Raw genomic sequence first — 72,089 nt, forward strand, 5'->3', positions numbered from 1 at the left:
GGTTGCCCTAGGAGAGGAGGCACAGGGTTGTCTCTAATGAAACAACTCCTTAACAAAACTGCTTCAAGTAAATACTCAATATCTACACTATTTTACATCTTCCGAATTTTAGGGGTTGTGGATACTTTAGCACAAATAATATATATCACTATAGTGACATTTCCACTACATTTGTTATTCTGAGCAACAAAGCTAGAGAAAATACTTGTCACTGATGTCTTTTTTTTGGCGCTCATGCAACTAATTCATAGTGCATGTTGGTGTTCTTTTTGTGCGCGTGTCTCGAACAGTTTCAATGGTTGATTGTCAAACCATTGTTGAGGTACCATGCTCAACTTTAACTTGGTTGGTTTCATACTTTAGGTGGAATATTTCATTTTTCCCACACCACTTTTCTGGCGTAAAAAAGTCACACATCCTGTTTTTGTGACTTTTTAAAGGCCACAAATGTTGTCACAAGTTTTGTTTCTACTCCGCCCTTACCACTTTTCGAAAAGGTGGCCCGGCATAATTATCTTAATTCACAGCAGTTTTCTGGCTATCAATTTAGGTGCACGAACTGCTGAAGGATGCCCCTAATTTATGACAAGGCCTGCTCCCCTTCATAAATTAGAGTAATCGTCAAGCAGCCCAGGGAATATTAAAAAAACATAATAATTGCACTTTTTTTTTGCAAAAAGCTCACCACCCAATAGTTACCTCCTAGCCAATATGAAATACCTGTTTTTTATTAGTGTTTTGTAATTTTTTAATATCATGCTCTGGGTGTGGCATTTTGTTTTCAGATATTTTCCCAAAGTCATTTCTATTGTTGTGTGTGACTAAAAAATGCAACCTCAAAAAATGCTTGTAAAAACGCCAGAATTTTATGAAGTTTTTACAAGCCAAAAAAAAAAACAATGCAGAGGCCGCTTTCAGATGAGCGAGTTGCATACTGCGGACTTGCAGAGTGAGTATCAGACAGCTCCCGCCCTAACCTCCCAGTACTGATGGGTCGCCTAGCATTATATTGATTTATGATGCTATGTAACCTATACAGTTCTGGAATGTATTGGATAACACTGACATAATGCTGTCAGTGTTATCCAATACATTCCAGAACTCTAAGGGTTACATAGCATAATAAATCAATATAATGCTATGTGACGCCGGCAGTGCTGGAAGGTCAGGATGGGAGCTGTCTGATACTCACTCTGCGAGTCCACAGTAGGCAACTGAAAGCCGCCTGAAAGCGGCCAAAGACATAGTATGGCAGCAGCCTTAGGGTGGGTTCACACTTAGCTTATTAATTGTGTTTTTCTGCACTTTACCATTTTTTGTGGCATTTTTTTGTACCTGTGGTTATTGTTGCATTTTCGTGTTCATTTACACGACCGTGGTTTGGTTCCGAATCCGAGCCGCATTTTCTGCGGCTTGGATGCGGACCCATTCACTTCAATGGGGCCACAAAAGATGCGGATAGCACCCCGTGTGCTGTCCACATCCGTTGCTCTGTTCCGTGGCCCCGCAAAAAATTATAGATCATGTCCTATTCTTGTCCGTTGTGAACAAGCCCTGTAAAAACACTAGCTCCAGCTATCAGCTGAAAGTCTATGGGAAATATATAATGATGGGCCTGACAGTTTTTTTGCTACTGTTGTTTTGGTTAATTAGGTGGCAATTTATGTGACTCTGGGGGGAATTTATCAATGACTGTCTTAAAAAATGGTGGTCTTTAATTTCCCCTGCACCACTGGAGGGTGATCTTCATGCCTCGTCAAAAATTTAACACATTCTCCAGCAGTCCATGTGCCTAAACTGCAATCTATACCAGCTTATAGCTGCTGTACATTTCGGTCTTCATTTAAGCCACAAAACTGGTGTAAAAGAATATAAATGTGCCAAGGTTGATGGCCTAGCCTAGTGATGGCTAACCTCCACCACTCCAGCTATGGTGAAACTACGACTCCCAGCATGCTCCATTCATTTCCATGGAGTTCGGAGAACAGCAAAGCAAGTGTAGATCTTGGGAATTGTAACTTTACCACAGCTGGAGTGCCGGAGGTTAGCCATAACAGGCCATCACAGGTTAATACTCTGCCCTGCCATGCTCCTTTTTCGGAAAATGTTGAGGGCTGTGTACAAATGCGACTTGTTTCTAGATTTAAGAAGTAAGAAATTGCAACTTTTTTATGCCAGAAAATTTGTGTAGGGGGATGATAATTACCCCCAGTGTGTTGAAGTTTTTAGGTGTTTTGACATCTACGTCTGTAAAGGGAAAAGTGCCAGTAAAAAAAAACATGCTTCACACAGTTGTTTAGAAAAAGCTACTAAAAGAAGCCATAAAAGCCATAAAAAATGTACAGAGCAAAAACTGCAAGTGGTTTCTATGGTGGTCTTTTAGTGAATAAAAAAAACACATCTGTAGAGGCCCTTAGTGAGCTTTTTTTAGAGAAAGTTTTGAAGGTAAAGTTCAGCACCAACTTTCCACATTAGGTGCATCACAGACTAAAAATACATAAGAGACCAGCACAACAGAAGGTCAGAAAAACAACAATTTTTATACATGTCCATTACCTGTATAGTAGAGATATGCATAAAGTCCATCACTTCAGCAACAAAAGTCTAAAACACTTTAAACTTGTTTGCATTTTAGACAAAATCCTAATTTTAGATAAACACTTGCATAGCATGATTAGAATTAAAAGATGTCCCCACAACAAATAGTTCTGGGTGACGTTGGATACATAAAATTACTGCTACCATCTTATGGACCATGAAACCTTAGCAACAGCTTATGCAGTTACCCTTGTGTCATATATATAGGGGGAGATTCACCAAACTGGTCTAAAATAAAACTGGCTTAGTTGACCATAGCAACCAATCAGATTCCACCTTTTATCTTCCAAAGGAGCTTTGAAAAATGAAAGGTGAAATCTGATTGGTTGCTATGGGCAACTAAGTTAGTTCTACTTTACAACAGTTTTGATAACTCTCCCCCATAGTGTTCAAGGTCAGGAGGTTCTAAACTATAATAAAATCATACTGCAGGTCAGTGCTTACAACATCTTCCATAAATGTTTTTTATTTTTTTTATTTAAGTGCTTGTACAGTTATTAAATGGAATGATAAATGAGCTAGCCGATCATAATAACACCTGCTAAAAACACTAACACATGTAACACCAAAGATATACTAAAAGCCCTGCTAAATTGGATTAGTTCACCTGTAGAAATGTGTGCTATATTGAAGTGGTATATATGGCTTTTTATATTATGTGTAAACTATAAATTTCTGTTGTTTCAGTTTATTTTTTAATATAGTGCAGGGACAAGGATGTTAAACATTTTTGTAATATACTTTATTAGGCTACATGCACACGACCGTATGTGTTTTGCGGTCCGCAAATTGTGGATCCGCAAAAAAAAGGATGACATCCGTATGCCATCCGTTTGTTTTTTTTGCGGATGCATTGTAACAATGCCTAAAAGGGACGAGAATAGGACATGTTTTATTTTTTTTTGCGGGGCCACAGAACGGACATACTGATGCGGACAGCACACAGTGTGCTGTCTGCATTTTTTGCGGACCTATTGAAATGAATGGCTCCGCATCTTATCCGCAAAAAAAAATGGAACGGACACGGAAACAAACAACGTTCATGTGCATGTAGCCTTAGGGAAAGGTGTTTCTTTGTACTAGAAAACAGGGTGTAAAGAGTGTTCTTAGAAAAGCTCTAACAGCATTGTTAAGGCTTCTTTCACACTGGCGTTAGGCTTGTTCCCCTGCCGGTTAAACCTAACGCTAGTGTGAAAGAAGCTGAAGGAGAGTCTGTCTTCAGTATTCAGTTCTACTGAGCCCTAAAGATGCTTGTGTGTAACATACAGAAGCTTCCAGCTTGCCTCTTGTTACTACCCCAGTCTCTGACAATTTATTTTGCCCTATAACTGCCCATCGCCCTGCCTATCTGACTTGTTACACACAGGTGTCTTCAGCGCTCAGTAGAACTGTAGACTAAAGACAAATTCTCTTTGGCGATGCTCATTTAGAGCTTTAGTAAGAGGAATCTTTGCACCCTGTTTTCTAATACAAAGAAACACCTTCCCTAATAAAGTATGTTACAAACATGTTTAGTATACCTCCAGTACAGATTGTTTTGTGATAGACTTCTGTACAGAGCAGTCTTGTTAGATGCCTACCAACTCCATGTGCAAGTGTGTGGAATTTCATTACCCAGTGGTTGCTCTACTCCTGCAGCACGTGGAACGAATGCAAATCCCTAAAATATAAGTCAGTGTACCTCCAAACTAGAGGAAGACTTGTTTGTATAAATGCCATATATGATATTATCATTTCCTCATATCAATCACTTTCCAGTGGTCTCCCCACTAGATACATGCCTTCTGTGTGATCTTCTCATCATTTTTGATATGTTCATGGATAATTTACATATTTGTATTGTGACTAGTAACTGCCACAAGGCAACTTGTTCAGCAAGCATCAGGTGAACCTGCATTCATGGATTTATGTGCTGTATTAATGGAATTTTATAGTACTGAGACGTATGTCTTATAGGATAGTTTCCACACATTATACAGATAACTGTCACACCATTGCTCAGCATTAGTTTTCTATATGCTGAAATCTTTCTTGCAAAATATTTCCTTTGTTGACTGCTGTTTTGGAGGAAAATGCCCATCACTGACATATGAAAGTACATTTTGAAACACAAACAACAGACCATGAAATTTTCCATTGCGTTCTCACTTCCTGAGGAGTTTCTAGCAGAGGAAAAAAGTGTTTCCCGAGCTGCTAGAGTCAGTAATGTCAGAGTACGAAAACAGTGAGAGAGTGTTTCTGTGAGTGCTTCTAGAATAATTTACACATTGCTCTTAATATCCTGCTAAATAAAAAACACCCAACAGAATCCAATCAGTTTAGTGTTCTGTACTAATGAAAGGCAACCAAATACATCACTGTCAGATGATTATTTGTATATGAAATTTCTTACAATATAAAAAATGTTTGCTGTGATTTTTCAAGATGTCTGTACTGAAGTATTTTTCATGCTTATTGGGCAGTGCTATGCTGCAGTTTTCCTTGTTGTCACCTCTGTGTCAATATAACATGCCAATATATTTACACCTTTGTTCATTAAGACCCTTGTGATGTAATCATTCCTTGAACCTCTGGTTCTGAAGCTTCTTATAAAAAGGTTCCTCTGCTTCTTCACTTCCCTCCCTTTCTGCTACTTGGGGTTTCCTTCTTAGACTAGCTTCTCTGCTTGAAGGAATGCCAATAGTCTCAGCTACTAAGGGGGTTGGCACGCCTCCAGCAACATTTACAGTTGGACCGCAACGTGGTTCAGAGTCAGGTTCTAGGTCACTTATTGAGGATCCTGGAGACACACCTGCACCTTTTGGTGTCCTGTAGCCACGATAATCCTTACTCATATCATAGGTACCTGTTTCTTGGATCTCACCAGGCTTCTGTGCAGCTTTCCACTCCCATGGACCATTGCCTGACGAGAGATGAACTACTGGGTGGTGAGGTGCGTGGGCATCAATTGTGACAATACTTGAACTATCCCTCTCTGAGGGTGAACGGTATTGTGATGAATCAGAACTACTTGTTGTAGAAGATGAAGAGGTTTCTGAATGTTTAGGTGTGCTAGACACCAATGATGATACCTGCTGTTGTTGTTGCTTTGACATTGCAATCACCTGCATAAGTCTTGGTGCATTTGTAGAAGCTCGAGGTACTCCTCCTTTCTCTGCCATCATCATCCACTTAGCTCTAATAGCAGAACTGCCCTTGGGTGAACCAGTTTGGTTTTCTTCAGGAATGTGAAGAAGTGGTGGAGCTGCTGGCCTCGGTTGGATAAGGACACGTGGCCCTGCGGCTCTAGCCTGCACTGTAGGATAAAGTGATGGTGGTGCTCTGTCAGGATCTGGCTCATCAAGAATAATACCTGAAGTTTCAGATGCTGCCCGCCGATGAGCTTGCGCTAATGCCACTTCCTCTCCAAGTGTAAGGCTACGCCCTTCCAAAGGCTTTGGCTTCCATTCAGCTCCTGGGCCTCTTGGTGGACGTGTACCTTCAGCAGGCACATGTATAGTCATGTGGCGGCGAGAAGTGTCCTCCATAGATGGTGTGCTAACTCGTGGTAAAGTGTTACTAAAAGTTACCATATTTTCTTTTCCCATTGGACTTCTGGGGGCTAGTAAATCAACATCAACACTGGCACGTTTAAGGCTGCCCAGAGAATTTTTCTCACGTTGAACCTTCCGAAGACATAGGAAAAAGGTGTTAATACCTACAAATATTTGTCAAGATTAAATCCTTATTACAGCAGTCAATGTGTGTGCAGCTTAATCACATATTTATGGAATATTCACAGATTATGCTATAAATGTCTGTATGACCCCCAACTTTTAGGAAACTGGAGGTCTCTTGACACATGTTCTACACTTTGAGGTTGCCACATACAGCCTCGTCATCCACCTCATTTGAGCAAATGTCTAGAGACTCCTCTTCTCCAGATAGGTAAAAGTTTGTGGTACCCTCATTTATCAAATATTTATGGCATCCTGTTGATATGACAGAAATATATGTAAAGCAAAAATAAACCCTTTAAATGGGGAATTTGAGCCAAATTTGAAATTAAAGATGAATCTTTCTGTCAATTTGTTACAAACTATGAACCCCACACTTATTTTTTTAAAGCATTAAAATGTAAGTATAGCTTGAGAACCCCAAGAACTGTGAACTGCGTATCACTAACCTGACGCTGGGTAGCCTGGGTTCTAGGAAGAGGAGTAAGTTCATCAGTGCTTGAAGATTTATTTTGGTGGTACACAGACTCATGTCCTCGATGAGTTAAAGCATGGAGAAGATCCTTACTGGCTTTTGGTGAAGTGTCCTCTGAGGATGCCCGGAAATTACCCACAGCATGATAAGCCTGCAAGATACATTATACCATTTTGCTTGTTTGGAGATCAGCAGCACATTTACACAGGAAATTATCATGAAAGAGCTTTCGTAAGACATTTGTTCCTGATAATTGGTCCGATCTTCTGCCCATGTAAAAGGGCCTTATATCTACATTATAAGTAATAAATATTCGTTTTCATGTCCATATTCCTAATTTTTGTAGTTGCTAATGATTAATGTAGCTTAATTGCATATTGTCTTGACTAAAAAAACAACATGAAAGAACATATAGGTCCTTGAATGCAGTGGATTCACCACAGATATCACTCTTACAGAGTGAAAGAATGAAGAGTGATAACTGTGGTAAAACCCAGTGCATTTCTGCAACATAATGATAATGCTTGTTCTTCCCCATGCCAAGGGGGTAACCACATACCACCAGCACTTTTGTATGAAGCCCATGTTCATCTTGATAATATTTGCACTGAAACTGCATTTAGGCTAATTTCAGATGAACGTTTCCTTGTGCTCCCACACGTAGCATCAGGGGCGGACACAGACAGCAGAGGACCCCTGCGCAAAGAATATACCTGCCCCCCCCCCCCCAAACAACGCATACAGATATAAACATATACTTGCAAATAAAAACATCTTGTTAATATGAGTCAATACATTTACAATAGGTATATATATTTTTTTTCATACTAGGCCACTCCTCTAAATCTGTCAAATCACAGTAAGGGTAATTTTGGTGGTACACGTTCTATATATATATATTTAGCGTCTCAGCCTGAAAGAACGTTAAAAGTGAAAATAATAAAGATTTTATTAGAATCAATAGAAAAAAGGGGGGTATAGAGAATTGATTAAAAAAAATCAGGCATACAGGAGATCAGAGATGTGGAGAGGGATTGGTAATTGACCATCCACCACTCTGATAGCCTGAATAATAGCCTGTTGTTTGCTACTATTCAGTATATTGTAACACTTATATAGGTGTAGTCTATAGCAACCAGGCTGAAATACCGCTACACAAATGGCAGGGACTCACATGTGCAGACCTAGTCCTATGTGCGTCTATCCCTATGCTACTTGTAATGAGCCATAGAGTGGAACGTCTGCAGAGTCTAAATAGCTGATATGGGTTTGAATCAGTCCTCTAAATCTGCCCAAAACATAACTATACACATCCAGTCCTCTTAATGCCCCCACATAGTAATTATTCCCTCTTTGTACCAGCACATAGTAGTAATGCCCTCACTGTGCCCCCTTCACAGTAGTTATGCCCAGATATGTGCCCCCTCACAGTAGTTATAACAGATATGTGTCCCCTCACAGTAGTTATAACAGATATGTGTCTCCTCACAGTAGTTATGGCCAGATATGTGTCCCCTCACAGTAGTTATGTCCAGATATGTGCCCACTCACAGTAGTTATGCCCAGATATGTGCCCCCTCACAGTAGTTATAACAGATGTGTGTCCCCTTACACTAGTTATGGCCAGATATGTGTCCCCTCACAGTAGTTATGGCCAGATATGTGCCCCCTCACAGTAGTTAAAACAGATGTGTGTCCCCTCACAGTAGTTATGGCCAGATATGTGTCCCCTCACAGTAACTATAACAGATGTGTGTCCCCTCCCACTAGTTATGGCCAGATATGTGCCCCCTCACAGTAGTTATAACAGATGTGTGTCCCCTCACACTAGTTATGCCCAGATATGTACCCACTCACAGTAGTTATGCCCAGATATGTGCCCGCTCACAGTAGTTATAACAGATGTGTGTCCCCTCACACTAGTTATGGCCAGATATGTGCCCCCTCACAGTAGTTATAACAGATATGTGCCCCCTCACAGTAGTTATAACAGATATGTGCCCCCTCACAGTAGTTATGCCCAGATATGTGCCCCCTCACAGTAGTTATGTCCAGATATGTGCCCACTCACAGTAGTTATGCCCAGATATGTGCCCCCTCACAGTAGTTATAACAGATGTGTGTCCCCTCACAGTAGTTATGCCCAGATATGTGCCCCCTCACAGTAGTTATGTCCAGATATGTGCCCCATACAGTAATGTCCAGATATGTGTCCCCTCACAGTAGTTATGGCCAGATATGTGCCCCCTCACAGAAGTTATAACAGATATGTGTTCCATCACAGTAGTTATGGCCAGATATGTGACCCCTCACAGTAGTTATGGGCAGATATGTGCCCCCTCACTGTAGTTAGGCCCAGATATGTGCCCACTCACAGTAGTTCTGCCCAGATATGTGTCCCCTCAATGTAGTTATGCCCAGATATGTGCCCCCTCTTTGTAGTTATGCCCAGATATGTGCCCACTCACAATAGTTATGGCCAGCTATGTGCCCCCTCACAGTAGTTATATCCAGATATGTGCCCCCTTACAGTAGTTATGCCCAAATATGTGCCCCCTCACTGTAGTGATGCCAGATGTGTGCCCCCTTCACAGTAGTTATGATCCACAGCAGCAGGGGCGTATCTAAAAGCTCATGGGCCCTGGTGTAAGAGTTCAGCTTTGGCCCCCGTCCCTCGGTGCTTGTTGGCAAGGGGCAGGGGAGCACATATCCTTCCTGCTGCCTGAGGCAAACATTGAAAGGGCACCCCTCATGCCAAATTCTTAACCTAACCCCTTCCCTCCAGCCAGAGGTGTAAATTGACCAGTATGCACTTTCTATAATGCCAGTGTCTTATGTGGCACAAGGGTCTTTGGGCCCCCTCAGGCTCCTGGGCCCGGTAGCGACTGCTACCTCTGCACCCCCTATAGCTACGCCCCTGCACAGCAGTAGCACGATGTAGTGTCACACTGCTCTGCTGGTCTGTGTAGGAGGAGGAGCACAGAAGATTCCCAGCCACACCGATCCTCACACAGACCAACAGTGTGTTGTGTGACACTACATAGTGCTGCTGCCGTGGAGCCAGGGCCGTATTTAGATTTTATGCTGCTCTAGGCACTTTAGTGCTGGTACCTGCCCTCACTGAAGTACATATTTTTTAGATAACAGATAGTAAAATCCTCCCTAGGCCTTCAGCTATCCCTCATATGCTTGCACAATTAATGGGCTGACGTGTTACACGTGCACTTGGAAGGCATCTGTGTTGGTCCCATGTTCATATGTGCCCGCATTCCTGAGAAAAATGATGTCTTATTGTATGCAAATGGAGGCGTTACCATTACACCTAGAGGCTCTATAACTGCCATGCCCTCTGCACTTGGCCAGTTGTGATGATATTTTTCCTGCCAGGCACTGTCAACGTAGAAAGGGAGCGGCAGTTGCAGAGAAACCGGAGCCTCTAGGTGTAACAGCAACACCCCCGTTGCTCCTAGAGGCTCATTTGCATATATTAAAACCTAATTTTTCTCAGTAATGTGGGCACATATAAATATGGGAGCAGCACAGATGCCTTCAGCTGCCAAGTGCACCTGCAACAGGTCAGCTGGTGTCATAGGGATAGATCTGCTGACAGATGACCGTTAAAGCGGTTGTCCGGGTTCAGAGCTGAAGCCGGACATATCCCCTTCTCCCCCCACTCAGCCCCTCTGAAATGTCATGCTCCGATGCTCTCTCCTGCCCTGCGCAGGGTTAAGGGTTGTTTTGTTTACATTTTTATAATGCTAGGAGAAGACTTCTGCCTAGCAGTGTTCCCGATGATGTCATCGGCACTGATGGGCGGCTTTACATTCTAGGGCAGCGCTAAATCCCGTCCATTAGTGCCGATGACGTCACCGGGCTCACTGGTAGGAGGAATCCCCCTATAGTACCCTCAGTGGTAATAAGGCTCCCTATAGGGCACCCCTTATAATCTATATATAATCTACTGTATATGGCACTTCTATAGAGCCCTCAGTAGTGGTAATGCCCACCAACACTGCCCACAGTATTTATAATGTTCCCTGCAGTGCCCCTGTAATTACAATACCTCCCGCCGTACCCCCTGGAGTTATAATCTTCTCTGTAGTGCCCCCATAAATTATAATGCCTGTCCTCTCCCTACAGTCTTCTATACAATACATTCCCATGTAAATAACTTCACTGCTCTCCCTCAGTCTTTTATACCATGCAGTCCCATGTGAATAACTTCACTGCTTTACCTACAGTCTTTTATACCATGCAGTCCCATGTAAATAACACCAGTCCTCTCCCTCCAGTCCCATGTAAATAACATATCTTCCTTAGTCTTCTATAACATACAGTCCCATGTAAATAACTTAAATACCCTCTGTGAGCCCCTCCAACACATAGTTCCATGTAAATAACATCACTCCTTACCCTCCAGTCTTCTATAATATCCACTTCCATGTAAATAACACCAGTCCTCTCCCCCAATCTTCTATATGATACAGTCCCATGTAAATAACCTCTCTTTCGTAAAGTGTTCTATAACATACAGTCCCATGTAAATAGCTTCACTCCTCTACCTTCAGTCTTCTATACCATGCAGTCCCATGTAACACCAGTCTTCTCTCTCCACTCCAATGTAAATAACATCTCTTCCTTACAGTCTTCTATCACATACAGTCCCATGTAAATAACTTCAATCCCTTCCTTCAGCCCCTCCAACACATATTCCCATGTAAATATCACTCCTTACCCTCCAGTCCACTATAATATCCAGTCCCATGTAAATTACACCAGTCATCTCCCCCCAATCTTCTAACATACAGTCCCATGTAACTAACAGTCCTCCCCTCCCTTCAGCCCTTCTAACATACAGTCCCAGTTAAATAACATATTTGCCTCCCACTAAGCAGGGAGGAGGTATAACAGCGGAGAACCACATCTCCCAGCATTTCTCTGGCACTCACATTCATTCCATGGCATCACAGGTCTCCAATGCTGAGTGCTGCCTTTTTCTGCACTGATCACATGATGGTGGCCTCATCACAGGTCCTACCACCACTTCCACTGTTGAAAAGATCACATGACTATGATGTCATCGCAGGTCCTTCAGCTATGGAGTTTAGGCACAACAGGCAGCAGATTCACAGTAAGTCCTAATCAGGGCCCCCCCCCCCGACCTGTTGCCAGAGGAAGGGAGTGAAAAAAAAAAAAAAAAAAAACACCAAAGGGCCCTCTCCCTTGCTGGGCCCCTGTGCAGCTGAACCAGCTGCACAGGCTGTATTTCCGCATGTTTTCCGCACTGGACACGCTTAAATTAGCCTTAAACTGTCTTTTGCATTGTCTATGATTCATGCTGTGTCATTGTTAAGGAATGCAAATGAGCTCTTAACAAGCTCTGCCTCTAATGCCACCAGATGTAAGGCAGCTATCCTATAGGCAGGGGCGTAGCTAAAGGCTCATGGGCCCTGCTGCAAGAGTTCAGCTTGGGCCCCCCTTCCCTCAGTGCTTTGTGGCCAGGGGCAGGGAGGCACATAGCAAAAATTTTAATGCCCCCCCCCCATGCCAAATTCTTCACCTTACCACAAGGGTCTTTGGGCCCCCTCAGGCTCCTGGGCCCGCTAGCGACTGCTACCTCTGCACCCCCTATAGCTACGCCCCTGCCTATAAGTTAATGTTTAACCCTTTAAATAGGCCATGAGGACAGGGTCGTAGCTATGTGAGGTGCAGAGGTAGCAGTCAGTACCGGGCCCAATAGCCTGAGGGGCCCAAAATCCCTTGTGTCGCATAGTTACACCTCTGGCGGGAGGGAAGGGGTTAAGTCAAGAATTTGGCATGGTGGGGGAATATTGCTGTTTCAATTTTTGCCTCAGGCAGCATGAAGGCTATGTGCTGCCCTTCCTCTGGCCACAAAGCATTGAGGGAAGGGGGACCCAAGCTAAACTCTTGCACCAGGGCCCATGAGCCTTTAGCTACGCCCCTGCCTTGACTACTGGCTCAACTGGGTGGGATGCCGATGTCAGGATTTGAGGGGTACTATCTCATTGTCAAGTCATGACATGGGTATTCTCTACAGTATAGCACTAAGAGCTGGTCAGGACAAGGAGGTGGGGTGGCTTAAACTAACACATGCTCTCTTAGAGGAAGGAAGTTGAGCAGTGTGTGTAGTTCAGAGTTCATCAGTTGCAGAGCAATGTGGTCTGTATGCAGGAAACAGCACCAAAGCTGCTGCAGGACTAATTAAAACCTTTCCCGGGTAGATGATAGTGTTGATACTGCGGAATATCATAAAGAAAAAAAAGGAAATGGAGCTTTCACTGCTTTTTGGTCACTTTTCCCCCTAAATTTTTTTTTATAATAAAAGGGATCAAAAAGTTGCACACGCTGCAAATTGGTATAAAAAATTATAGATCGCCCTACAAAAGAAGAGCCTTTACACAACTCTGTAGATGTAAATATAAAAATGTTTGGCCTAGTTGACACTTCAGTTATTTGGTCAGTGATTTCCATCAGTTATTGTGAGCCAAAATCAAGAGTAAGAACCCCTGCACACGAACATGTGCTTCCCGTTGCCGTACTGCGGACCGCATTTGCGGATCCGCTACACACGGGTGCCGTTCCGTGGGCATTCCGCATCACATGAATGGGTCCGCAAATCCGGAGATGCGGAATGGTATGGAACGGAAGCACGGAACGGAACCCTACGGAAGCACTACGGAGTGCTTCCGTGGGGTTTCGTCCCGTACTTCCGTTCCGCAAAAAGATAGAACATGTCCTATCTTTTTGCGGAACGGCCGGATCGCGGACCCTTTCAAGTGAATGGGTCAGCGATCCGCTGTGGCTGTCCCACGGACAGTGTTCGTGCATTGAGGCCCGCATTTTGCGGGCCGCAGCACGACCACGGGGCGTGCAGGGGGCCTAAAGCCTATACGAGATAAGGTATAGCAGAACGATTTGCACCTGTTCTGATTTTTTTTTACCCAAAACTGGTTTTGGCTCACAATAAGGCCTCATGCACACGACCGTTGTGTGCATCCGTGGCCGTTGTGCCGTTTTCCGTTTTTTTTCGCGGACCCATTGACTTTCAATGGGTCCGTGGAAAAATCGGAAAATGCACCGTTTTGCAGCCGCATCCGTGATCCGTGTTTCCTGTCCGTCAAAAAAATATGACCTGTCCCATTCAAGTCAATGGGTCCGTGAAAGAACACGGATGCACAAAAGATTGGCATCCGCGTCCGTGATCCGTGGCCGTAGGTTACTTTCATACAGACGGATCCGAAGATCCGTCTGCATAAAAGCTTTTTCAGAGATGAGTTTTCACTTCGTGAAAACTCATATCCAACAGTATATTCTAACACAGAGGCGTTGCCATAGTGATGGGGACGCTTCTAGTTAGAATATACTACGAACTGTGTACGTGACTGCCCCCTGCTGCCTGGCAGCACCCGATCTCTTACAGGGGGCTGTGATCCGCACAATTAACCCCTCAGGTGCTGCACCTGATGGGTTAATTGTGCATATCATAGCCCCCTATAAGAGATCAGGGGCTGCCAGGCAGCAGGGGGCAGACCCCCCTCCCTCCCCAGTTTTAATTTCATTGGTGGCCAGTGCGGTCCCCCCTGGCCCCCCCTCCCTCTATTGTAATATCATTGGTGGCCAGTGTGCGGCCCCCCCTCCCTCCCTCTATTGTATTATCATTGGTGGCCAGTGTGCGCCCACCCCGGCCCCCCCTCCCTCCCTCTATTGTATTATCATTGGTGGCCAGTGTGCGGCCCCCCCGGCCCCCCCTCTATTGTATTAATATCATTGGTGGCCAGTGTGCGGCCCCCCCGGCTTCCCCTCTATTGTATTAATATCATTGGTGGCCAGTGTGCGGCCTCCCCTCTCCCCCCCGATCATTGGTGGCAGCGGAGATTCCGACCGGAGTCCCAGTTTAATCGCTCTGGGGCTCCGATCGGTAACCATGGCAACCAGGACGCTACTGCAGGCCTGGTTGCCATGGTTACTTAGCAATATTACAATATTAGAAGCATCATACTTACCTGCTGCGCTGTCTGTGACCGGCCGGGAGCTCCTCCTACTGGTAAGTGACAGATCATTAAGCAATGCGCCGCACAGACCTGTCACTTACCAGTAGGAGGAGCTCCCGGCCGGTCACAGACAGTGCAGCAGGTAAGTATGATGCTTCTAATATTGTAATATTGCTAAGTAACCATGGCAACCAGGCCTGCAGTAGCGTCCTGGTTTCCATGGTTACCGATCGGAGCCCCAGCGATTAAACTGGGACTCCGATCGCAACTCTCCGCTGCCACCAATGATCGGAATGGGGGGGGGGGGGATGCCGCACACTGGCCACCAATGATATTACAATAGAGGGAGGGAGGGGGGCCGCACACTGGCCACCAATGATAATACAATAAAGGGAGGGAGGGGGGGCCGGGGGAGGCCGCACACTGGCCACCAATGATATTACAATAGAGGAAGGGAGGGGGGGCCGGGGGAGGCCGCACACTGGCCACCAATGATAATACAATAGAGGGCGGGGGGGGGGACGCACACTGGCCACCAATGATAATACAATAGAGGGAGGGAGGGAGGGAGGGGGGGCCGGGGGTGGGGGCCCCACACTGGCCACCAATGATATTCAAACTGGGGAGGGAGGGGGGTCTGCCCCCTGCTGCCTGGCAGCCCCTGATCTCTTACAGGGGGCTATGATATGCACAATTAACCCATCAGGTGCAGCACCTGAGGGGTTAATTGTGCGGATCACAGCCCCCTGTAAGAGATCGGGTGCTGCCAGGCAGCAGGGGGCAGTCATGTACACAGTTCGTAGTATATTCTAACTAGAAGCGTCCCCATCACTATGGGAACGCCTCTGTGTTAGAATATACTGTCGGATATGAGTTTCACAATCTAACTCATATCCGACAGTATATTCTAACATAGAGGCGTTCCCATGGTGATGGGGACGCTTCAAGTTAAAATATACCATCGGATTGGAGAAAACTCTGATCCGATGGTATAATAGGGACGCCTGACTTGAAAGTCAATGGGGGACGGATCCGTTTGAAATTGCACCATATTGTGTCAACGTCAAACGGATTTGTCCCCATTGACTTGCATTGTAATTCAGGACGGATCCGTTTGGCTCCGCACGGCCAGGCAGACACTAAAACGACTTTTTTTTCGTGGATCCTCCAAAAATCAAGGAAGACCCACGGATGAAAAAACGGTCACGGATCATGGACCAACGGAACCCCATTTTGCGGACCATGAAAAAATACGGTCATGTGCATGAGGCCTAACTGATGGAAATAACTGAAGTTTTAACTCAGCCTTATGGGGGTCAGAATATGGCGATGCAAAGAAAAAATTAGTTGTTTCAAAGTTTTTATTTTTTTATAGTATTAAAACAAGAAAAATTATAAAAGTGTGGTATCGCTGTAATCATACTGACCTGGAGAACAGTAATGGCCAGTTCGCAGTGTTCGCCGACGAACACATGCGATCTGCCATCTTCACTCCCAAGCCCGGTGATGCAGAGGTAAGTCCTTACCTGTGCCTGCGCCGCGAGCCGCTCTGAAACACATGCGGTCACCGGGAGCAGGCAGTTCTAAGAACAGCCCAATGAAGGCTGTTCCAGGAACTGCCTGCTCCAGGTGACCGCATGTGTTTCAGAGCGTCTCGCCGGAACAGGCACAGGTAAGGACTTACCTCTGCATCGCCGGGCTTGGGAATAAAGATGGCAGATCGCATGTGTTCATCGGCAAACACTGCGAACTGGCCATCACTGCTGGAGAATCAAGTTAATAGGTCAGTTTTACCACATATGGAACGCTGTAAATATGAAACCCATATAACTAAAACTGCAGGCTATCAGGCTCTTTGTTTCATATTGAATCTGAATGAGAACTGCTCTGATGGCTGGATCTGTAGCCCTTATCTATAGTGTCCTAACTAAATGAGTGTTTATGAGCTGTCAGGAGTTCAGAGATAAGGGCTATAGATCCAGCTATCAGAGCAGTTCTATGACAGGTTCAGTGTGAAGCAGAGAGTCTGATAGCCTGCAGATGCGCGGACACTGAAAGCTGTAGAAGAAAGAAACTGCTGAAAATTTTTAATAGAAAACTATTGAAAAAAACGATTTTTAGCCCCAAATGAATAGAAGGAAAAAATAAAAAACTGCTCTCAAAAGTGTCCATAGCCTTAGGCCCCTTTCACACAGGCTAGTATTCCGCGCGGATGCGATGCGTGCGGTTGAACGCATTGCACCCGCACTGAATCTGGACCCATTCATTTCTATGGGGCTGTTCACATGAGCGGTGATTTTCACGCATCACTTGTGCGTTGAGTGAAAATCGCAGCATGCTCTATATTCTGCGTTTTTCACGCAATGCCGGCCCCATAGAAGTGAATGGGGTTGCGTGAAAATCGCAAGCATCGGCAAGCAAGTGCGGATGCAGTGCGATTTTCACGCACGGTTGCTAGGAGACGATCGGGATGGAGACCCGATCATTATTATTTTCCCTTATAACATGGTTATAAGGGAAAATAATAGCATTCTGAATACAGAATGCATAGTAAAACAGCGCTGGAGGGGTTAAAAAAATAAAATAAAATTTAACTCACCTTAGTCCACTTGATCGCGCTGCCCGGCATCTCCTTCTGTCTCCTTTGCTGAACAGGACCTGTGGTGACGTCACTCCGGTCATCACATGATCCATCACATGATCTTTTACCATGGTGATGGATCATGTGATGGATCATGTGATGACCGGAGTGACGTCACCACAGGTCCTGTTCAGCAAAGGAGACAGAAGTAGATGCCAGGCAGCGCGATCAAGTGGACTAAGGTGAGTTAAATTATTTTATTTATTTTTTTAACCCCTCTAGCGCTATTTTACTATGCATTCTGTATTCAGAATGCTATTATTTTCCCTTATAACCATGTTATAAGGGAAAATAATACAATCTACACAACCCCGATCCCAAGCCCGAACTTCTGTGAAGAAGTTCGGGTTTGGGTACCAAACATGCGCGATTTTTCTCACGCGAGTGCAAAACGCATTACAATGTTTTGCACTCGCGCGGAAAAATTGCGCGTGTTCCCGCAACGCACCCGCACATTTTCCCGCAACGCCCATCTGAAAGAGGCCTTAAACTCTGCTTGGTGTGTTTCCTCCCACCATCCACCACTGGCATACTATATTAGCCCCAGGGGGCTACACCACACCATAATACCACCACCCAGCCCAGGGAGAAGTACAGGGTGCAGAGCCTGTGTAGGAGGAGTTTACATCCAGTCACCAAAAGGGGTGTCTACCGTGACAGCAGCTGTGCCCCAACACATCCTTTCTCCAGGTTCTGCTTACCACTCGTGTTTTAAAAACATGTTTTGTACTGTAATTTGCTGCAGATTTGCAGTGTGGAATCCACAGCGCAAATCTGCAACATTTGAACTCACCCCAAAGGAAATTAAGAGTGTCGTCAGTAAATGACTTCTGCTGAGAAGAATAAAACTAAATAATAAAAATAATCATAATAAAAACAAAATATGAAAAATATACCCAAGAGAATCTCATTCAATAAGATTATTTTTATGATGAACATTCTACACATTTTTGTGTTTGTTATTTTTAAATAAAAATTGTGAATTGTGGTTTGCAGTTCACTTTGCAGCTTTCCCGTGGGACAGGGTCAACAGAGCAACTCAACAGAGTAACTCATTATCATTGGCGGGTTGGGAAATTAATAACAAATGACAGGTCTATTGTTTGCTAGATAAGGCAGTATAGCAACACTATACAGTTAATGTTCTGTATGCATTCTCTAGCCTCTTGGGGAGGAAGTTTTACTCCATCTTCCATTTCTTCCTGAAGAATGTAACAACAGCATATGAACATTTTCTGTCTATTAAAGGGGTTTTCCCAGAAACAATACTTATCACAGCATTGGGAATATGTGTTTAATTGGTGGTGTCCTACAGCTGGGACACCCACCAATCACAAGAATGGGGATCCCATGTTCCCCTATTAAATGGGGCAGTTGCTGCTTGTAAGGTCAGGCCCTCCTGCTCTCACACTGGGAGGAGTGCTACCATAGTGAAGAAGTGATACAGTGATTAATATTGAAAAAAAACATTTTATCAACGTTCTATACAATTCAGCCTCTACAACAACAGTCAACACAACAGTCTAACATTTCCCAGTCTGGCTGAGTGGCCACAGATTTTACACATTTTCAAACAGTGGAGTGGTCTATCTACAGTTCTCACCACCCTGACACGTAGTCTGGAGTCTAGTTCCAGCCTGCATTTTTTTTGTGCTTTTTATAATAAAAAAGACCTAAAAAAGATTCATTGTTGGTAATAGATGATTGCTGTTTTTTATGCACACACACATCAGAAGAAGCAATGGCTATATATTGTCCACCAATTCCACCACTACAACTACATGTGCTAGTGACAGTGATCATCCAGGAACGTGAAGCATCCCTTTTTTTGGAGGTGTTTGTTAGGTCAGGTTTGTTTTATTTACCCTGTGCAGGGTATGGTTTCCAGCAGCAGCTGTACAGTATGGAACACGATTGACAAGGCAGGAGATGTGCAGATGTGTAGGGGTAGTAGTAACGGCAACAGCAGCACAGTATGGAACATGATGGACAAGGCAGGAGATGTGCAGCTGTGTAGGGGTAGTAGTAACGGCAACAGCAGCACAGTATGGAACATGATGGACAAGGCAGGAGATGTGCAGCTGTGTAGGGGTAGTAGTAACGGCAACAGCAGCACAGTATGGAACATGATGGACAAGGCAGGAGATGTGCAGCTGTGTAGGGATAGTAGTAACGGTAACAGCAGCACAGTATGGAACATGATGGACAAGGCATAAAATGTGTGGTTGTTTAGGGGTAGTAGAAGCGACTGTGACGAGGGGACATCCTCTGCTTCTAGAGAAAAGAAGGTTTATACACAAACATAGAAGAGGATTCTTTACGGTAAGAGCAGTGAGACTATGGAACTCTCTGGCTGAGGAGGTGGTGATGGTGACTACAATAAAAGAGTTTATGAGGGGCCTGGATGTATTTCTGGAGTGTAATAATATTACAGGTTATAGCTATTAGAATTCTGGAGAAGTGTCGTTGATCCAGGGATTTATTCTGACTGCCTGATTGGAGTCGGGGAGACATTTTTTCCCCTAAAATGAGGAAAATTGGCTTCTACCTCACAGGGTTTTTTGCCTTATGCCTCATTCACACGTCAGTGTTTTGGTCAGTGATTTCCATCAGTGATTTTGAGCCAAAACCAGGAGTGGAGCCTCCACAGAGATAAGGTATAAGGGAAAGATCTACACCTGTTCTGTGTTTAGAGGCACACCTGGTTTTGGCTCAAAATCACTGATGGAAATCACTGACCGAACACTGATGTGTGAATGAGGCATTACACTGGATCAACTTGCAGGATAACAGGCTGAACTGGATGGATAGATGCAGTGATATAGCGTGGGGAGGGGGGGGGGGGGGCGTTGCCCCGGGCGCAAAATCTCAGGGGGCGCCAACAGGGCCGCACTGCCAATTAGGCAAAGTGAGGCGATCTCCCCAGGCGACGCGGCCCTGCTCACAAGTGGGGGGCGGCGGCAGGGCACAGGGAGATGAGCGCTTCCATTGTAGTCCTGCTGGCGGCCCGATGCGCACAGCATCATAGTAACCTATGATGCTGTGCGCTCCCGTGTCCATGATGTATGCCGCTCCAGGACATATGGCCCGCTCACGGACCGTATGTCTCGGAGGGTATATGGTCGTGTGCATGAGTCCTAAGGCTACTTTCACACTCGCGTTTTGTGCGGATCCGTCATGGATAATACAACCGTCTGCATCCGTTCAGAACGGATCCGTTTGTATTATCTTTAACATAGCCAAGACGGATCCGTCTTGAACACCATTGAAAGTCAATGGAGGACGGATCCGTTTTCTATTGTGCCAGATCGAGTCAGTGAAAACGAATCCGTCCCCATTGACTTACATTCTGTGCCAGGACGGATCCGTTTGGCTTAGTTTCATCAGATGGACCCCAAAACACTGCAAGCAGCGTTTTGGTCTCCGCCTCCAAAGCGGAATGGAGACTGAACTGATGCAAACTGAGCGGATCCTTTTCCATTCAGAATGCATTAGAATGAAAACTGATCTGTTTTGGACCGCTTGTGAGAGCCCTGAACGGATCTCACAAACGGAAAGCCAAAACGCCAGTGTGAAAGTAGACTTATATGCACAATATTCCTTCCAACTGTGCACATCTACAGCATATCCTAATTGTCTATACAATAGTATCAAAAATTAAAAGGTATGTGGTCATACTCACCAAATAGGCAGCTATTCCCGAACCAATAAGAAACCCTGCATATACATCCACAGGGTGACTACGATACTGGGTAATTTGGGTTAGGCCACATACACCAGCAGCAATGGAAAAGGCAAAAACCAGAAGTGGCTTCAGAAGTTTTGTACTGTCTGATATGATGGAGTTAAAGTACATCTGGAAGAACAATGATACAGAAATTAATCTTATTACATAGTATTCAGATGTCCCCACAATGTACACTGTGATGGTCTTCACTAGTTCTGGTCCATTCTTTAGTATATTGGCTATTCCCCATTTTTATCCATCTCCTTGCCGCACTTTTTTTTAGATATTGATGAATAGACAGATACTTACAGACACATAGACCGCTGCAAATGCTGAAAGAGTGGCGTGTTGAGAAGGAAACGTCTTCCTGAAGACACATAAAGATTTTTATTGAACACATATTAATATTTATCACATCCACATCTGGATTATAGCTAGTAACTAATAAGTAGACTCCGTCCCCTGGAAATCAGGTGCATGTGCATGCCATATTGTATGTACAGCAGTTTTATCAGTATTACATAGCGTACAACTTTATGCAAATACAGTAATTCCGAGACTTACTAATAGACTGGCTGAAAACTGCCCTACTACAAAAACTAAAAACACATTTGCTTTTTACCCATACTTTAGAAAGTCAAATTCCATGTAACCCTCAAAAACACAACACAAGGCAAAGGGCATAAAGCTAAACTAGGAGGTTAAAGGGAACGTGTCACCAGAAAAGGACCTATTGTTTAAATCAAGTTTTTACGTTAAACATGGTTTTAAATCATTTTTGGTGATGTTATTTTTAATTTTCTATGTAATTATATTTCCCAAAAATTCTAAAATCTTGATGTTTTGCACTGGACACAATATGTTGAGACTTCCTGTTCTGCAGAGATCACTTTTCAGCAGTCATCTCATCATCATCATCATCCCAGGCAGGATTACAATGAACAGTATCAACTTCATATAGATAACACAGGATGCACCATTCACAATAGATGTTTGTCACACCTTATCTACTGCCTCCAGACTGCACAGGTCACAGACCATACCTAGAAAACTCTCTCATAGAAGTCCTTGAGGTACCCTCAGACCATTGTGTCTATGGTCCAGGGTGGCTGCTGTAAAGCATATCTCTAAATACTGTTAACAACAGCTCAGTCAAGATGGCTGCCTCCTTAATCATGTTCAGGAAATAGAATAAAAAGTATACAATTAGAAAATAAAAACAGACAAAAAAAGGATATGTGTAACTATCTGGTTTTAACTAGCAGAAAAAATTATAGGGGACACATTCCTTTTAATGGCCCAACCTAGAGGTGTTTGCTACTAAAGCAACCATTGGAAATGTTCTTCATAAAAGGAATATAATAGATATTTATAGGAAAGGAAATGTATACCAATTAAACGAATGATAACTATGCCCTTCAATCAGCGACCCAACAGTTGTATGAAAATAAAAGTGTCACATGGAGGGGGATATAGACATGAGTAGATGTCTATCTTATTCTTTACAAGAGCCCTATGGTACAGGGAAATAGTCCAAGTTGATTTCTTCTACGATGTCTGCATGAGGGTCATATACATAGGGGCATAAATACTAATCCTGTCTAAAATGTAGCCAGTGGCTAACTGTACATGATGTGGATATGCACGTTTTTTTCCGTACGGATTCCCATGTAGAAAAACCACAGCGTAATACAGTACCAGCAAAGTGTATGAGATTAGACATATCTCATGTACCCTCTGCTTTATTCTTAGGTGAGGAAACTGACCTGCTGTGCGGATTTAAAATCTGCAATTGTTTGTGCAATTTATATGTTAGTATTTCACCCTCTGCTATGCAAGGGTAAGATCTGCAGCAAATCCACATGCAGTTTTCGGGGGGGATTTGGTGCAGAAACATACAGAAATCTGCAGAGTAGCCTTAGGCAGTCTGAGGCTGCTTTTTTTTTTGCTGGCATTTTCTGCAGTTTGCGTTTTGAGTGGCATCTTTGCTTTTTGGTGTTTTTGTCTTTTTTCTTTGCATTAATGCCAGCTGCAAACTTTGGCTGAAGGTCTATGGGAAATATTTATTTTTCTTTGCATTAATGCCAGCTCCAAACATTGGCTGAAGGTCTATGGGAAATATAACCTTGTGTTTTTGTAATTTTGGTTGGAGTGTTTTGTGTTTCTGGCTTCTTTTAAAAAATTCGGCTTGTTGTAACTCTTGTTTTTTTTTCTTCAAGCATCTTTATATAAGATTAATTTATTATAAAAATAATTATTTATTTTTATAAAAATAATTTATAAAAACTGGTGTAAGGGAAAACTGGATTATTTGCCCATAGCAACCAATCAGATTCCACCTCTGGAAAATGAAAGGATCAATCTGATTGGTTGCCATGGGCCACTAAGCTAGTCTTCTTTTGCACCAGTTTTAATAAAGACTGTAGTTTGATAAAAAAAAAAAACAGGGGTGCCCTAAATAAAAATGCATGTGGTTACTTTGGTGTCTTATGGATCCCCCAACCCAAAAAAAAAAGAAGTATACACAGTGGTGTCGCCCCCTACATCACACTGTGCCCCCTCATGGGGGCCCCCAACTGAAATGCCCGCATTCATTTTGGTGTGGGGGGCGGCGGCCGCAGGGCACAGGGAGATGAGGGCTTCCATTGCGCTCATCTCCATAGTCATCTGTATCGCCATCCTCAGGATCAGAGGCCGGCGCAGGCGGCACACCGCTTGAGCCATACAGCGCGGGACACAGGCCGGAAGAGGCCTGCACCGCATCGCGGACATGCAGGTAAGTATAAGGCTGCGTTCACACGGGCGGGTATTCCGCGCGGGTGCAATGCGGTAGGTGAACGTATTGCACCCGCACTGAATCCTGACCCATTCATTTCTATGGGGCTGTTCAGATGAGCGGTGATTTTCACGCATCACTTGTGCGTTGCGTGAAAATCGCAGCATGCTCTATATTCTGCGTTTTTCACGCAACGCAGGCCCCATAGAAGTGAATGGGGTTGCGTGAAAATCGCAAGCATCCGCAAGCAAGTGCGGATGCGGTGCGATTTTCACGCATGGTTGCTAGGAGACAGTCTATTCACTATATTATTTTCCCTTGTAACATGGTTATAAGAGAAAATAATAGCATTCTGAAAACAGAATGCTTAGTAGGTGATTAATTGAGGGTTAAAAAAAATAAAAAAAATTAACTCACCTTCTCCTCTTGTTCGCGTAGTTCACCCGGTCTTTAGTTCTTTAATGATGAGTTGTGGGCTAAAGGACCTTTGGTGACGTCAGATCACATGCTCCAATCACATGGTCCATCACCGCGGTGATGGACCATGTGATTGGAGCATGTGATCTGACGTCACCAAAGGTCCTTTAGCCCATAGTTCATCTTTTAAAGAACTAAAGACCGGGAGAACTACGCGAACAAGAGGAGAAGGTGAGTTAATTTTTTTTATTTTTTTTAACCCTCAATTGATCACCTACTAAGCATTCTGTTTTCAGAATGCTATTATTTTCCCTTATAACCATGTTATAAAGGAAAATAATAACATCTACACAACACCGAACCCAAACCTGAACTTCTGTGAAGAAGTTCGGGTCTGGGTACCACAGTCGGTTTTTTATCACGCGCGTGCAAAACACATTGCACCCGCGCGATAAAAACTGAACATCGGAACGCAATCGCAGTCAAAACTGACTGCAATTGCATTCCTACTCGCGCGGGTTTGCCGCAACACACCGGGACGCATCCGGAACTAATCCGGACACGCTCGTGTGAACCCAGCCTAAGTGTTTTTTTTATTTTTTATATGTACAATAGTTTTACAGGCACATTAGGGGGGCTTTTGTTACTGGCACATTGGGGGGGCTCTTGTTACTGGGCTGGCACATGATGGGGGGCTTATTACTGGCACGTGATGGGGGCTCTTACTGGCGCATTGGGGGTGCTCTTGCTAATGGGCTGGCACATTATAGAGGGCTTATTACTGGCACCGTGTGGCACATGATGGGGGGCTTTTACTGGCACATGGAAATCTTGCTACTGGCACATTGGGGGGCTCTTGTTACTGGCACATGATGGGGGGGGCGCTTGTTACTGGCACATGATGGAGGGGCTCTTGTTACTGGCACATGATGGGGGGCTCTTATTACTGGCACGTAATGGGGGCTTTTATTACTGGTACGTGATGGGGGGCTCTTATTACTGGCACGTGATGGGGGGCTCTTATTACTGGCACATGATGGGGGCTATTTTACTGGCACGTGATGGGGGGCTCTTATTACTGGCACGTGATGGGGGGCTCTTATTACTGGTACATGATGGGGGGCTCTTATTACTGGCACATGATGGGGGAGCTCTTATTACTGGCACGTGATGGGGGGCTCTTATTACTTGCACGTGATGGGGGGCTCTTATTACTGGCACGTGATGGGGGGGCTCTTGTTACTGGCACGTGATGGGGGGGCTCTTGTTACTGGCACATGATGGGGGGGCTCTTATTACTGGCACATTATGGGGGGCTCTTATTACTGGCAGGTGATGGGGAGCTCTTATTACTGGCACGTGATGGGGGGGCTCTTGTTACTGGCACATGATGGGGGGGCTCTTATTACTGGCACATTATGGGGGGCTCTTATTACTGGCAGGTGATGGGGAGCTCTTATTACTGGCACGTGATGGGGGGGCTCTTATTACTGGCACGTGATGGAGGGGCTCTTGTTACTGGCACGTGATGGGGCACTTATTACTGGCACATTATTGGGGCACTTATTACTGGCACATTATTGTGGGCACATTATTGGGGGCACTTATTACTGGCACATGATTGGGGCACTTATTACTGGCACATTATTGGTGGGCACTATAGGGGCATCTACTGAGGCCACAAAGAAGGGGTATTTTATATGGGGGGCTCTGTACAGTAGCATGTTATACTGGGACACATTATGGTGGGTACTATGGGGAAGGGGAGAGAGGAGTACTATGGGGTCATCTACGGGGGCACTAAGAAGGGGTATTTTATACTTTCAAATTATGGGGGACACTGAGGGCATCTACTGGGGCACTATATAGGGGTATTTTATACTGGCACATTATGGGGGCACTATGGGGACATTAGCTCAACTGGGGGCATTATGAGGGTTATTTTTTGCACTGTCACATTATAAGGAGAATTATTTCTACTGGGGGGGGGGGGCATTATGGTGGGCTTTATTACTCCCCCATGGTATGACCCCCTAGTAGCAGCACCAGCCTCTCCCTGCTCTGCGACCCCACTGCCCCTTCTCCAAATCCTAATTATGAAATCTTTCTCATTAGGATAAAACACAACATCAGCTCCTCCGAGCCCCCCAGCCAAAGTGTTGAAGTGGTGTCCGAGAAGGGCCAAGCCAAGTAATTGTAAGTTTTCATGTGAAATATGTTCATGTTATACACATATAGCATAAACTGTGCCCCACAATATACAGTCGTGGCCAAAAGTTTTGAGAATGACACAAATATTAGTTTTCACAAAGTTTGCTGCTAAACTGCTTTTAGATCTTTGTTTCAGTTGTTTCTGTGATGTAGTGAAATATAATTACACGCACTTCATACCTTTCAAAGGCTTTTATCGACAATTACATGACATTTATGCAAAGAGTCAGTATTTGCAGTGTTGGTCCTTCTTTTTCAGGACCTTTGCAATTCGACTGGGCATGCTCTCAATCAACTTCTGGGCCAATTCCTGACTGATAGCAACCCATTCTTTCATAATCACTTCTTGGAGTTTGTCAGAATTAGTGGGTTTTTGTTTGTCCACCTGCCTCTTGAGGATTGACCACAAGTTCTCAATGGGATTAAGATCTGGGGAGTTTCCAGGCCATGGACCCAAAATGTCAACATTTTGGTCCCCGAGCCACTTAGTTATCACTTTTGCCTTATGGCACGGTGCTCCATCGTGCTGGAAAATGCATTGTTCTTCACCAAACTGTTGTTGGATTGTTGGAAGAAGTTGCTGTTGGAGGGTGTTTTGGTACCATTCTTTATTCATGGCTGTGTTTTTGGGCAAAATTGTGAGTGAGCCCACTCCCTTGGATGAGAAGCAACCCCACACATGAATTTTCAATGATTTCAAGCATCACCCTCCTTTTAACATGTCAAGTCTGCCATTTTAACCCAATCAGCCTGACATAATGATCTCCAGCCTTGTGCTCGTCAACATTCTCACCTGAGTTAACAAGACGATTACTGAAATGATCTCAGCAGGTCCTTTAATGACAGCAATGAAATGCAGTGGAAAGGTTTTTTTGGGATTAAGTTAATTTTCATGGCAAAGAAGGACTATGCAATTCATCTGATCTCTCTTCATAACATTCTGGAGTATATGCAAATTGCTATAATAAAAACTTAAGCAGCAAATTTTCCAATTTCCAATATTTATGTAATTCTCAAAACTTTTGGCCACGACTGTACAGTATACCTCTACACTGTGTAGTCTGTTCTATAAGCACCATTGTTTTGTGGCAGCAGACAGAAAATAATCTGGAAGTGCCCCTCCCAAGACCAGGCTCTGGATCCGCCACTGGTCTGGACAACTCACAGGAGTGTACATTTCTTCTAAACTGTAATCCGTATCCTCTGACCTGCAGAAATCAGCGCTCGCTCGGTAACAACTAACAGGCAGTGCCTGTAGGCTGTAGCCTGGCCCTGTTACCGAAGTTAGCTGAGTGGTGTAAGGTTAAGGTACTAGTAGAGATGATCGACCGCTGAATCCTGATTTAAAGTAAAAATTACTGCAGGATATGGATTACAGTTTAGAAATGTCAAATGTACACTCCTGTGAGCGGCGGGAGGGAGATCTGTGGACGACACTGTTATAGGGAGGGGGATCTGTGGATGACACTGTTATAGGGAGGGGGATCTGTGGATGACACTGTTATAGGGAGGGAGATCTGTGGATGACACTGTTATAGGGAGGGGGATCTGTGGATGACACTGTTATGGAGGGAGATCTGTGGATGACACTGTTATAGGGAGCGGGATCTGTGGATGACACTGTTATAGGGAGGGGGATCTGTGGATGACACTGTCATGGGGTGGATCTGTGGATGATACATATAGCATAAGATGCTATATACGGTATGTGTCATCCACAGATCCCCCTCCATAACAGTGTCATCCACAGATCCCCCCATAGATCCACAGATCCCCCTCCATAACAGTGTCATCCACAGATCCCCCCATAGCAGTGTCATCCACAGATCCCCCCCCCCCCATAGCAGTGTCATCCACAGATTCCCCTCCCTATAACAGTTTCATCCACAGGCAACTAGGACATGTTGAAATCTGAGTGATTGTTATTTTTTTTTTAACCACAGACAGCAGGACTTTTCTTCAAGTATAGCAGCACTTCTAAGCATACTTGTGTAAATGTATCATTGTTATAGCTGCTCCCCCTACTTTTGTCCTGGCCCCCAGTGTGCCCCCCCAAAATTTGAAAGCTAGATACACCACTGAGTATACACATGAATTATGCATTGATGTTTTTTCCAACAGTAAAAAACTTCAGAATAACTGTCTGTGAAGGTTCTCATTTATCCAAGTCATGGTAAATCTGTAAAGAATAAATCAAGGCAACAGAACTTACTGTAGATTTCTTGAAAACGTTTCACTCGTTCAGAATAACTGCATTTGATTTATTTATTTATTTTTGACCACCTACATTTTTCCACATTTTTGTGGTATTTATTGCAAAAAGTGTGGGTTATTTATCAAGACGTTTGCAGAGGGATATCATGATCAGTGTTCAAAACACCTTGATAAATGACCTGCACTTGATTACCTACCCTGAGGATAGGTCAATACTGAATTACCGGAAAACCAGTTTAAGTCAAATTCACATTAGTAAATGTGTGAGTTAACCATTTGTAGTGTCATAATATGCTACTTGTGAGTACGTAAAAATCTCATTGAATTCAGGTTGTTACCAGAGGGTCAGGTTTTCCACGTTATCCGGCTATTTTGCAGTCACAGAACTAAATCGATCTTGTATTCTTTGACCCTTCAATCACTCCCTCACTGTTTTAGGCCACTTTTACATGAGTGAGTTTTCCATCTGGATGTGATGCGTGTTGTGAACGCATAGCATCCGGATAGAATCCTGACCCATTCATTTCAATAGGTCTCTGTCCATTTTTCATGCATTATCTCTGCATTCAGGAAAAATCGCAGCATGTTCTATATTGTGCATTTTTCACGCAGCCTTCCCCCTAGGAGTGAATGGGGCTTGTGGGAAAAACGGAAGACATCCAGATGCAATTGTTTTTTCACTGATGGCTGCTAGAAGATGTAGATTGTTATTCTTCAGTTTTTCTTCACTCTTGTGAAAAACTCATGCAGATATAATCTGGGCGGAAAAAAACGCACACACTGAACGCAATCACTGAAAAAACTGATTGACCTTGCGTGCAAAACCATCCGTTTTTTTTCTTGAACAGATCCTGACACATTTCGCATCGCTCATGTGAAAGATGCCTTAGATGAGTCTAGAAAAATCCAGAAGAATAGAAGGACTATATAAGTGGAGAATCATGATAATCCAGGGTATTTCCCAGTTTAGCCTCCTAGTGTGAACTATGATCTTCTGTTGCTTAGATGCCAGCATGGTTGCTTGGTGACTGTTGACAGATATCTACCTGGTGAATACTCTGCTACATGTTTGAATATTTTATCCTGGATGCAGGATAATAGTAGTACCGTAATATTAATATAGCATAAAGGAGCATTCTCAACCCATTTATAGCAAATCTACAGGTAGCCGGATGCCTCACCCCATCCAGCTGACCGGCAACCTGTAAGACGTAGCTGGGCTTATGGGAACAGTTAAGCTGGCTGTTCTAGGCGTAGATGTGGTTCTCAGAGACATGACCCCCATCTATTAGACATTTCTCCTGTGGAGATTAGTGCGCTCCTTTAACATATAAATATATGCTTGTTTTTTACAGCTTCACCTTACTTACCTGGCGGACAAAATAGCATGATGGTCATTACCCGTGCAGATGTCTTGGGTGATATAAGGATTGGTAGCACATGAAGCACCAAGGTGGGTATAGTTAGGTTTACAGACAGTGAGGAAGAAAGGAGCATGGTAACCTGTTGCAAGCTGAATGACATCCGTGACCAATGCAGTGGCGCACAGTCCAAAAACATGGACACCTGTGTAACAGAAAGAATCTCTTTAAAATATGACCACAGTATTAAAGGGGTTTTGTCACTTCAGCAAGTGACATTTATCATGTAGAGAAAGTTAATACAAGGCATTTACTAATGTATTGTTATTGTCCATATTGCCTCCTTTCCTGGCTGGATTCATTTTTCCATCACAAAATATGCTGCTTGTTTCCATGGTTATGACCACCCTGCAATCTATCAGTGGTGGTTATGCTTGCACACTACAAGAAAAAATGCCGGCCTCTCTGTTGACCAGGACAGTGGGAGCTCATATAGGCCAGTGTTTTTTTTATAGTGTGCAAGCACGACCACCACGGATGGATTGCAGGGTGGTCATTGCTAGAGATGAGCGAATTTTTCTCGAAAAATTCGGTTCGATCCGAATATATTAGTGGCGAATTACGTTAAAAAATTGTTATTTCCTGGCTGCTGAGAGCCTTTATAGTGGTGTAGAACACTGTGCCTTGCAGTAACACACATAGGGAGTCAGCTGTGGTAGTGAAATAATACTGTGAGTTCGTATGACATGCAGATGACAGGCGTTGCTCTTAGAATCACTGCACACTTCACTTATTTGGGCAGTCACGGGGCCAAAACTGACCGTATAACTCAAGTATGAACTCAGCCTTACAGGTCGATGTTAGCGCCAAGAAGAAGCGCACTCCTTTTACACCGTCGCCAGCTGATTTTACATAGATGTCTACAGAAACGGTTCTATTAAACGCGTATACAAGTAGAGTCCCCCGAACAGAGTGGAGAGGGTGTCAGCAGTAAGTTTGTGTTGACGTCAATGATTATTTTGCCCTTCCTCTGATCCGTCAGAATAATAACCCACAAAAAACGGATCCTGTCTGTGGAGCATATGCCTTCACTCGGTCAGCATTTGCTCAATAATCCATCAGTATTGCTAATGCCAAAAAAAACAGGAGTGGATCTAAAACAGAGATGACACTTGAATGGAATATTTGCATGTCTTCTGTGTTTTGTACCCACTCCTGCTTTTTGCTACCAAATCATAAGCCAAATCTGATGGGACCATACAGGCCTTACAGTTGCTACACAGACAGGATCCGTTGTGCGTCAAATTTTTCCTTTCTTTTGACAGATCTGAAGAAAGGTCAAATAAATCATGAATTCAGCCAGGCCGAAAGGCAAAGTAGTGCCCAGTCATGAAGTGGGGAGGGTGGGAACAGCATGAGAAGTCCACAGAGTGGACCTATGATATAGTGGTAAGGTGGAAGCAGCATGAGGAGACCCCAGAGTGGCCCAATGACAGAGTCTGGAGGTGGCGGCAGCATCAGGAGGCCACAGAGTGGCATGACGACAAAAGATTGTGGAGGTGGCAGCAGCATAAGGAGGCTACAGAGTGGCACGAAACAAAGTGTGGAGGTGTCAGCAGCATGAGGAGGCCAGAGTGGCACGACGACAACGAGAGATTGTGCAGGTGTCAGCAGCATGAGGAGGCCACACAGTAGCACAACGATGAGAGATTGTGGAGGTGGCAGCAGCATGAGGAGGCCACAGAGTGGCACGACGATGAGAGAATGTGGAGGTGGCAGCAGCATGAGGAGACCACAGAGTGGCCCAATGACAGAGTGTGGAGGTGGCGGCAGCAGCAGCATCAGGAGGAGGCCACAGAGTGGCACAATGACAGAGTCTGGAGTTGGCAGCAGTATGAGGAGGCTACCAAGTGGCACAATGACCGAGTCTGGAGTTGGCAGCAGTATGAGGAGGCCACCGAGTGGCACAATGACCGAGTCTTGAGTTGGCAGCAGTATGAGGAGGCCACCGAGTGGCACAATGACCGAGTCTGGAGGAGACGGCAGCATGAGGATACCACAGAGTGGCAAGGTGACAAAGCGTGGATATGGCAGCAGCAGAATCAGGATACCGCAGAGTTGCAATGTGACAAATGTGGATAGGGCAGCAGCAGCAGCCACATCGGATACCACAGAGTGGCAAGGTGATATAATGTGGAGATGGCAGCAGCAGCTGCATCAGGAGACCACAAAGTGACCCAGTGACAGAGTGGGGCGGTGGGTGGCAATCCCAGTACCCGCTGACGAAGGTGGGTGAAAGAAGGAGCACTTGGCATCGGATGTGTGGCATCAGGCAGGTTGCAGCATCAGAGTAGTAGCTGAGGCAGGTAGCCAGAAGAAACCGGTCTCTTTTGTCAAATTGTTGGTGTGGCACCATGGGTGATCTAGTCTGATGAATCAGGAATTAGTGGTTGGAAATCCTGGCTGATCCATGCCTGATTCATCTTGACAAAGGTCAGTCTCTCCACATTTTGGGTGGACAGGTGAGTTCTCCTTGGGGTAACTATGGCCCCGCCGCACTAAACACCCACTCTGATGCCACACTATTGGCCGGGCAGGACAGCTTTTCCAGGGCAAACTCTACCAGTTGCGGCCACAAATCCAGTTTGGCTGCCCAGTAGTCCAGCGGATCTTCAATGTGGGTTGGCAGGGTGCTGTGCAAGTATGCCACCACCTGCTGGTTTAGGTCCTGATTCAGGTCTACCTGATGCTGCTGGTGAGTAGTTTATTTACTATGCAGGTGAAGAAAGCTACTCATCAGCGACTGTAGATTCAGGCTGCTGCTGATGGAGCTGGTACTGCTCCTGCCACCCCAGCAGCCATGGCAGTGGAATGTGAGTGCAGAGGGCCCCCCCGGTCAGACCTGCGAGAGGAAGGATGATGGCGCAGATAGGCAGCGGCCAACTGACTACATAGGATGTCTATGTAGTAGTTTAGTTGGTCCTCCCTCTAAGTGGTTGTAAAAAAGGCCCCCATTCTGGTCCGGTAGTGAGGGTCCAACAAGGTGGAGAGCCAGAAGTCATCCCTCTGCCGAATGGTAACAATTCGGCTGTCACTACGCAAGAATGTGAGCATGCATCGGGCCATTTGTGCAAGTGATTCGGAGGGACTCCCTGCCTCCATCTCCACTGCATACTGCCACGGTGTGTCTGGGTCATCTGTCTCGTCTTCCTTATCACCCTGTAGCTCCTATGGCTGCTCCTGCTCCTCCTCTCCTGTTACTTGAGTAGAAAAACCACCCATTTCGCTACACATGGCCTATGCTCCAATGTCCTCCTCCCCCTCCTCTTACTCTTCTTACTCTTCCAGTTCAGCTCCCACAGTGAGATCTAGTCTCCAGTCCCCTTACCAGCCATTGTTACCATCATCTGTTCCAGGACAGGAAGCAGTGGAATGACGTTGTTCATCCCATAGTCCTGGCGAATGACAAATAACATGGCGCCCTCAAAAGGCCAGAGCAAATGGCAGGTGTCACGCATGAGCTGCCACTGGCTAATATCGAAGTTATACAGGGGAGTACTCCTATCCGCTTGCATCATCAAGAAATCGTTGATGGCCTTTCTCTGTTCGTATAGTTGGTCCAACATATGGGGTGTGGAATTCCAACGGGTGGAAACGTCGCATATCAGCCTATGTTGGGGGATGCCGTTCTGCCGCTGCAGCTCAAGGAGGGTGTGCTTTGCGGTGTATGAGTGGCTGAAGTGCATGCAAAGTTTCCTGCCCATTTTTAGGATATCTTGCAGATGGGTGGAAAACTTCAGGACCTGCTTGACATCCATATTGAACACGTGTGCCATGCAGGGCGCATGGCTCAGCCCTCCTTGACGCAGCGCCGACACCATGTTCTTCCCGTTGTCGGTCACCATGGTTCTGATTTTGAGTTGTCAGGGAGAAAGCCAGCATTCGATTTCTTGACGAAGGACACGGAGCAGTTCCTCCCCTGTCTGACTCTGTTCGCCCAAGGAAACAAGGTGCAGAACAGCGTGACACCACCGTGCCCTGCACATGTGGTATGCTGGAGGGGCACTGTGACTTGTCTCTGCAATTGTGGCTGAGGATATGGTGAAGGATGAGGAGGCAGAGGCGGACATTGTTGCAGGACCAACGGCGTGACAACGTGGAGGCAGAAGCGGCGTCACCTGGCCAAGTTGCTGGTGTGGCTGTGCAGGAACCACAATCAGACAGCGGGCCGGCCGTAAAGGACATGTATTGTCCCTGACCGTAGTTACAGCTCCACACGTCGGCGCTGCTGTACACTTTGGCAGACACAGACAGGCTCAAGGACTGGCCCACCTTCTGTGCAGGGCTGGTACTGCCTTTTTCGCAAAGAAATAACAGCTTGGGACTCTCCACCTCGGCTCGGCACAAGCCATCAGTTCTCTGAAAGGTGCAGAGTCCACCACTTGGAAAGGTAGGGACTGCAGCACCAGCATCTTGGACAGGAGCACATTCAGCTTCTGCACCATTGGATGCGTGCACGCATACTGCTGTCTCTTGGCAATCACTTCGGTGATCGATTGCTGAAGGAATGACTGATGAGAAGTAGGAGGAGCAGGAGCATCTGGACCAGTAGAAGATAGGAATGACAGACAGCTCCCTTTAGCTGAGGTGGTGGAGCCTTAGGCTACTTTCACACTAGCGTTCGGGGTTCCGCTTGTGAGCTCCGTTTGAAGGCTCTCACAAGCGGCCCCGAACGGATCCGTACAGCCCCAATGCATTCTGAGTGGATGCGGACCCACCCTCCCCCGTTTTTAAGTCATTGGTGGCCAGTGCGGCCGGCCCCCCCTCCCTCCCCCCCATGTTTTTAACTCATTGGTGGCCACTGTATGGCGACAATGCATATGTTGACGCAGGGTTGTAGTGCCAACATTGGCACCCTGGCCACGCTTCACATTTTGCCCACAGATTCTACATATTGCCACGTTCACCTCCTCTGGCGGCTTAACAAAAAACTGCCTAGTAGGTGATTTCCCCCCCAACAGTCTGCACTGACTGACTGCTACCACCCCTGCACCACTACTTCCTGGGCAGGTAGGCTGCTGCGAAACAGGTGGTCTGCCCCGGGCACATTTAGCTCCCAAACTCCCACTGCTGCCACCCTGCTGACTCCCGGCCACCCTATCGACTTGCTGGCTCACGGGCAAGCTGCCACCCTCTTCTTCTGATGATGATGATGAAGCCCCTTCTGCACCCGGCTCCCAAGGGCAATTGGCTTCATCATCATTGAGTATTGTCTGAATGTCACTGATGTCCTCCTCGACGGTCTCTGGGTCAGGAGCCTGGCCGCTCGCAACACCACCTCCCATGCCACTCTCCTCATCATTATTTGCCCACCTAGCGGAGGAAGCGGCCTATATCTCCTCCAGATCTTGGCTGGGCAGTAGCTGCTGACTGTCCTCTAGTAGCTCATCCTCGCTGTATAGTGAAGCTGAGCCCACAGCATACAATACTTCTGATGAAGTGGATGACCGAGTTAACCAATCAAGAACCGCTAGGTTGCTGGTCAAGACACGATGGCTAGATGACACCGGAAGCTCAGGCCTCTCGCTGCGACTCCTGCTGCCATGCCCCCTTACTGTGCTGTGACCTCTGCCTGTGCCAGAAACATTTATGCCTCTGCCACTCCTCTGTGCATGGTCTGGCACTTCTCTGTCTGACATACTTTTAGCTGAACTAAATAAATTAAAAGAAAATTAAAACACCCCAAAAAGCGACGAAAATATTTTTCTTTTTGTACTGAAACAGGCCAATAAACGCTTTTACCAGAAATAACTGCACCAGTGAAGTGCATATAAATTTTTCTTTCTGTACTGGAATAGGACACTAAACGCTTTTACCAGAAATAACTGCACCAGCAAAGTGCGTATATATTTTTCTTTTTGCACTGAAATACGCCACTAAACGCTTTCACCGCAAATAACTGCAACAGTGAACTGCGTGTATATATATTTTTTTACTACTGAAATACATCACTGAACGCTTTCACCACAAATAACTGCAACAGTGAAGTGCGTATATATTTTTCTTTTAGTACCGAAATACATCAATAAAAAAAAGCTTTCACCGCAAATAACTTCAACAGTGAACTGCATATATATATATATATATATATTTTGCACTGAATTACGTCACTAAACGCTTTCTCACGCAAATAACTTTAACAGTAAACCGCGTATATATTTCTCTTTTTCCACAGATATAAGCCACTAAAGGCTTTAACATAGCACTTGCACCCCTAGAACAAATTGCTGGAATGACAGAGCTGTATAATGGATATTTGGATCCCCAAATAATCTTTCCCTGCACTTGTAAATCGCTTTCCTATCAATGTCCGTAGCGCCTTCTGACGTCTCTCCCTACACTAAGATGCTGTGAAATGATTCCGCCCTATCCTTTCCCTGCACTTGTAAATCGCTTTTCTAGTACTGTCCCTAGCGCCTTCTGACATCTCTCCCTGCACTAAGATGCTGTGAAATAATTTTTTCAGTTTCTTTGTTCGCAATGAGGTTTTTCCTATTGCTGTCCCTAGTGCCTTCTCACGTCTGCCCCTGCACTCAGAACGCTGGAAAATGGCAGAATCTAAAATGGCTACCGCTTTTATAGGCCTGTGACATCACAGGGCTGGCTGGCTGCTGATTGGCTGCATGCATGCAAATTGAATTTTTCCTAAAGTTCGTATCGAATGCCACTTCGTCTGCTTTGATTGGCTCATCTCTAGTCATAATCATGTAAGCAAGCAGTGTATAATGTGATGGAAAATGAATCCAGCCAGTAAAGGAAGCATTATGGATAATCACAATACATTAGTAAGTGCCTTGTATTAACTTTCTCTACATAATAAATGCCTCTTGCTGAATTGACAAAACCCCTTTAAGAGTCATACTGAGCATATGATATACAGTATTTTATACACACTATATGGCCAAGGTATGTGGAGTCTGGACCACCAATTATTTTCAGTTTTCTCAGGCACAGCAATTGCAAACAGGTGCATAAAATCAAGCACAAAGCCATACAATCTGCATAGGCAAACATTGGTAGTAATATAGTCAGGGATGAGCAAATCGATTCTAACAAATCAATTTGTCCAATATCAAGAGCTCTTCACCTGCAAAGGGGCTGTCCTCACAAGTGAAGAAGCACCCACGTACCTGTTCTTTGACACCTAGCCTGGCCCTGACAATCTGGGCCCTGAGGAACACGCCAAGGCTCAAATTCTGCTTTGGTAGTAGCGACTTCTCATGCACCATAGTCGCTGCTCTCGAAGCTGGATTTTGGTGCCTTCAGTGGCGCATGGTCAATGAGACAAATTGACTCATTAGAATCGACACACTAAACCATATTATGGATCATACTGAAGAGCTCTGAGACTTTATTCGTAGCAATGTCACTGCATGCCACCTCTGCCGCAAGTCAGGTTGTGAATATCTAATCTGCTGGATGAGCTCTAGTCACTTGACAGTGCTATTAATGTGGGGTGGAAGAGTCTAGGAGAAACAGTTGCTCAGCCAAGAAGTGGTAGCATACTGGATTGCAAATGTCTACTGTAACATTTGGTGGAGGAAGGGTCTGTCTTTAAAGATCAGCAGTTTTGACCCCTAAAAATTGCTAACAAGACTATAGAGAGAGAAAGGTAGATATACCTTGTGTGATGTCATGCAAGTTGAATGGCAGAGAAATTAAAGTTTTAATCCTCCCAGCACTGTCATGGTAAGTGCCCAGGAGGTGGTCTCTTCATGCTCAGTGCCCTGGAATCTCTGCACTGTATGCTTTCTATCCCTTACCTATGTGCTCCAATTAGGAGACTGCAAGAACTGACACTCAAATCACAGGGCAGAGGCTGGGAAACAATTAGTGCAGAGAGTCCAGGGCACTGAACATGTAGGGCAGGCATCCTCAAACTGCGGCCCTCCAGCTGTTGCAAAACTACAACTCCCAGCATGCCCGAACAACCTACAGGTATCAGTCCTCAGCAGTGCATTGTGGGAGTTGTAGTTTTACAACAGCTGGAGGTCCGCAGTTTGAGGATGCCTGATTTAGGGGCGGCCTCCTGGGCACTTGCTGGCATGGTTGATTTAACTGCTGATATAATGCTCTTCAGGGTTTTGGTCTGGCAACTTATTTCTAGTAAAGGGTAATATTCCTACAGCATACACTTTATGGAAGGCCCTTTCATGTCTCAAACTGAGGACCAAGATGTGGCTTGACAAAAATAGTGTGGACTGGAGAAACTCAAGAGCCTTGCACAGAGCAATGGACTCAATTACATCACCTTTGTGCAGAATTGAAATGGCAGTAAGCCAGACCTTCTCGTTCAACCTCAGTACTTGACTAAATATTATTTTGACTGAATGGGCACATATTCCCATAGCCCACCATGACCACCACTCCATTCACTGCTATGGGACTGACAGAAATAGCTGAGCTGTCTCTTGGCTGTTGCGGGGAATGGACGGTGGGTGTGCATACGAGAATGCCCTTTGTTCACTTTGGAGGCCCCGTTCTGGAGATAGGAGTGGGACCCATCCCGCATCCTAATGATATGCATCAATGTCCCAGATGGGCCAACTCCTTTAACATGGTTTTTGGAATGGGATGTCTAACAAGCTCATATAGGTGTGATGGTCAGGTATATGTGTTTATTGAGTTAAACTTACCCACAAAGCGCACTGTCCTGCGTAGGAAGGAGTTGAAGTTGCAACCGCCTGCATTAATGCTTCCTTCTGAGCTTCCATGGCCCTTCAGTTTGGACTGTATACAATACAGGACTCCCTCTCCAACCATAATCTGATACAGAACATAAAAACTTTGAATATTAACACTAGTTTTAGACTTCACTGAATATCTTGCATTAAATTATTAAATGTATTCACTTACAGAGGCTGCAGGGGCCGCAAACGCAAGACTTAGCAACATGAGAAGAGGAATGAGCTCTTCATTGGTTTCAACATAAGGCATAGAAAGCGAACGGTCATGACACTGGAATCCACCCTGAGCTGGCCGGAATACGTCTGTCAGCTCCAAAAAATACAAAGAAACTATGGAGGAGGCCACAATGGGAAGCTAAAGAAATCAAAAAGATGTTAAATTAGAATAGTTGGGTACAGCAAGAGTCATATATCATGCATTCTGCATTGAAACAGTTGGGTCAGTCGTAGAACTATGCAGTAGAATAGTGTGACAATCCACTTCTTTAGATCTAGAAGACTCTCTTCCATTTAACTGTACTCTTTGTGGTTTTAGAGGATTGGAAAAACATAGCTTCTTTCTGAAACAGCTCCACAGTTGTCAATGGGTTTGTCTGGCATTACTCTTTCAAAGTGAATTAGTCTAAGCTGCAATACCACACACAACCTGAGAGCAGGTGTGGCCCATGGGGGCCACTTAATCCCTGATCTTGGCCATCAGCAAGGTACATAAAAACCTGATGCTCTCTGCATTAATTAATGTAGGAGCATCAGGCACTTATGCACCTGGCCAGTGGCCGCAAGAGCCCTCCAGAATTCAATGATATTGCCATCCTTAGGACAATGATACAGCTTCATACTGTGGGGCAGTCGGCAGTATTTTGTGCTGCACTGTGGTATTTAGTTGAGGCTGATACAGTATTTTGTGTTGCACTATGATATCTGGTTCTGCTAGGGCAGTATGTTGTGCTGCATTATGGCATTTGTTTTTTCTGGGGTGGTATTTTGTCTCGCACTACGGTATTGCTGGCCACACCCGCCTTCTATAAATTTGGACCTGCCCACAACACAAGGCCAATTGTAGTTTTATTTCCAGGGCCACTTTAAGTTCCAAGTCTGCCCCTGCTCAGAGCTCGCTGCATTTTATAGCAAACACTGTGTATGGTTAGGAGGAAATCTTTCAATATACCTCTGTGCAGGCTTCACTCCTGGTTTTGGCTCACAATCACCGATGGAAATCACTGACCAAATAACTGAAGTGTCAGTTAGGCCTGATGGGCAGAAAAATTCCACTGTCATGCAAAAAACACTGCAGAATATTGCAAGGAATTTCTTGCTTTGGAGAATCCTTCTAAGGTCTGTTTCACACTTACAAATACTGATGCAAAAATACTGACTGTGTGAAAGAGGCGTAAGGATACGTCCAATTATTTTGTAGGGCAGTATGCAACTTAGAGCATACCAACTAAACCACAGGTATGCATCTGTAGTCAACTACAGTTGTGTTCAAAATAATAGCAGTGTGTTTAAAAAAAGTGAATAAAGCTCAAAATCCTTCTAATAGCTTTTATTTCCATACACACAAATGCATTGGGAACACTACACGTTCTATTCCAAATCAAAACATGAAGAAAAATCTATCAAATTTGTGTTGTTCCTCAAAAAACAATTGAAGAAAAGTGAATATTAGACTGTTCAAAATAATAGCAGTGTTTGTATTCTTCTTTACAAACTCAAACATTCACTATATAAACTGAAAAATGTTTGAAGATTTTGCTTTCCTTTGAATCACTTTACTAATATTTAGTTGTATAACCACTGTTTCCGAGAACTACTCTACTCTGTGTTGCATGGAGTCAACTAACTTCTGGCCCCTGTGAACAGGTATTCCAGCCCAGGATGATTGGACTACATTCCACAGTTCTTCTCTATTTCTTGGTTTTACCGCAGAAACTGCATTTTTGATGTCACCCCACAAGTTTTCTATTGGATTAAGATCCGGGGATTGGGCTGGCCACTCCATAACGTCAATCTTGTTGGTCTGGAACCAAGATGTTGCACGTTTACTGGTGTGTTTGGGGTCGTTGTCTTGTTGGAACACCCATTTCAAGGGCATTCTCTCTTCAGCATAAGGCAGCATGACCTCTTCAAGTATTCTGATGTATTTAAACTGATCCATGATCCCTGGTATGCGATAAATAGGCCCAACACCATAGTATGAGAAACATCCCCATATCATGATGCTTGCACCACCATGCTTCACTGTCTTCACAATGTACTGTGGCTTGAATTCAGTGTTTGGGGGTCGTTTGACAAACTGTTTCCGGCCACTAGACCCAAAAAAAACAATCTTACTTTCATCAGTCCACAAAATGTTTCGCCATTTCTCTTTAGGCCAGTCAATGCACTCTTTTGCAAACTGTAACCTCTTCAGCACGTCATTTTTTCAACAGTGGGACTTTGCGGGGGGGCTTCTTGCAGATAGCTTTGCTTCACATAGGCCTCTTCTAATTGTAACAGTACTCACAGGTAACTTTAGACCTTCTTTGATCTTCCTGGAGCTGATTGTTGGCTGAGTCCCTGCAATTTTCGCTATTCTTCTATCCATTCGAATGGTATTTTTTTGCTTTCTTCCACGTCTTTCAGGTTTTGGCTGCCATTTTAAAGCATTTGCGATCATTTTAGCTGAGCAGCCTATCATTTTCTGCACTTCTTTATATGTTTTCCCCTCTCCAATCAACTTTTTAATCAAGGTACGCTGTTCTTCTGAACAATGTCTGGAACGACCCATTTTCCTCAGAATTTCAGAGAGAAATGCACTGTAACTAGCATGTACAACATTTGCTGCCTTCCTTAAATAAGGGCAATAATTGCCACCTGTTTTTCAAAGAGTGAATGACCTCACTAATTGAACTCCACACTGCTATTATTTTGAACATGCCCCTTTCAATTAGTGATTCAATTACACAGAATCAGCAGCATGCATGTCATGACTGTTGGGTCTGTTGGATTTCTATTACTCTACTACACCTGCTAGTAAATTATTTGCCATGTAGAAATATCATTTCTACCAAAAACAGTGATTGATCAGATTAGTGATGTCTGACTGCTATTATTTTGAACACAACTGTATGTATAAATACAGGTATACACACACATACACACCAATTTATGTCAGTTGATGCATAGTTTACTTTCTGATGCTGAAGTTCTGGGATCACAAACCTCTTATTTGGGAAATAAAATAAAGGAATAGTCTCTTGCCCACTCGGAATTATTTGATGCATAAAATTTTAACAATGAAATTAAGTGGCTTAAGGATAAAGTCACGGACCTAGAGGATAGGTCATATTGCAAAATTCAGGTGAATCTCTGAATACACGTTGCCACCAGAACTTCTGAACTGCACAACTACCTGCAGCTTCTATTGAAAGCAATTCTGCCCATGTACAACCACACTGATTTCACAATCTACGGTACTCCTGGAAATGCACAAAGAAACTTTTGGCCAGAATTTACTTTTACCATGTCAAAGAGCATCTCATACAGAAAGTCAGAAAAAAGAACACTCTTTAAGCAAAATATAGATCTTTCCTGATCTCTCCGCTCTAATTTTGCAAGGCCGCAGGTCCCTGATGCAAATTACCAAAGTTCTTAGAGATTGTGAATTAAAATATACTATGCATTCGGCAAGTCTTCAGAGTCAGACCCTTTAAATTTTTTTACATTTTGCTATGTTGCGGCCTTGTGCTAAAATAAAAATAAAGAATTCAAGTTTCCCCATTATTCTGCACTCGATAACCCATAGTGATCAAGTGAGAACAGAATGTTAGCAATCTTTGCTAATTTATTAAAAAGGAAAAACTAAAATCTTGCATTGACATAAGTATCCAGACCCTATACTCAGTACTTGGTTGAAGCATCTTTGGCAGTGATTACAGCCTCCAGTCTTCTTTGGTATGATGTCACAAGGTTTGCACATCTGGATTTGGGGATTTTCTGACATTTTTCTCTGCAGATCTTCTCAAGCTGTGTCAGGTTGGATGGGCACCCTCATTGGACAGTCATTTTTAGGACTCTCGATTGAGTTCAAGTTAGGCCTGAGCCACTCAAGGACAGTCACAGAGTTTTCTTAAAAACCACTCCTGTGTTGTCTTGGCTGTGTGCTGAATGTCATTGTCCTGTTGGAAGGTAAACCCAGTCTAAGGTCCAGAGCACTCTGGATCAGGTTTTCACTATGAATTTCTCTGTACTTTGCTCCACTCAACTTTCTCTCAAGCCTGACTAGTCTCCCTGTCCCAGCCTTTGGAAAAAAAAACTACAGCATAATGCTGCCACCACCATGCTTCATTGTAGGGATGGTATTGGGCAGGTGATGAGCAGTGCCTGGTTTCTCTAGATGTGATGCTTAGAACTGAGGACAAAAAATTCAATCTTGGTTTCACCAGACCAGAAAATCTTGTTTCTCAGTCTGAGGGTCCTTGAGGTGTTTTTTTTTTTGTTTTGTTTTTTTGCAAACTCCATATGGGCTTTTATGTGTATTTTACTGAGAAGAGGCTTCCTTCTGGCCACTCTGCCATAAAGCCAAGATTGGTGGAGTGCTGCAGTGATGGTTAACCTTCTGGAAGTTTCTCCCACCTACACATAGCATCTTTGGAGTTCATCCAGAGTGACCACTGGGTTCTTGGTCAGCTCTCTTACCATGGCCTTTCTCCTTGATTACTAAGTTTGGTGGGGTAGACAGTTTTTTGCTTTAGCCCAAGGTAGCAACATAACAAAATGTGAAAAAAGTGAAAGGGTCTGAAGACTTTCTGAATGCATTGTAAATGGTGCTTCCCCACAAAGCTCATCATAAGCAAAAATTGCACCACTAACATCATTTCTAAATTAGAAGATAAAGAAAAACTACTGAAGAAATGCTGAGCACCTCCCTGAAAACTTAGCAACCTCCTAACCCTGATCAGGATGCAGAGCAAATGTAGGGTAGTCAGGAAAAAAGGAAATACATTTTTAAATAGGGTATAACCAGGTAGATTTTTGTTAACCTATTTTGCTCACATTGTTAGGAGTAATTCATGACTGGGCTTACTGCCTCCTGATTGCAGTGCTACCTATTCACCTAGGAGCAGACTGATTTTTTTTTCTCTCTGTTTAAGTTCTCTTGTTTTTATCTTCCAAGATTACCCTTTACCCAGTGGACATGACAATCCCCTAAAAGGGTACTCCGGGAATTATCATCTATTGTAGAGCAGCGCAGTATGTAGTGAGATGCTGCCCGTCTTCCCCGTCCCCACAATCATGCACTGCAAGTGGAGGAGCCAGTCCTGCTTACATTCTAGGACAGGTTGCTTGTGACCATTTTAAATAAATCCAGGAGAACCCCTTTAAGCTGTGCCTTGCATAAGGTTATTAAATTATGATTGTTATGAACTGTATTGTGTATTATTCATCCTGTTTATAGGACATCTGTACATGTCTGATTTTAAACTCTTGTCACAATATAACAATCAACATTTCCTCAATCAAGGCTCAATTGCCCACAAAAAATACATTTAGAATAATGTTTTTAGGCTTAAAAAGCTAATACATATAGCTGGTTTCTTTATAATCATATAGTGCTCTTGTGAATAAACCAGTAATAGGTTTTAGGTTTCTAAGCAAACCCCCCACCCCACTATTCTTAATATATAAACCCCTTAGTGACCACCCATACTCCTATTTACGGCGGTCAATAAAGAGCCTTAGGTTGGGCCGCCGCTTTTTTACGGCGGCCCAGTCTAAGTGCTGCACGGGTCTCACGTGCAGTGGGGAGCAGGGGCCCGGCTCTCACATAAGAGCCGTAGCCCTGCTCTAACAGCCCAGACCGGCAGAAGTGCCCATCGGGGCTGTTTTAACACTTTACATGCCGCGGGCAATGGCGCCCGCCGCATGTAAAGTGCTGACAGAGGGAGCGGACTCCCTCTGTCTCCCATCAGCACCCCGAAAATGCAATCGCGGGGTGCCGATGTGTGTGAAGGCTGACTGGGGTCTCACGTAGGCCCCAGACCCGCCTTGATTAGTTTCCAGCAGGCTGCGCCTCTTCGGCACAGCCTGCTGGTCAATGTCAGAATAGCACTGACATTAAAATGCAATGCACTATTGGGATAGTGCATTTCATTTTAAAATCAATCAAAAAGCTGTCTGTTATAGTCCCCTTGTGTGACTATTAAGTGGTAAGAAAAAGTAAAAAAAAAACACATTTATTCAATTTAAAAAATCTCATTAAAAATTACGCTTTTTTTCCATAAAAAATACACTTTTCAATGAAAAAATTTGAAAAAATAAAATCTCCCCCATATGTTTGGTATTGCCGCATCTAATGGCTAATCTCTTAATTTTACACTAGTATGAGGGTTAGTAATACCGCATAGTGCACCTGTTTTTGTTATATTATTTGTACTGGACTACATAAATATCACGTAAATTATCCCCTACGGTAAAAAAAAAAAGACAGAATTGCTAATTTATTCTTAGTTGCCACCGAAAAAACTTAATAACAAGCGATAAAAAAATCGTCATTTGTTCGAAAATGAAACCAATGAAAAATACAAGTTTTCCCACAAAAATCAAGCCCTCACACAACTCCATAGAAAGAAAAATAAAAAAGTTATGGGTCTTGGGAAGCGGCAATGCAAAAAAAAAAAATTCTTTAAAAAAAAAAGGGGTTTTATTGCAAAAAAGTAGTAAAATGTAAAAAAAATATATGTATTTGGTATCACTGTAATTGTACTGACCCAGAGAATAAAGATATTATGTTATTTATACCGAAAAAAGAACGCTGTCAAATTTATAATGTAAAACCGCAGTGGCAGTATTGCTGTTTTTCCCATCTCCCTTCCAGAAAGAGTTAATAAAAGTTAATCAGAAAGTTTTGTGTACCCCAAAATGACACCATTAAAAACTACAACTTGTCCCACAAAAAACAAGCCCTCATAAAGTTACATAGACGGAAAAATTAAAAAGTTATAGCTCTTGGAATGCGACAATGAAAAAAGGAAGAAAAACGCTTGGTCAGTAAGGCCCAGAACAGGCTGGTCACTAAGGGGTTAAGGACTTTTATTGTGATATGAATATATATTATTTATTATAGTTTAGCCTTTTGTTACATGTTAAGGCCTCTTGCACACGAACGTTGTGCATCCGTTCCGTGCATTCCGCGGCCGGGACGGATCGAGACCCATTCAACTTGAATGGGTCCATGATCCGTCCGCAACGCAAAAAAAATCGAACAAGTTCTATTTTTTTGCGGTGCGGAGGCACGGACAGAAACACCACGGAAGCACTCCGTAGTGCTTCCGTGGGGTTCCGATCCGTGCTTCCATTCCGCATCTTCGTGATTGCGGACCCATTCAGGTGAATGGGTCCGCATCCGTGATGTGGAGTGCACACGAGCTGGTGCCCGTGTATTGCGGACCCTCCATATGCGGGCCGCAATATGGCCACGGGCACACAACGGCCTAAATGAGAGAGAAAAAAATAACAGAAAAAAAACTTGATGTAAGTCTCCCTCTCTGGTGCTCAAACTTTCCATTTGCATAATAATAAAAACTCTGCTATCTCTGCAGCTGTTTAGCATACAGACAAAAAAGGTATTGTTTGAATCAGCATGATGAACCCTACCAGGCAGTATGTCTGGTTTAATAGGGTTGATCCTGGTGACAGAACCTCTATAAACCTTTCATGGATATGTTGTAGATGGTGGTTTTGCCCAAGGATTCTTTCTCCTCTTTTTTTCAGAGCCTTAAAGGGACACTGACAGGCCCAATAAGCATAATTAGCTATATATATGCATGCACAGGTCTTCCAATGTGCATTAAAAACATATAAGTATAACCCCTGTCCACCTTATAAATACAGCAAACTGATGTTTTATAACCTGAAGTAATCGCTTTCCTTTCGGCCCAAGGGGCGGCGTTTCAGCTTCACCTCTGCCCAGCCAGCCGCCCCCCAATCGCCGTTTTGAAGCGCCGCCCAGATCATCAATATTCACTTCGCTGGGCGGCCTCTGCTGTCCCCGATGTTCCGAGATCCGGCGCATGCCCAATAGAAAGCTATGGGCATCGGACTCACTTTCAGCTTCTGCGAATGCGCCCGGCACCCATAGCTTTCTATTGGGCATGCGCCGGATCTCGGAACGTCGGGGACAGCAGAAGCCGCCCAGCGAAGTGAATATTGATGAGCTGGGTGGCGCTTCAAAACGGCAGTTGGGGGCGGCTGGCTGGGCAGAAGTCAAGCTGAAACGCCGCCCCTTGGGCAGAAAGAAAAGCGATTACTTCAGGTTATAAAACTTGAGTTTGCTGTATTTATAAGGTGGACAGGGGTTATACTTATATGTTTTTAATGCACATTGGAAGACCTGTGCATGCATATATATAGCTAATTATGCTTATTGGGCCTGTCAGTGTCCCTTTAAAGTGTAACTGCTGTTGTTATTTTTTGTTCACTGTGTAGGGCAAGTGATAATGAACATTTTTCCATTTTATTTATTGACTTTTATTGAAGTTTTAGCTAATACGTCTTCACAGCGCAGTGAAGACATTCCTCATTCACTGCGCTACCCTGACTTTCTCCTTCATATATGGCCAAAGGTGGCCATAAATAATATATAACCGTGTTTGACATCAGTACACTGTCAGCAGTGAGTGCTGACAGTGTCCGAGTGGTCTGTATGCCCAGTGTGCTAACTAATGAGCCGTCAGGAGATGCAGGACAGCCGGGCAGTATATAGACAGGGCGGTATATAATTATATATAGGGGAGATTTATCAAACTTGGTGTAAAGAAAAACTCTCTTAGTTGCGCACAGCAACCAGATTCCACCTTTCACCTTTGGAAACTGAAAGGTGGAATCTGTTTGATTGCTATTGGTTTTCCTTCACACCAGTTTTGATCAATTTCCCCCATAGTATTTATGGCCACATGTGAGGGAGGGAGTGAGGGCTGTGCTAAACAGTGAAGACAGGCAACTCATTATCAAAATTCAAATTCAGGGTCAGTTTTTTCATTAAAAAATGGGAAATCATTAAATAAAATATATTGAAAAATGTTCACTATCACTATCCCCACAGATTAACAAAAAAAAGGTAGACTCTTTAAATAATCTTGTCAAAACAGATCTGTTGCCTTTGTCCGATTTAGCTCTATCTTTTTTTCAAACTCATCAAGGTATGCAAGAACTGTACATTCACATGTTATTTTAGCAACTAGAAGTGCAATAGCCAAAAGTTTGAAAAACCCTGAAACACCCTCTCCCCTACATACCCATCAGTATTATTTCTTGAACCTTTTATCTGTATTTGGGATCAGAGTAAATTGTTATATAAAATTCATTTTTATAGTTAGACTTGTATTCTATTATACTTGCAGCATGCCCAGGAGAGAAGAGGATAGGAATGGTAGTAGCAAGAATGGTGGTTGTAGTTGTTACTCACTCTAAAGCTGGTTTCACACGGGCGTTGCGGGAAAAGGTGCGGGTGCGTTGCGGGAACATGCACGATTTTTCCACGCGAGTACAAAACATTGTAATGCGTTTTGCACGCGCGTGAGAAAAATCGGCATGTTTGGTACCCAAACCCGAACTTCTTCACAGAAGTTCAGGTTTGGGTTAGGTGTTCTGTAGATTGTATTATTTTCACTTATAACATGGTTATAAGGGAAAATAATAGCATTCTGAATACAGAATGCATAGTACAATAGCGCTGGAGGGGTTAAAAAAATAATAATAATTTAACTCACCTTAATCCACTTGATCGCGCAGCCGGCATCTCTTCTGTCTTGTTCTTTGCTGTGCACAGGAATAGGACCTTTGATGACGTCACTGTGCTCATCACATGGTCCAATCACATGGTTCATCACCATTACAGAAGAAGACAGAGATCCGCAACTACGCGATCAAGTGGACTCGGTGAGTTAATTTATTTTTATTTTTAACCCCTCCATCACTATTTTACTTTGCATTCTGTATTCAGAATGCTATTATTTTTCCTTATAACCATGTTATAAGGGAAAATAATACAGATCGGGTCCCCAGCCCGATCGTCACCTAGCAACCATGCATGAAAATCGCACCGCATCCGCACTTGCTTGCGGATGCTTGCGATTTTCACGCGGCCCCATTCACTTCTATGGGGCCTGTGTTTCGTGAAAAACGCAGAATATAGAGCTTGCTGCGATTTTCCCGCAACGCACAAGTGATGCGTGAACATCACAGCTAATGTGCACAGCCCCATAGAAATGAATGGGTCGGGATTCAGTGCGGGTGCAATGCGTTCACTGGTGCACTAATTATTGTTGTGACATCACAGCACTATGTCTGTAGCATGTATGTATGGACAGCAGAACCTATCACACTACCTAACACCCTGCACTGGAACAGCTACACTATATCAGGATATAACCTACACTGATATCTGTATTATATATATAAGCTATCTATCTATTATCTATCTATCTATCTATCTATCTATCTATCTATCTATCTATCTATCTATCTATCTAATGTAGTGTGGAAAGCACAGAGCACAACACACTGCTGTCTCTCTCAGAACTGTAGAAAATGGCTGCTGGGGAGGTTGTTATATAGTAAGGGGTAGGCAACTTTGCTATTGGTTGCTAGGGATGTTGCTAAGCTCAAACAAAGACATTGCAGCCTTCTCATTGGCCCACAAGCAAGAAGGGAGGGATCATGGGTTCAGATGAAAAGAAATCTAGAATATTCAAAAAAACTAATGTATATCACTATATTCAAAATATTCTCGAAGTGCCGATATACGCGATTAATATTCGCAATTCGAATATTCACGCACAACACTACTAATTACTAACAATTTTTTTTATCACATTATAAACTGCTCATTTCCATGGTTATGACCACCCTGCAATCCAGCAGCGGTGGCAGTGCTTGCACACCATAGGAAAAAGCACCAGCCTCTCTGGTGGCTGGGATCCAGGGAGTGCGCATAGTACAGCATTTTTTCTTTTATGTGCAAGCACAACCACCACTGATAGATTGCAGGGTGGTCATCACCATGGAAACGAGCAGTGTATAATGTGATGGAAAAATGGAGGCAATATGGATAATAAAAGTTCCTTGTATTAACTTTCTCTACATGATAAATGCCATTTTCTGACACCCCCTTCAAGGTTACTACAGGTTTCCACAGCAGGATGTAGTATGGTGGGCAAATGTGGATCCTGCCTTTTAGGTTTGTCCAGAGTCAGAAGCCTCTGTCTTCTGGACAGTGTCTATAAAGTCCTTTTCGACAGCTTATCTCCATAGGGCAGGGATGGCCAACCTGAGCCTCTCCAGCTGTTGCAAAACTACAACTCCCAGCACGCCTAGACTGCTTACAACTATCAGCCTACAGCTGGGCAGGGTGGGAGTTGTCGTATTACAACAGCTGAAGAGCCGCAGGTTGGCCATCCTTGCCATAGGGCTTCTACTCGTGCCTCCTTTCAACACTGGAATGCCTTTAAAATATATATATATAAATTAGCTGGTGTTTATTGTGGAGCTGTGTTTAGCTGCATGTGCATTTATCAATGTCTAGGCACCCACTTACTCTACACTGACTTGTATGTCTACATTTCTCCCTATGGGGAGAGGTCCACAGCCCAACCTAGTGGCTGGTAATTGTGGCCTATTAACTGTTATCTACACAGTTATACTATGAATCACATTTTCAATCTTTTTGTAGTGTTCATATAAAAATTGAAAGTAAAAAACTGCCGCAGCTGTTTTCTCTTTTTGTGTTTTATAACCCTTTCACATCCTACCCTCTTTCGAAGTCCACTCAGTCCACATCTTCTCTCCCTGCAACCTTCAAATAGCCGTCATCTACCGTCCACCAGGCCCTGTTTCTACCTTTCTCGACTATTACAATACCTGGCTTCTTCACTTCCTCTCTGCTGACATGCCCTCCATCATCATGGGGGATTTCAAAATCCCTATTGACACACAAAACTCAAACGCCTTCAAACTCCTATCTCTTACTGCCTCCTTCGGACTCACACAATGGTCCTCCACAGCCACCCACCCAGACAAACACATGCTAGACCTGGTCTTTACCCGCCTCTGCTCCCTATCTAATCTCTCAAACTCTCCACTCCCCCTCTCAGACCACAATCTTCTTACATTTTCACCCACTCTCTCCTCCACTGCTCCTCCAGTCCATAAACTAACACACCCTTGTAGAAATCTCAAACACCTCTCCATTCACACTCTCTCTTAGACTCTCTCTCACCACTATCCACCATATCTTCCCTTCATGACACTGACACAGCCGCTGCTTTCTACAACACCACAATTACTTCAGCCCTTGACTCAGTGGTCCCTCTCATACACATCAGAACCCGGCAAATCAGTTGACAACCCTGGAACACTAATCAGACAAAAAATAACGGAGACAAGCTTCCAGAGTTGCAGAACGGCGCTGAAAGAAAACCCACTCCAAGGACGACTTTATCTCATACAAAGTTCTCACATTCAAGTCTGCACTCGCCTCTTTTAAACAGGACTACTTCACTACTTTCATATCATGTTTCTCCTGAAACCCCAAACAACTGTTTAATACTTTTAACTCTCTACTCTGTCCCCTGTGCCCCCTCCCACACCCCTAATCTCAGCTGAAGACTTTGCCTCATATTTCAGAGATGAAATCGATAAAATCTGTGAAAGCATTAAACACCCCCCATTACACCCCTACACAGCCACCCAAAGCTCTTCCTACATAACCCAGTTTACCACGATCACATAAGAAAAGCTTTCCAACTTAGTCTCCAAGTCATACCTCACCACCCTTGACCCAATCCTATCCCACTACATCCCTAACCTCACCACTATAATTATACCTGCCCTAACCCACCTCTTCAACCTATCGCTAACCACTGGCATCTTCCCTTCCTCTTTTAAACATGCAACCATCACACCCATACTCAAGAAGCCTTCCCTGGACTCATCCTCTTTATCCAGCTATCGTCCCATTTTACTGCTCCCATTTGCATCCAAACTCATAGAACAATATGTCCATCTCAAATTGTCCTCTCACCTCTCATCCCACTCACTTTTTGATCAGATGCAATCCTGCTTCAGACCAAATCACTGCACTGAAACTGCCCTAACCAAAGTCGCCAACGATCTGCTAGCTGCCAAAGCCAAATGTCACTACTCTGTGTTCCTCCTTCTTAACCTTTCCTCTGCCTTTGACACTGTTGACCACTCTCTCCTCCTACAAATCCTCTCTTCCCTTGGTGTCAAAGACCTCTCCTGGATCTCCTCATACCTCGCCAACAGAACCTTCATCATTTCCCATTCATACACTACCTCCTCATCATGCCCCCTCTCTGTTGGGTCTCCTGCTTTTCTCCACTTATACATTCGGCGTGGGACAGCTCATAGAGTCCCATGGCTTCCAATACCACCTCTATGCTGACAACACTCAAATCTACCTCTCCAGCCCAGATGTTGCTTCCCTCCTAACTAGAATCCTAACGTGTCTGTCAGCAATATCTTCATTCTTCTCCACCTGCTCCTAAAACTCAACATGGAGAAATCTGAATTCATTGTCTTTCCCCCATGTCACTCAGCCCCCCAACTTGACCTGTCCATCACAGTTAATAGCACAACACTTTCTCCAGTCTCGCAGGCCCGCTGCCTGGGGATAACATTGGATTCTGCCTTGTCCTTTAAGCCACACATCCAAACCCTCACCTCCACCTGCCGTTTCCAACTTAAGACCATCTCTTGTATTCATGCCTTCCTCACCCCTGAGTCAACTAAAATACTAGTGCATGCTCTCGTCATCTCCCGCCTGGACTACTGCAACATCCTCCTGTGTGGTCTCCTATCCGGCACTCTCGCTCCCCTCCAATCTATTCTCAACTCTGCTGCCACCTCTCCCCTCGTTTCTCCTCTGCCTCCTCCCTCTGCCAATCTCTTCACTGGCTCCCCATTGCTCAGCGAATTCAGTTTAAAATATTTACAACTACATATAAGGCCATCCACAACCTGTCCCCTCTTTACATCTCTGACCTGCTTTCTCGATACATTCCCACACATAATCTCAAATCCTCACAGGAACTCCTCCTCAGTGCTCCTCTCATCTGTTCCTCACACAATCGACTACAAGATTTCTCATGTGCCTCTCCCTATTCTGGAACTCACTACTTCAACACATCAGGCTCTCCCCCAACATTCAAAGCTTCAAGATTAACCTGAAAACCTACCTTTTCAGGAAAGCCTACCATCTGCAATGAGCATGCTGCTACCACACAGCCACAAGAGCAGCCTATACCCTCACCTACTGTGTTCTCCCCTTCCTTTATAGATTGTAAGCTCTTGCGGGGAGGGTCCTCTACCCCTCTGTACCAGTCTGTTAATAGTTTCTTGTTTACTGTGTTTTTAATTTCTGTGTAACCCCAGCTGGATGTACAGCATCATGGAATTAATGGCATTTTAAAATAAATAATAATAATAATGATAATTAATAGACACTGTTACCCTTACTATAGTATTTGATGGTTCAATTTATTTATTGGAAACACACCCTTCACCATTCTACTTCTCTTTCCCTTCCTTTAACTTTTCCTCCTTTATACTCCTGGCAGCTCTCTAGTAGGCATGTTCAATGCTGGGCATAAAACTTTTCCCTAGGCTTTAATTGATTCTATATGCAATTGTGCTGTTGCTTGTTTCCATTCCTCCCATGTAACTAAAGCCCATAAAAGTTCAATAAACCAATATAATACTATTTTCAGTAGCTGCTAGTTTACATTGTTCATTACTAGTTTTCTTGTGTTCCAATCCTCATAGTATCTTTAAAGATACATGTTCACATTATTTATAACAAATAGGGACCTAATTGAGTGTATATGAAACACCTTGATTTGTATGCTCAACTCAGTTGTACATGGATCTTTGTTGCATTTGTTTATTTATATCTGAGAATAGAAATGTATTGTTCAAAATGAAAACAGTGTATTTTCTTGCAGCAACCACTTGGGGGAGCTCATTGCTAAGAGATTTTTACAACTTCCTTTGTAGTCAATAGTAACTGTATAAATTCTTATACACTGAGCTCCCCTAGAGGTGCTTCGTCCAGACAGTTTTAAAATACTGTGCATTGTGTGAGTAAAGCAGCAGACATAGAGCTGTATGGGGACATACTGTATGATAGTTGAAAATGCATTGAGAAATATAGTGTTCACAAGGAGCACCATATTTATGAAGCACCAGTTCCACATTCACTAAGTAAAAGATAAAGTGGGTGAGGGAGAGGCCAGCTTTTTTTTAATTACATTTTTTAATTGAAATTTCTCCCAACAGAATTCTGGGGGATCACGCTTTACATTCCACATTTTCTGGGAGTACTTGACGCAGACACACTGGAAAAGTTGGTGGGGAGAGGGGTCCATACTGGTTTTTGCTATGAGGCCCTCTAAGACCTGTGCACAACCCTGTATGGGTGTTCCTAAAACTCTTACAGCATGCCCCTGATTGTTTGCAGATTATTGTATTTTTCCTTAACAATTTACTATTTTATTTTAATTGTCATTCATACACCTTCGGTAGTTGTCAGATGAATGCTTGTTCAGCCGACACCTATCTCTGATGACTCTTTCATACACATACATGACCGGTTTGGCAGAGCATGTATGTGCTTTCAATAGAGAGAGAAGAGAAAGTTGCTACCAGACAGATAGTTCTGATGGTGGCCTATTTCCCGGGAGAACAAAAGGATCCAGAAAAAAAAATTCAACTCGCCTGATCCTTCTCTTCTTCTGACATCATCAGTCGGGGAGATACGAGAGCTTTCTATACTGCTTTCTAGATTGCTGCTGAAAATGTCCAATTTAGACCAACACTAGAGTAATGTGTATGGTGTCTTTTACTATCTGGTTATACTGTATAAACCCCTGAATGAACCATGTCATCAGCAAGTGTATGGATTAGAAAATGTTTTATATGCGTCATACCTGAGGTGCACATCTGCCTGATTATTCACCATGAAAATAGAGAGGAAAAAAAGCTGCATTATGTACAAACATAGGGCCAGATTTATCATTACTCTGACAGCTCACTCCACTTTCACATATGGCTAAAGTCAGTTTTAGCCAAGTCGGATTTATGATCGGCCCTTTAAGACTGTAATAAATGTGGTTTGACGGTAGCAGTTTATCCGTCAGTAAGCAGCTTTACAAAAGTCGCACATCTTTATGAAAAAGTCGCACGTTTTTACGAAAAAGTCACATGTTCTATTAAGAAGTCTCATAAGATAAGCATGGTCCTCACTGGAGTGAAATTGCGCATTTTTTTGCGACTTTTTTAATAGTCCCAATAGTAAATCTGTCTAGAGATTCATTTACATAAGAAAACACGCCAACTTTCAGAAAACTGGCGAGCATAGTGCAGAGCAGAAAAAAGTCTCAAATTTGTGCGCAGTTTTAGCATTTGCGCATTTTTTTGCGACTTTTTCACTCCATTATTCTGACTTGAGCTAATGATAAATCTGGCCCATAATGTCGATTTTCTATTAAAGGTCTATTCCTAAATCTTGTCTGTGCCAATTTTGTATAGATGAGCTCACGGTATGATTTGGCAAACAGGCAACTAACCTACTTTGCTTTCTAATAGTGAAGTTCTCTACATGAAGATGCAACTATTTTATGATTTACCACATTGATCACAGTCTGACAGAGGAGGCCACTCACTACTATGGGAAATCCATGCCCATGCTGCAGAAACAAATCCATTTAAATGTGCAGAGCTAATTTGCAAAAATGTCTGCAATAAATCTGTCACATTTGGACCATTTAATCACGATGGCCACGATTATCGATCACTGCACACAGCATTGGCCATCTGCATGCAGCAAGTGTCACTTGAACACAGTGTCAAATGGTTGGTGAATACATGAGACTCTAGGTTTATAGCTCTGGGCAATATTTGTTAGTATTACCCTTTGCATTACTGATGCATAATTGTGTAGGAACATGCAATAAATATTTACATTGTGATATACAAATACAACATTGTTTTTCTAAGAGCATGTTCACATTGTGAGGTCAAAACACAGTTTATTGTTGGATTTCAATTACTGCAAAATTAGGGCAAAACAATGGGGCAGATTTACTAATCCTAAAGATGGCATGAGCTTAGCCAGGCTGTCTAGACCTGCACCAGATTTATTACAGGAGCTCAGGCTGGTGTGATAGATGGGGTGCAGGGATAGACACTTTTCTCTGACTCTATATCAAGTATTGGATGGCATAGTCTGAAGCAGAATTTTACACCAGAATTTTGGCTCAATTTTAGTGTCTAATATTGTATATTAGGTCACACTCCTTGTCACAAAGCCACACATACTTTCCCATAAGCCACATTCCTTGTTTGTAATTTCTCAAACCTTAGCTGCCCTAAATTGCGCCACATTTTGGCACAATTTACAACCAGAATCAAGGCAAATATATTGTATTTCTGTGATTTGGCAATAAACAGCATATTTGACTGCACTATGTGAATATGCTGAAACATTGAAAGATTTGGTTGAGTTTACTCACCTCCACAAAATAGAAGCAAGGCAACAGAGTCATACTGTTTTTCGGAGGTGGAACTTTGCTCTTCTCCTTAGGGGATATCATGGCACCCAATGGGGTGACTGGTAGGATGAAAGGGCCCTTAGGACACCTGTGGGCAAAAAATGCAAGTATGATTTTTCATTTGTTTATCCTGTTTAGTTTTTTACTATATAAAGAACAGCAGTGCCATTAAGTCTATACTTTTCAATGTTCTGTACACGAGGCTGTAAGGACAAAACAGTAGTAAGAAGTAGTGGGGGACCAATGGCTAGGGTCACTCACTGAAACAGATGACAACTGTTTGGGCTGTGTGATATATTCACAGGTGCACCTAGCCTTTCTGCTTCCTGGGGCGAAAACTAAAACGGTGCCCCCCATGCCAATTTCTTAACCTAACCCCTTTGCCTGAAAGCACTTATTGCCCATGGCCCTTAAGCTGCCCCCTCTTTACTCTACCTGGTGCTGCCTAAGGCGATCGCCTTACCTGGCTTGATTGGTGGTGCACCACTGGATATATTATCTTTTTCTGTATCAAACTTTTTATTAATATTAATCCAAAAAGGGTAGAGCGGTAGTGTACATACAGAATAAAAGCACATAAAAGCTTAATCAGCAATATGCAATAAGTCACATATAAACGAAACATTGACAAAAAGAGAAGGTCAGCACAAAAATGTAAAGACTATTGACATGGTGTTGAAGTCTATGCAGTAACCCAGAGTCTCTAGAAAAGGCAGTAATGAGAAAACATAAGTCCTCCTCACAAAGATAAGACATCCCGATAGTGTCGTGAAGAAGTGTAACGTCCCCGAGTGTCATTACCACTCCTACGGTTTGCTTCTATCTGTGTATGCTAATATCATTTCATCTATGTATTTATTCCAAGTCCTCCACATTGTGCATTTCCTATTTCTATGCAACTGTATATGTTCATGTAATGTACTTGGTTCACCAGTAGGTGGCAGCAAGCATGGCAGAGCTACAGTTAGAGAGAATGGAACCCTTCTTTCCATTCTAACCCTCTCTCTAAGGAAGGGTGAATACTAGTTAGTTAGAGGTCAGTCCTAGCTTACCCCAAGGTAAGGTCTCTTCGGGACGTACCCAAGCCCAAACCAAGCCGGCCAGAGCACCCTAAGCTCAGCTGGACATGGAGGCAGAAGCTTGAAGCCTCAGAAGCCAGGAAGAAAGTTCCCTGGTATAACTTCAGAGACAGACTACAGAAGGAAAGTGCAGCATACAGCAAAAGCTGAGTTAAATGGCCAGCCTGTCAGTACACTGAGCCAGTGAGCAACAGATGTAGCAGAGACGAGTTTGCCTGCCAGTTTTAATGCTAAAGCCTGATGGGACCAAGACAAAATCTGCAAACCGTTTTGGAGAAACGTTTACTAAAGTAAAGCTGCTTTTAAACTTCATCACAAGGTCTGGACTCAATTTATTCTTCATCCCACAATTCAATTACCCCCTTTGTCTGCTTCGGAGCCAACGCCTGGGGTCCAGACGTATCCAGGTAGGAGCACCGTGACACACTCAACATAAAGGAACATTATAGGCCACACTATACCACTCGGCCATTCCTACAACTGGGTACCCCTGTTCCACATCTAGTTGGGCCCTGGGAGGCGACCCATTGCAGAAGTCCATTTATTCCATTTCACTGTAAAATATGAAAACTGAGATTTTCGATGTAGCATAGCGACTACCAGGTGTTCCATAATGCAGATTTTATTCACATCGTTTATCAAAACTTGACATGTTGGGATGGCACTACTTTTCCAGTTTTTGGCAATTAAGACCTTTGCAGAGGATAACATATGAAAAGCAATTGTTATATCTGAAGGAGGAAGATCTGAAATACCTAAGTGCAGTAGAACGACTGTAGGTGACCATGGAAAGTGCATACCAAGGACTTCAACAAAAAGATCCCGCACCAGTTTTCAAAAGTATTGAATAGCACTACTGCTCCAAAAAATATGTTTTATGTCACCAACTGCACCACAGCATCTCCAACACTCATTAGAGGATTGTGGATATATTAATGAGAGGCGATGGGGGGTCATATACCAACAAAAGAGTACCTTTCTAATGGCTTTTAAATATGTAAGGGAACTTACACACTAGCGTTAAAGTTTTCCGGTATTGAATTCCATCATAGGGGCTCAATACTGGAAAAAAACGCATCAGTTTTGTCCTAATGCATTCTGAATGGAAAGCAATCCGTTCAGTATGCATCAGGATGTCTTCCGTTCCGTCCCTTTTACGGTATTTCGCCGGAGAACCTCATAGGGCCCCTGCCACCTAGTCAGGAACTTACTGTCCACGGTCGGCACCAGAACCAAAACCCGATCACCCGGGTTAAAGATCCGGACCCGAGCCTGCCGATTATAGACCCGACTCTGGGCTCGCTGAGCTGCCTCCATATGCTCTCTAACAAGAGGCAACACTGTCTCTAACCGATCTTGCATCTGGGTAACTTGCTCAATGACACTTTTTATGTGGAGTGGGTTGTTGTTCTACCACGTCCAAGAGACCGCGAGGGTGTCTGTCATATAGCAGTTCGAAAGGGCGAGAAACCAGTAGAGGCCTGGGGGACCTCTCGCACTGCGAACATGAGATAGGGCAGAAGGAGGTCCCAGTCCTTCCCATCTTTAGACACTACCTTTTTCAACATATTTTTTAATGTTTGGTTAAACTGTTCTACCAGACCGTCCATTTGCGGATGGTAAACGGACGTCCGTAGTTGTTTTATGTGCAGCAACTTACAGAGTTCCCTCATCACCTTGGACATAAAAGGGGTCCCTTGGTCAGTCAGAACCTCTTTAGGTAGTCCCACTCGGGAATACATCTCCATTAACTTCTTAGCTATGAGTTTGGCCGAGGTATGTCGCAGTAGCACCGCCTCCGGGTACTGAGTGGCGTAGTCTAGAACAGTGTTTCCCAACCAGTGTGCCTCCAGCTGTTGCAAAACTACAACTCCCAGCATGCCCGGACAGCCTTTGGCTGTGCAGGCATGCTGGGAGTTGTAGTTTTGCAACACCTGGAGGCACACTGGTTGGGAAACACTGGTCTAGAAGGACTAAGATGTGTTGATGCCCTCTGGTGGACTTCGTTACTGGGCCTATGAGGTCGGGCAAGGTCGGGCAAGACTTACAAAACTCTTCCACTTCTTTGAATATGCTTGGCCAGTAAAACCACTGTAGAATACGATCCTGAGTTTTCTGCAGCTCCAGGTGACCCCCGAGAACGTGGTGGTGGGCTAGATCTAACACAAGCTTGCGATAAGCCTTGGGGAGCACCAACTGTTTAATAGGCTCACCCCGTAGTTGGTTTTCCCGATACAACATATCCTGATGAACCACAAAACGGGGAAACACTGACTCTGCCCCAGGTTGTTGTGGTTCACCATCTACTATTAACACATTTTCCCAGGCGCAGGATAGGGTTGGGTCCCGACGTTGGGTGATACCAAAATTATCCCTGGAGACATTGAGGTCTGCCAATTCAGGACCCGGCGGCAAGTCCTCCACGTCTCCCACCATCACACTTAGCGGGGTTGTCTCCCCCTCTTCCACCGAAGTGGCAGTCACCCATACCGCTGGCCCTTCGGTCTCAGGTTCCCAGGGTTCTGGTCTCCCCTCTGAGCCAGGCCACTCTGCTAGGGTTACCCCTGTCTGATGGGTATCAGTCACTCTCATAGCAGGCCACAGTTCTGGGAAGCCCGGGAAGTCTCTACCTATTATAAATTCATAATCTAGATTTGTGGCGACAGCCACCTCGTGGGTCCATCTACCAGCCACTGTGGTTAGAGACACCAGCACGGTGGGGTAGTCTTTTAAGTCTCCGTGAATGCACATCACCCCGACTTTCTGGCCAGTATACTCAGTGGACCGCACCAGGGTAGCCCTTACTAGGGTCACCAGACTCCCTGAGTCCAGTAGAGCCTCTGACGGAGTGTTTCCCACTTCCACCTGGCACAAGTGATCTAGAGACTCTGGGGTACCTGTTGCACACAGCCTCCTGGCATATAGCTACTGACGGTAGCCATAGTTAGTGTCCATGGGCTCAACCCGTGGGAGACAGTCATCCCTTACATGGCCAGGCTCCTGACACCGCCAGCAGACTATCGAAGCCAGGTCCGCCGTTGGTACATCCCGGGCGGGTTTTATCAACTCAAATCTCTGGGCCTGGGGTGGAGATTTCTGAGGTTTGCAGACTCCCCTCCCAACAGAACCCTCCTTTAGATTCCTGGTAGCTTCATAGCATTTCACCAGGTCCACCATCTCAAGGGCATTGCCAGGAGACACCTGACCGATCCAGTGCAGGAGAGGGTATGGCAAAGCACTCCAGAACATATCGGCTAACAGACGATCCAGCATAGCAGTGGGACTCAGCATGTCAGGCTGTAGCCATTTTTACAAGAGGTGCAGTAAGTTATAATACTGGGGTCTTGCAGGCTCAGTCGGGTTGAACCCCCACTGATGCACCCGCTGGGCCCGGACCAACACATTCAGCCCCAGTCTTGCCAGAATCTCACCCTTGACTTTTTATGTTAGTCGGCCGCTTGATTGTCCAGCAAGTCGAAATACACCCGCTGGGAATCGGATGCCAGGAACCGAGCCACGACCTCAGCCCACTGGTCACAGGGTAGCTTTTCTCTGATGGCCACTTTCTCATACATCGCCAGGTAGATTTCGATGTCGTCTGCGGGGGTCATCTTAGGAATCGCAGCACTGCTTTCTTGCTGTCTGCAAAGCAATCACGTGTTGTAGCAGCAACTGGTTAGTCTCCTGCTGCTGCTTATTAGCCTCGCGTTGCTGCAGGTTTGTCTCTTGCTGCTGCAGATTAGCCTCCATGAGGGCCTTCACAACAGCCTCCATTTTGTCGTGGGGCACTGGTTGTAATACAGCTGGTTTAATGTACGACATACAACTGTGCCTGAAAAATGCAGAAACCAAAATTATCGGCGTTCACGCCAGCCTCACTGCTGTGCCCGCATCCTCCACCAATTGTGGGGTTTTGCTTTGGTAGACAGGATTAGTGGACGCAGTATAGAGGCAACAACTAGTTCTTTGGATCAAACAGTTTAGTGTTTTAGTCACACTTTAAGTGAGAAAACAAGCAGTCATAAACAAGCAAAAAGTCACTGTCATGGTCTTTGGTGTCCGCCGTGACACAGTTGAAGTGCATGCTGTTGCCAGCAGGCAACATGTTGTGGTTACAGCATGAAGGTGCCTCTTCCTTTCTCCCTGGGCCTTCCCTGTCTGGTGGCGGAGGGGTTAATTATCTAGCTGGTAGGGATTTAGGTGTGTCCTGAGTGTGGCCATGAGGTTTATATTACCTGTGGCTTACAGGCTGGAGTCAGTTGTACTCCAGCCTTGTTTGGTGATGGAGCTCTGCTACTTTCCTGGGTGAACCTGCCCAGTCCTTGAGGCCACCTTGTTGGACATAAATTGTCTTCCTTTTGTATCCTCCTTGTACCCTACCTCACTTGCTGTATGTTTGGTGTGGGTTTGCGTTCAATTCGTTTTGTACGTCTTGTTGTAGTTACATGTCTGGTCTGTTGATGTTGTTTGTCCCAGCATGTATGCTAGACGTTCCCCTATGTGTTATTCCTCCGGAAGGGGGCTTCATGGTTTCCCGGATGGGGTGAACCAATAGTCAAGTCAGTGAGCTGCTATCATCCTGTTGCAGCGGGATGTATGTGTTTTGTTTCCCAGACCTGTTATCCAGGTGGGATTCAGGTCTCTGGGTTTTTACCTGCTTATTCTGTTGAGGGCTCACTGTCTTGTCTCTCTTACTGTTGTGGTATTGTTCTAGGGGTCAGGTGGACCCACTATAGAACATGACAGTAAGAGTAGTTTACTTTCTGATGTTGCTTCATGTACAAGGGGTCAGGTGGACCCACTCTTGTACATGACAGTAGTTCCGTTGTTTTTCCCTTTGTCTTTGGTTGTTTGGCCTGTGGAGACTCCGGTTCATCTGTGTCTTTGAGGAACCGGTAGTCTCCTATTCCTGACCCCTATGCTAGGGATTGTTAGGATCAGTAGGGCCCAGGTTACAGTGTATGAGTACTCCCACCATTAGGGGACGCTCATACGTACAGGAGATCAGGGCTAGGATGAGGGTTGTATTGGAGGTTTTCATCTTCCCTATCCTTGCTTACAGGCCTGGTTACATCCTTTATTCCCTTCATTACACAGTATCGTTTCCCCCACTCCCCACTGTGACAGTCACCTTGCGGTGTTGGTGGTAATTCACACCATGTGGCAATTCTGCCTCAAAGAGTCCTTGAGCATAGCAGCACCAACCTGTTTCCATGCCAAACAGGTAGAAAGCCTTCATCCAGACACACGGCTCCCAGATCCCAACACAGAGACCTGGCTTCTGAGCCCAGCTGCCTATTTAAGGACAGCCAGATGCTTCCAAAACCCCGACCGGAACTTAAAATCCGGTCTGGTATTTGACCTCACCTGGCGGTAAATCAGCCCAGCAGCACATGCTGGGAGGAAAATACCTGTTTTCCCAGACCAAACCTCTCACTGTGTCACACCTAATACAGTGAGAGTATGTTGTAGGGAGGATAAATGTGACAAGCCACTAAGAGTAATCAATATCAAGATTGAGATCTTGTTTCCATCTCTTTAATGATAGAAAACTGGGGACAAAGTGCTTCTCTCCTAGTTCAGAGTAAATAAGAGACATATATTATCTTTTTCTTATTTCCATATTACTATCCAATTGCTGCTTATTTACCCAGTTTAATAGACAATGTGCTATGGATACATTAACATGGTTCATGCATGCCAATGGCCATTCTCTTTTACTGTGAATTCAAGTAAAATGTGAATTATAATTCTTTGTACCCAAGAGTTTAAGTTGAACTGTTTTCCTTTTATTTCTTGTGTTAATTATGTAACACGCTGCCCCAATTTTCTCTATTGCCCCAGGTTACATCTTCATAGTTTCATACTTAGCATAGCTGATAAAATTCTATGTCTATCACATTCAACCACTTAATGGTGGAGGAGGTGGATAAAAGGAAAGCAGAGGGATAAATGCTAACCTTTTGTAAAATGGCAATGTGGATGGATATTAAGAGGAACCTAAGGCCATCGGTGAAAGCCTTCAATATGGACATAAGGTACTCGAATAAATACTCAACCAGTTAAAGGGGTTGTCCCATCTTGTCACTTCCTGGGCAAGATGATAATAAGCTTTGGCCTTTAAGGGAACCTGTCACCAGAATTTTGTGTATAGATCTGAGGACATGGGTTGCTAGATGGTCGCTAGCACATCCGCAATATCCAGTCCCCATAGCTCTTTGTGCTTTTATTGTGTGAAAAAACCGATTTGATGCATATGCAAATTAACCTTAGATGAGTCCTGTACGTTAGATGAGTCGGGGACAGGACTCATCTCAGGTAAATTTTACACAATAAAAGCACAGAGAGCTGTGGGGACTGGGTATTGCGGATGTGCTAGCGGCCATCTATCAACCCATGTCCTCAGCTCTATACACAAAATCCAGGTGACAGGTTCCTTTTAACCCCTTAAGGACTCAGCCCTATTTCACCTTAAGGACTTGGCCATTTTTTGCAAATCTGACCAGTGTCACTTTAAGTGCTGATAACTTTAAAATGCTTTGACTTACCCAGACCATTCTGAGATTGTTTTTTCCGTCACATATTGTACTTCATGACACTGGTAAAATGAAGTAAAAAAAATTGCAAATTTCCAAATTTCAATTTCTCTACTTCTATAATACATAGTAATACCTCCAAAAATAGTTATTACTTTACATTCCCCATATGTCTACTTCATGTTTGGATCATTTTGGGAATGATATTTTATTTTTTGGGGATGTTACAAGGCTTAGAAGTTTAGAAGCAAATCTTGAAATTTTTCAGAAATTTGCAAAAACCCAATTTTTAGGGACCAGTTCAGGTCTGAAGTCACTTTGCGAGGCTTACATAATAGAAATCACCCAAAAATGACCCCATTCTATAAACTACACCCCTCAAGGTATTCAAAACTGATTTTACAAACTTTGTTAACCCTTTAGGTGTTCCACAAGAATTAATGGAAAATAGAGATACAATTTCAAAATTTCACTTTTTTGGCAGATTTTCCATTTTAATAATTTTTTTCCAGTTACAAAGCAAGGGTTAACAGCCAAACCAAACTCAACATTTATGGCCCTGATTCTGTAGTTTACAGAAACACCCCATATGTGGTCGTAAACCGCCGTACGGGCACACGGCAGGGCGCAGAAGGAAAGGAATGCCATACGGTTTTTGGAAGGCAGGTTTTGCTGGACTGTTTTTTTTTTACACCATGTCCCATTTGAAGCTACCCTGATGCACCCCTAGAGTAGAAACTCCATAAAAGTGACCCCATCTAATAAACTACACCCCTCAAGGTATTCAAAACTGATTTTACAAACTTTGTTAACCCTTTAAGTGTTCCACAAGAATTTATGGAAAATAGAGATACAATTTAAAAATTTCACTTTTTTGGCAGATTTTCCATTTTAATAATTTTTTTCCAGTTACAAAGCAAGAGTTAACAGCCAAACCAAACTCAATATTTATGGCCCTGATTCTGTAGTTTACAGAAACACCCCATATGTGGTCGTAAACCGCCGTACGGGCACACGGCAGGGCGCAGAAGGAAAGGAATGCCATACGGTTTTTGGAAGGCAGGTTTTGCTGGACAGTTTTTTTGACACCATGTCCCATTTGAAGCCCCCCTGATGTACCCCTAGAGTAGAAACTCCAAAAAAGTGACCCCATTTTAGAAACTACGGGATAGGGTGGCAGTATTGTTGGTACTAGTTTAGGGTACATATGATTTTTGGCTGCTCTATATTACACTTTTTGTGAGGCAAGGTAACAAGAAATAGCTGTTTTGGCACCAATTTTATTTTTTGTTATTTACAACATTCATCTGACAGGTTAGATCATGTGATATTTTTATAGACCAGGTTGTCACGGATGCTGCGATACCTAATATGTATACTTTTTTTTTTATTTATGTAAGTTTTACATAATGATTTCATTTTTGAAGCAAAAAAAAATCATGTTTTAGTGTTTCCATAGTCTGAGAGCCATAATTTTTCCATTTTTTGGTAGGGTATGATTTTTGCGGGATGAGATGACTGTTTTATTGGCACAATTTTGGGGTGTGTGTGACTTTTTGATCGCTTGCTATTACACTTTTTGTGATGTAAGGTGACAAAAAATGGCTTTTTTTACACCGTTTTTATTTTTATTTTTTTACGGTATTCACCTGAGGGGTTAGGTCATGTGATATTTTTATAGAGCAAGTTATTACGGACGCTGCGATACCTAATATGTATACTTTCTTTTTATTTATGTAAGTTTTACACAATGATTTAAATTTTGAAGCCCAAAAAATCATGTTTTAGTGTTTCCATAATCTGAGAGCCATAATTTTTGAAGTTTTTGGGCGATTACCTTGGGTAAGGTATGATTTTTGCAGGATGAGATGACGGTTTTATTGGCACTATTTTGGGGTGCGTGTGACTTTTTGATCGCTTGCTATTACACTTTTTGTGATGTATTTAGCACAGTTTTTATTTTTTATTTTTTACGGTGTTCATCTCGGGGTTAGGTCATGTGATATTTTTATAGAGCCGGTCGATATGGACGCGGCGATACCTAATATGTATACTTTTTTTTTATTTCTGTAAGTTTTACACAATAACAGCTTTTAAAAAAAATGATGTTTTAGTGTCTCCATATTCTGAGCCATAGTTTTTTTTAGTTTTTGGGCAATTGTCTCAGGTAGGGGCTCATTTTTTGCGGGATGAGGTGACGGTTAGATTGGTACTATTTTGGTGGGAAAACGCCTTTTTGATCGCTTGCTGTTGTACTTTTTGTGATGTAAGGTGACAAAAAAATTGTTTATTTAGCACATTTTTTTTTTTTTTTACGGAGTTCATCTGAGGGGTTAGGTCATGTGATATGTTTATAGAGCCAGTCGATACGGACACGGCGATACCAAATATGTATACTTTTTTTTTCCCCCTATTTTTTACCAATTTCTTTTAACTTTATTTGAGGAAAATGACGTTTTTGTTTATTTTTACTTGAAACTTTACATTTTTTGGGGGGAAAACTATATTTTTTAAACTTTTTTTTTCACTTTATTTTTTGTCCCAATTTGGGACTTCAACTTTTGGGGGTCTAATCCCCTTTACAATGCATTCCAATACTTCTGTATTACTCATACAGCTTCCGGCCTGTGAGATCCAGGGGGCTGGATCTCACAGGCACATCACAGGAAGGCAGCGGCGATGCCTCAGGAAGGCATCGCGCTGCCTTCCATGGCATCGGGTCCCCCCTACAGCCGCATGGGGACCCGATGGCACCGCCGATCGCCGCCGCGGTGATGGACCATGTGATTGGAGCATGTGATCTGACGTCACCAAAGGTCCTTTAGCCCATAGTTCATCTTTTGAGAAGTAAAGAAGAGACCGGGACTTACGCGAACAAACGGAGAAGGTGAGTTAATTTTTTTTATTTTTTTTAACCCTCAACTGATCAATTACTATGCATTCTGTTTTCAGAATGCTATTATTTTCCCTTATAACCATGTTATAAGGGAAAATAATACAGTGAATAGACTGTCACCTAGCAACCATGCGTGAAAATCGCACAGCATCCGCACTTGCTTGCGGATGCTTGCGATTTTCACGCAACCCCATTCACTTCTATGGGGCCTGCGTTGCGTGAAAAACGCAGAATATAGAGCATGCTGCGATTTTCACGCAACGCACAAGTGACGCGTGAAAATCACCGCTCATCTGAACAGCCCCATAGAAATGAATGGGTCAGGATTCAGTGCGGGTGCAATACGTTCACCTACCGCATTGCACCCGCGCGGAATACTCCCCCGTGTGAACGCAGCCTTAGCGCCTATTGCATTGAGTGAGAGCTATGCAGATAGCGTAGCACAGCAAGCTACAATGCTTCTGTAACTCCAGGAGTTACGGAAGCAGCTTAGCTTGTTCTGCTATGCTATTTGCTTAAGGCCTCATGCACTCGACCGGGCATTTTTTGCTGTCTGCAAACCGCGGATCCGCAAAAAACGGAAGCCGCCCGTGTGCCTTCCGCAATTTGCAGAACGGAACGGGCGGCCCATTGTAGAAATGCCTATTCTTGTCTGCAAAACGGACAAAACCACAACTATGCAGCATGTGGTATAGTTTATCACTGTAGGTATTTCCAGGGTGAGATGAGACTAGGCTCTGCTGTTTCCATAGCTGACATTGCAGTGAATGAGAGTTAGGCCTCATGCACACAACCGTTTTTGTGGTCTGCATCCGAGCCGCATTGGCTCGGATGCGGACCACAAAAACGGTCGTGTGCATGAGGGTCCGCCCAGTGCAGGAACACAAGTAGAAAACCAGGCTAGGTATTTGTGGTGTAAGCATGATTCACTAATGCTTTTGAATGTAAAGTGTGTTATGCCTGCAATTTTTCTCTTCTGTCAGTAGATGGCGATAAACTACATATAAAGTTACAATGGAGTTGTTCAGCATAGAAAAGTTTATATATGTTTTACCTTTCAAAGTTCAAATAATGTAAATTTTGAGACTTAGTAGGACCCTCAGGAGGGTGATAGTGAACTGTAAATGCAGGTTTGAGGCTGCACTTAGAATATCAGTTGCTGCATCACGGTCTCCCTGGGAAGGAGAGGAGTTCCAGGTGCAGAGCAGGAAGTAGGGAGACTGGTGCTGTTGAGGAGGACTTCAGGAGAGAACCCCTGTGGAGCCAGAAAGGGATTTGTGGTTCACTGGGAAGACACTTGTAGCGTTGGCCCCGGGAATCACGTGGCTGTGAGGTCCGGTTCTGAGTGGACCGGTGGATCAGGGAGAGAACAACAAGAGTCCGCCTAAGTATTCAAGGAACTGTAAGTGCTGCTTTGCCGCATCATATCACATTGCACTGTTCCAGGGACACTTTGGGACATATATAAAAGCTGCAGGATACAGAATCCACCTACTTTGGATTACAAATAGTATTGTGCAATAGTTAGGGTGCACCCCAATGTTATAGCTTGCTCAGGAACATTCAGGCGCAGCCAGGCTGCTTTATGGACATTGGGGAAAATTACGCAAGTACTGGGTTAGTGTTAGGCAGTATTATCCTTACTGTGTGTTTATGCTCTGTTACCATTCTGTTTATGTATGCTTAGCTATGTTCACTATAACTGTTCAGTAAACGTAAGTGCAAAAGAACCGCTGTCTGTGTGGCATTGTGTACCCTCTGAATCTGTGGGCCCAGCCCTCGGTCTTCTTTCAGTTTCTATACAGGATCAATCCAAAACAAGTAAGGGTACTTTTACACTAGCGTTTTTCTTTTCCGGCGCTGAGTTCCGTCCTAGGGGCTCAAATCCGGAAAAGAACTGATCAGTTTTATCCTAATGCATTCTGAATGGAGAGTAATCCGTTCAGGATGCATCAGGACGTCTTCAGTTCAGTCTTTTTGACTGATCCGGCTTTTGCATTTTAAACCCGAAAAATGTGAAAAAAAAGTCTGTCCATAAATGGCGGATCCGTTTTTTCCAATGCATTTTTTCATTGTGATCAAAATCATGATCAGGATTCAAATGTAATCCGTTTTCACACGTTTTTCCGGATCCGGCGGGCAGTTCCGGTGTCGGAATTGAACGCCGGATTTAAACAACGCTAGTGTGAAAGTAGCCTAAAAGGGCTTTATTTGTCTCTAAAAGCAACATGTTTTGAAGTGAAAACCTCTTTTTGATGTAAAGTAAGACATACAGATGACGACAAAGAGCGTTTTTCTTAGGCTACTTTCACACTAGCGTTTTTGCTGGATCCGTAGTAACGCTTACGTTACTGATAATACAACCATCTGCATCCATTACAAACTGATCCGGTTGTATTATCTTTAACATAGCCAAGACGGATCCGTCATCAACTCCATTGAAAGTCAATGGGGGACGGATCCGTTTTCTATTTTGTCAGATTGTGTCAGAGAAAACTGATCTGTCCCTATTGACTTGCATTGTGGATCATGACGGATATGTCTTGCTCTGCATCCCATGACGGAAAGAAAACCGCAGCACGCTGCGGTTTGCTCTCCGGTGGGGGAACGCAACCAAACGGAACGGAATGCATTTTGGAACATTCCGTTCTGTTCAGTTACGTTTTGTCCCCATTGACAATGAATGGGGACAAAACTGAAGCGTTTTTCTCCGGTATTGAGATCCTATGACGGATCTCAATACCGGAAAATAGAAACGCTAGTGTGAAAGTAGCCTCATTTGTTGTGTGATTGGAGACACCTTTACATCAGCAATGAGCGTTTGTATGAACGTTTTATTCATGATAATTGGCCCGATCTTTAGATCATGTAGACCAGGGATCAGCAACCTCCGGCACTCCAGCTGTTCTGAAACTACAACTCCCAGAATCCTCCTTTCACTTCTGTGGGAGTTACAAGAACAGCCAAGTAAGCTTGCATGATGGGAGTTGTAGTTTCACAGCAGCTGGAGTGCCGAAGGTTGCTGATCCCTGATCTAGACACTACTTTGTTGTAATTGCGCACTGCACCATAGTGCTTCTTCTAATATCTAAGTGGACATGTAGCTGTATTTTCCAACATGAAGGATTCCAGCAGGAAAGAAAAACAAATTGGGAAATGTATCAACCCCTGTGGCAGAAATGTGAGAACAATAAGTCATACATTTTTGCACAAAGCCATGTTTTCACACAAAAAGTGACTTTTCTGTGTATTTAGGATGCTTTTGGCACTTAAAGGGGTTTTCCAAGATTTTCTAACTGATGTCCTATCGTCTGATCGTGGGGGTCTTAGACCCAGGATGCCCGCCGATCAGCTGTTTGAGAAGGCACTGAGTTTTATCTCAGCTTTCCCTACACCAGTGACGTCACGTTTATCAGTCATGTGGTCTAGGAGCAGCTCAGCCCCATAGAAGTGAATGAGGCTGAGCTGTGATACCACACAGGCGCATCACTGTCTTCTCAAACAGCTGATTAGTGGGGGTCCCGGGAGTCATTGCATAGTCCGACACTATCCAATCAGTGCTGCCAGTGGCAGACTGTGCAGGGACACCCCCCAACTGGTAACACCCAGCCGGACCTTTATTGCAAACCCCTAGCAATTAATTTATAACTTTTAGTAGGAATAATAAAGGAATGGCACATCATAGAGCCATAACAACAGATGCTCCAGAATTATTATTACATGTGGAATGCAAGTAGTTACTAAGGCTACTTTCACAGCCTGCCGGAGTTCTCCGGATCTGGCATTGCTGGATGCTACTGGAATGCCCGCCGGTCCCATTAACTATAATGGGGCTTGGTGGTGATCTGGCCTCAACCCGGCAAATATGCCAAGAACGGACAGAAACTGCTGTGCGCAGTGTTTTCTGCCTGGCTGATTTCCCGTATTCTATGTCGAAACAGCGTGCCGGACTGCTGTACGGAATATGTGAAGATAGCCTAAAACAGACATGTCAGGAGAGGTGACAGGTCCCCTTATATTTTTCGAATGCGAATGCATTTATTTTGTGGTTCTTAAGATGCAAACTTTTTAATATATCATACAGCTCATCAGATTTTCATGATCTTCATCAAAATTTGTGAATATACATGAACCTTGATTATGCCATGGGAAGCACAGAAGTTTACTGTTAACCCTTGAAACTATCCATAATACCAAGTCATTTACCAGTAATTGATTTCTCTGATATAATGTTAGATTTCTTGCTTTTGGAGAAGCACGCTTGGTAAATCATTATGTGAGGACTATCTGTCACAGGAGAACTTCATTTAATAACAGAGCAGGGGTCAACAACCTCCAGCACTTTTAGACGTTGTAAAACATGGGTGTCAAACATGCGGCCCGGCAAAGATGCAGCATCGCAGACTGCTATGTATGAGCCGGGAGAGAGGAGGGGCTGGAGTCCGTAACTAGGGGCGGGGCCCGGCACAGTCACTGTACTCTTACACCGGGCCCCGCCGCTCACCAAAGTATTTATAAACGTGAATCCTTATCCTGTTATTAAGTTGAACTAACGCTGCCCTCTCCCATGTTCCCATGTTCCCATGTTCCCCTGTCCCCATAGCACTTACTTAAGCTTCAATAGCAGGCAGAGCGGACGGCAGCAGTAACGTCACTCACTGACGTCGAGCGCCTGCTCCGCCCACTTTATGAATGAAGCAGGCGGAGCAGACGCGCAACGTCAGTGAGTGACGTTACTGATGCCGTCCGCTCTGCCTGCTATGGAAGCGTGTTCGTAAGTGCTGTGGGGATACAGGGGAACATGGGAACATGGGAGAGGGCAGCGTTAGTTCAACTTAATAACAGGATAAGGATTCACGTTTATAAATACTTCGGTGAGCAGAGGGCCGGTGTATTGGGGGACACTGTAATGAGGGGGATCTGTGGATGACATATAGCAGTGTCATCCACAGATCCCCCCCCATAACAGTTCCATCCACAGATCCCCCACCTCATAACAATGCCATCCACAGATATCCCACCCCATAGCAGTACCATCCACAGATATCCCACCCCATAACAATGCCATCCA

At 44.0% G+C, this 72,089-nt stretch overlaps 1 protein-coding gene across 2 annotated transcripts; it reads right to left on the bottom strand.

The window, feature by feature from the left end:
• Positions 1–5,087: 5,087 nt before the first annotated feature.
• Positions 5,088–56,574, bottom strand: PLPPR3 (phospholipid phosphatase related 3). Of its 2 annotated transcripts, none has more exons than XM_040420406.1 (8): positions 56,469–56,574; positions 39,065–39,250; positions 38,845–38,974; positions 30,158–30,353; positions 21,479–21,536; positions 21,125–21,298; positions 6,764–6,940; positions 5,088–6,263 (listed from the first exon to the last, which is right to left on the bottom strand). In XM_040420406.1, exons 1-8 carry the CDS (start codon positions 56,547–56,549, stop codon positions 5,154–5,156), a joined length of 2,112 nt encoding a protein of 703 aa, XP_040276340.1. In that variant the 5' UTR covers positions 56,550–56,574; the 3' UTR covers positions 5,088–5,153. The 2 variants fall into 2 exon arrangements, with proteins under 2 accessions (XP_040276340.1, XP_040276339.1); XM_040420405.1 differs by having other exon boundaries at positions 21,125–21,363; positions 21,469–21,536.
• Positions 56,575–72,089: the final 15,515 nt, after the last annotated feature.

Source organism: Bufo bufo, chromosome 2, assembly GCF_905171765.1.
Source record: "Bufo bufo chromosome 2, aBufBuf1.1, whole genome shotgun sequence".
NCBI classification, from domain to species: Eukaryota; Metazoa; Chordata; class Amphibia; order Anura; family Bufonidae; genus Bufo; species Bufo bufo.

Excerpts from the sequence above, each read along its gene's own strand:
- PLPPR3 (XM_040420405.1), bottom strand. The coding sequence starts at position 56,549 with ATGATATCCCCTAAGGAGAAGAGCAAAGTTCCACCTCCGAAAAACAGT. Across the intron at positions 30,354-38,844 it reads CAGGACAGTGCGCTTTGTGG|GTGTCCATGTTTTTGGACTG; the intron begins GTAAGTTTAACT and ends TCTGTTACACAG. Across the intron at positions 6,941-21,124 it reads CGGGAATAGCTGCCTATTTG|GCTTATCATGCTGTGGGTAA; the intron begins GTGAGTATGACC and ends TGTATCTTGCAG.